The sequence below is a fragment of the Equus asinus genome, chromosome 28 (genome assembly GCF_041296235.1).
Source record: "Equus asinus isolate D_3611 breed Donkey chromosome 28, EquAss-T2T_v2, whole genome shotgun sequence".
NCBI classification, from domain to species: domain Eukaryota; kingdom Metazoa; phylum Chordata; class Mammalia; order Perissodactyla; family Equidae; genus Equus; species Equus asinus.
This window is the reverse complement of record NC_091817.1, coordinates 48,374,899-48,446,987: the sequence shown is the minus strand read 5'-3', so window position 1 is coordinate 48,446,987 and position 72,089 is coordinate 48,374,899.

The following is a 72,089-nucleotide window of genomic DNA, read 5'->3' as shown; positions in this document are numbered from 1 at the left end:
ATAAAATCAATAAACCCTCAAGCTGGTTCTTTGAAAAGATCAATACAATGGAGAAAACTGCAGTTAGGCTCGCCCAGAAGAAGAGCGAAAACACGAATGATGGGTCTCCAGAAGGAGAGAGGGGCCTTCCTCCTGACCGCGCGGACGTCATGAGGATGAAAAGGGGTTCAAGAGCAGCTCCACGCTCCCAAATCTGATACCCGAGATGAAGGGGACCGGTGCCCTGAAAAGACAGACACTACCATGAGAGGACGCAGAGCCCAGGTAGGGCTGGTTGGGGCAGTCCCGTTTCCATCATTCTGTTGGTCAAAGCAGTTGCGGGGCCGCCCAGGTTCAAGGAGAAGTGGACTCGGCCACGTGATCGGCAGCGTCAAGGTCCCGTGGGACAGGAGCTTGTGGGATGGGCGCTGCTGCTGTGCTCTGGGAAAAGCACTCTACCGCACTCACATGCCACCTCTTCCAGGAAGGCCTCCTGTTGCCCCCCTCCTTGGTGCACAAAAGGATTTAGTTAATTTTAACCCTGGCTGCACAGCAATATCATCTGGGATGATTTGTCAACTTTCTACACCTGGCCCCCGTGCCCAGAGAGTCTGACTTGATAGGTCTGTGGTGGGGCCGGGGGACTGTTTAGAAGCTTTCCGGGTGATTCCTTTTGCAGCCAGGGCCGAGAACCTCCGTGGTGAACAAATGAATTTACAAGTGATTCATTGGAATGAAATATTCTGGCTAAATAGTACAAGAACAGCAATTTAGAGGCTAAATATTTAGAAACTAAATATTGACGAAGCCGCATAGCAAAGAAAAAAAAACAAAACAGAGGAAAAGATGAGTGGTTAAAAGAAAATCAAACCACAGAAGAAGGAGGGGGGTGCAGCTCAGGGAAGGGCGGTTGCACCGGGAGGCTTTGCTGTCAGGGTGGGTCCCGGAGCGCCTGGCGCAGACCTCTGAACGGGTGGGAAGCAAAGAGGGGGAGCTTTCTCCCCAAAGGAGGGCCCACGGAGGCTCCCCTTTCATTCATAATGATGTCACGTGGGTTTCATCTATGCCCAACAAAATTTTTTTCTGTCCACTAATCCAGTGAACAATTTAAAAATGCTTTGAGATATTTTTCTTCCTGAATCGCCATCTAAAACTTGGGTTCCATTTCTGTCTGTGAAATGCACGCATGTGCACAGAGTCAGGAGGGCAAAGGTAATCAGGAGAGAAGTTTCTAGTATCTCGCCACGGGGCTCTGCACTTAGCCCTGTGCTGCTCACTATTTTTTATTGTGGTAAAAGAACACATAGCATAAAATTTACCGTCTTAACTGTTTTGAATGCACAGGACAGTGGTGTTAACTATATGCACATTGTTGCACAACAGACCTACTCAGTAGTTTGATAAATCCTTGGCTGAAGGCAAACCATTTCGTCAAACTGGGGGCTTCACGAAGCTCAGAGGCAATTCTCACGAGGTGGCCGAGAAAGTGATGATTCAAAAGACACTAGACGATTATGCCCGACGCATCTCTAAAAACCCACAACTTAGGGCCTGGCACTTAAGACATCCTTTCATAAATGTTTATCAAATAAATGAATTTTTACCAAGTTGGAAAGAATGGCCCAAAGGGATGACATTCAACAGAAATGTATGTAAAATCCTTCATTAGATCTAAAATCCAAAAAGTCTAGAATCTCAAGTCCAGCTCACTAAAAAAGAAATGTCTAGGGTTTTTTTGAGGAATATTAGCGCTGAGCTAACATCTGCTGCCAATCCTCCTCTTTTTGCTGAAGAAGACTGGCCCTGAGCTAACATCCGTGCCCATCTTTCTCTACTTTATATGTGGGATGCCTACCACAGCATGGCTTGACAAGCGGTGCCATGTCCACACCAGGGATCCGAACCGGCGAACCCCAGGCCGCCGAAGCAGAACGTGCGAACTCAACCACTGCACTGGCCAGCCCCATGAAATGTCTGTTTTTCAAAAAATTTGAAATACGTCAAGCATATGGATAAGTACAGAGGATTAACCAGTAGCCATAAATTTACCACCCAGATTTAACCAACATTAGTATTTTCCATTGTTTATTTAGATATTATTTTTGTGAATGAAAACATCACAGACACGTTGGAAATCTTCTCTAGGCCTCTCGCTGGTCCCATCGGCCCTTCTTCCTTCTCCAGCCTTGACCACCATCCTGACTTGGATGCTTATCATTCTCTTGCATGTTGTTATACTTTGGCCGCGTGCGGCTTCATCTATAAACAGTAGGAAGTGCCGTTTTGCATGCTTTCAAGCTCTATGTGAATGGTTTCCTGTAGCACATTTCATTCTGCTAATTGCTTTGCTGGCTTCACGCGATGCTTTGAGATCCATCCATGGCGACGACGTAGCTTATCACTCAAGTTCGCTGCTCTGGAGTGTCTGTTGAATGAATATTCCCTGATTTAGTTCTCCGCTTTCCTGTTGATGGACGTCTGTATTGTCCGAGTTTTTGCTGCCACAAATTCAGCAGCAATGGGCACTCCCGTGTGTGGACAGAAGTTGCTCTCAGGTGCCGTCCCGGGTGGAGGAGACGCACCTGCTAGACATCAGGGGAGACTGGCATCGTTCTCCGGAGAGGTGCTGCCAACTTCCGAATCTCACACGGAGTGTCAGCACCCCCATGGTTTCATTTCTCCAAACTGATACGTGAGGAATGGTGCCTGATTTTGGCTTTAATTGGCATTTCCCGATTACTGGTCAATAGGGTTTCCCCTTTTGTGAATTACTTGCTCATATCCTCTATTTCTTTTATCTTATTGTGTCATTTTTCTTTCCTTATGTTTGGTAAGCACTCTTTATATTTGGTTTGAATACTAATTCTTTGTCACACTGCATTGCAAATATATTTTCTAGCACACGGATTATCTCTTCACTTTATTTAGCACATAATAATGTTCAACAGCATCATATTTGACGATATAACCCTTATGGCTTGTGAATTTTTGATCTGATTTTTAAAAAATCCCTTGGCGCCCCCAATATCATAAAGACGGTCTTCTCTATTTTCTTCTAGAGGTTTTTAAACTTTGCTTTATACATTTATAGGTCTTTATCTGGAAAATATTTTCGCAAATGATCTAAAGTAAGAATCGAATTTATTTTTCCTGTGCAATAACCATTTTCCCAGGACTATTCATTACACACCCCAACCTTTTGCCCCTTGATTTATACACCTACCTCTTTCATATGCCAAATTTCTCACTCTCTCCAAACCCACCTCGGCCTGATTCTTGGTGGTTCCAATAATGGCGTAGAATTGTAGGAGATCTTTCAATCATCCTGGCCTCTCGGAGCCTAGACATCTTCTCCTCCAAAGCTCTTACCCATCCCTTCCGTGGTCAAAATTGGGGGTGTGGACCAATAATTGCACTCCCATCTTACTACCGAGCGTCTCATCACCACCCACCATCTCCAGTGTTTCTACCTCCTTCCCTTCCTCCAACAATTCATGTATTCTAGGGGCTTCCGATACATTCTCCCCACTGCTTCTTGGGTGTCCCTTAGACTGGAATCTACAAGAACCCACTCAGCATCCTGGTAGAGGCCTGACAGGCAGCTGGGACTACCCAAGCCAGATTTTGCATTTCCATCCTCCTGAACCTGTTCCTCCCAGCGTTTCCCGCCTCAGTGAAAGCCAGTTCCAATCCACAGGACAAGAACCCGGGTCAGCCTTGCCTCATCCCTTTCACCTCCCACATCCAACTACAGCAAACCCATCAACTCTACCTTTGTGATGTGTCCCAATCTGGCCACCTCTGCCTTCCACCATGAACACCGCGGCCAAGCCATCATCCCCTTGAGCCAGAGAGGACTGACTCTTCAACCGACACTAAGCCAGGAACTGCAGATAGAGACAGACGACAGAGAGCGAGAATAGACTCGGTGTCTTCCTTCATGGAGATGCCAGTCTAAAAAATCCTTCTGTGAACCACAATTTTAAAGGATCACATGATCTCTTGTGGTCCTCAAAAGACCTTCTACTGGAGAGAATCAGAGAAGTCCTCCCAGCGGTTTTCTGGAACCCACTTATTCCAGCTGGTGAGGACCGACAGTGGGCATCTCTTCCCAGCTCTGAGCTCAGTGATGTCACGTTGGTAATTTGAAACCAGCCATGGCGGGAGTCTTTGCACCATGGAGATTGTGCAAACTCAACCAACCAGGGCCATGCCCTCCCGCCTATGCTGGAGTCAGCGTAAACAGAACTGAAAATCAGCTGACCTCAACATACAGCCTTGGAGGGGAAATCTTCTCATAGCCCCAGAAGTGGAGCCTCTGTGTTCACTCCCAGCCTCCTGATGCCTGTGGATCCATGGCCTGGTGATGCCACTGTGGAGAGCAGCAGTGTGTGGGATAAGGAGCATCCACCTGGAGTCCTGGGCTGGGTTGGAACGCCAGCTCTGCCACTATTTGCTGTGTGACCTTGTGCGAATTACTGAACATCTCTGAGCCTCAGATTCCTCTACAGAGAATGATTATAATAATACTACCCACTTCATAGAGTTGTTCTAGTGATAATATGAGGGAAGGCATGTTAAGTTCCTAGCAGAATGCTTGGCACAAAGGAGACGCAATAAATTACAGCTGTAATTATTGCCGCATTCCCATAATTCTCCCCCGTCTGAAGCCAATGACCAAGTCCTAGTAGTCAATATACCCTCGTGTCTTAACACAGTTTCTGATGTGCAAGAAAGGATGACTGAGTGAATGAATGATTTTAATCCTGTCAGGACACTTCAGAGAAACAACCCAAATCTCCAGGAGTTAAACCAGCTCAGGGACAACACTTACCTCTTGTCCTTTAGCCAGTGACGGGTTCACCAGGTAAAGCTCCCTAGCGACGGGAGCTAGCCAGGTTCTCACGGTAACTCCTCCCACTGGAATCTCTTCCACCGAGGGGTGGAGGCCAGCACTGGTTTTACTTGACCTCTGTGGGTCAGTCTCTCCCTGGATAAACTTTGCATTGTGTCTTTTCAATTGGAAAATGATTTTTGTCGGATGACTGATTTGGCTGATTCATTTCTCAGAGACTTGAATAGGCAAGTTTGTCAACCTGAGCGACCCATTAGCCGGCTAGCTCTCGACCCTGGCTGCACGTGAGAAGGACCTGGGGAGGTCCAGAAAATACCAGAGATGCCAACCCAATGTCTCTGGGGTAAAGCCTGGATATGGGTCCCTCAAGGAATCTCCCCAGGTGCTTCTAGAATGAGAGGAGCCAGGATTGAAAACTGCTGCGCGGGACCCCGCAGTCCCGGCGACGAGCCCAAGCCCCCCTTAGCGGATGCCCTCGCCAAATGAGGTGACAGCTGCCGAGCCGTGTGCTGGGGGCGGGGCTTCGGCTCCACCGTTTGACAGCCATTTGTTCCTTTTAGTGAGGAAAGAGATCTGCTGATGGAGTTGTTTGGCATGTCCTAGGCAAAGCCACTGATTGATCGGGTCTCTTTGCATTGGGCCCAGATGCTCCCCGGGCGGGGGCAGCTCCCGCTGAGATGCTGACAAAAGAACAGGCACAGAGCCAGCTGGAAGGAGCCGCTGGGATGCTCACCACGATGCCGGACGACACAAGGAAACTTTACAGAGGCCGGAACATCCATGTGCCCTTTAAAATGTGCACTGCGCTCAACAGCTTGCACACGCTTTTCCAGACTACTTCAACTGGGTCTTTAACCCTGAGGAGAGGGGGCAGCAAGGGGAGAATTCTTATACGCATTTTGCAAATGTCAGAACCGAAGCTCGGGGGGGGGGGGGGGTGTTGTGATTCCAGCAATGTCACAGAGTAAGCAAACAGCAGATCAGGACAAGAACTGAGTTATCTGTTAACTTGGTTCCCACGCACTGGATGTTCGAATCCATCTTTCTAAACAATTTAGAAACCAAGGTGAATTCTGGACCATCCCCACCCGTAACATACTCTGGCACGGCCACACCATGTGCCGCCTTGCCACCACCTCTTGTGTGGTTCCAGTTTCTCTCCTGGAACAGCTCTACAGGGAGATAGCAAAAGAAACAATGCAAAGAAAATGAGACCTAAGCCCCTCTGATATACTCCCTTTGCAGTTTCCATCGAGAGCGTGCGTGAGAGAAACCCTGGTTGTGGCTGAAATGAAGCTTTAAACCAGAGCTTCCCATCCTTTTCACGTATGATGTCAAAAAATAGCACAGACCCCTCAGGATAGCTGTTAGACTTCTCATATCAGTGGATTGAGGGAATCCATCCTGAAAAAAATGCCTTCTGTGAATTTGTAACCCTCTTAATTTTAGAAAATCGGTCACTGCAATAGCATGCAATTTAAAAATAAAAATCTAATTCATACAGGCAAGACAGAGTGTTTTCTCTAAAGATGCTTTTGCTATTATTGTAAGAAAACATTCATATTTTTATAAGACGCACGTTGGAATATGTCAGCGAGAAATGGCGTGACTCTGGGGAGCAGAGCACCGGCTCACACGGTTGACTGTGGTTGGTGGGCATATGGGAGCTCAGTGGACTGTTTACCTGCCCACGTATATGTTTGAAAATTTTCATAATAAAAAATCTAAATAAAGATAATACTTGGTCAACTGTGAATTCACAGATCCCTTAAAATCCTTTTGTCCCTTCCCCGTTCTCACATCTGGACCCACAGATTGGAGGCAGTGGCTTTAGGTGATGGGTGAATGCCTGTCATCCAGCTTCTGGTTTTGTCTTGTATTTAATCTGTCAGGTCAAAGTGGCACAGAGCGATGATTGTACCTGTACTTGCTCATCCCCCCGGCTCCCTCATCCCGTTCTGCACCGATGCTGTCAACCGCCAATCAATAAATATCCATTGATCTCCTCCCCTGCCTCTGGGGTGGGTTTAGTGAACCCGAAGAGACACAGACCTTCCTCCCCAGGAAGCTCACGGTCACGTGGGAGATAGGCGCTGGACAAGTCATAATGGATGACTAACAAATCATTGCAGGAATGCAAGGCGTTGCAAGGAGAGTGGCAGTTGCTGTCATGACAGCGTGGAATAGGGAGCCCGGTCCAGGCGGGGGCAAAGAGGCTTCCCGGAAGAAGCGACATTTCAGTTGAGATCTGAATGGTCAGTGAGAGTTCATCAAGCCAAGAGACTGGCCGTAGGGTCTTTGCTGACATTCCTGGAGCCCCAGGCCTCCAGCTCCCTGGCTGTCCGTGGCCCCAGGCTCCGGGGCGAAGGAACGCCCTGCTTAGCATAAGCAGATCCTGGAGGAGCTGCAGGAGTTGCCTGCCACTTCCCACCCTCCCTTGTCAACAGCTGGCCCTTAACAAGTGACTAATCTTCAGCACGTTTGATATGAAGTGGGACAGCAAAAATAATCACCTGCCAAGGATTCCATCTTCATAAAAGCCGGGGGATGATCGGGTTTCGGAGTGCGTGGGCGGCGGGAGCCCTGGGGAGCTGGCCCTTCAAACAGGACATTGATCTTCACCCGACTGCCCGGGATGGCCCGCGTCAGCCACAGCTCATATTTCCTGGGCCTTTCACGTGGGAGAGAAATGCAACGAGGCCGACAATAATAAAAAGACAGCGGGGAGCAGGGCAAGCGGGATGGAGCCCTGCCCGCTGTAAGGTGTTCCAGAATCGGCCAAATGGTTCATACTTTTGCGTATTTTCTGGGTGCCAGGCACCGCACTCGGCACTCTGTCTGTGCTGTCAGACTGACTCCTTCAGATTCTTGGATTTGGAGATTTCTCATGTTCAGATTTGAACTCTTGATCCCCTAGCCACCTGCAAAGTGTCTGCTCTCCCTGCATTCTCGCCAAGTCGCTTGGGCCAATGTGGCGGCGGTCGCCTCCGTCGCTCGCTCCTCCCTCCCAGGCCACAGCCAGTCCATCGGCAAATCCCACTGGCTTCACTTAAACACACATCCACTCACGCCTGGGCTGTTGCCACGCTGGACCAAACCTGGACCCTCTCCTACCTGGGTTATTGCCTTTGTCTCCTAACTGGCTTCCACCCTCCCTACGCTCTGCTTCCAGCCCCGAAGCCACAATGAACAGAAAACCCGAAGCCAGATGGGGGGCCCCTTCTGTGCTCCCAGCCCTGCACGCTGCCCAGATCACAGACAGAGTCTTACAGCGGTCCACAGGCCCCCGCCTCTCACCTCCTCTCCCTCAATACTTCCTCGGCTCTGTCTACATCCTCTGCCTCCTTTCCTTCTAGATTTTTCTCCATAGTCATGCTGTTAGGTCGTTTAATCACTTATTTAGTATTTGTGTTCCTCTTCTGGCTCATATGTTTTTAATCTCTTTTGCTCTTTGCCGAGTCCCCGGTGCATAATACAGTGTGGGGCCCTTAGTTATGATCTGGGAATGATGACTGGATTGTGGCTCCAGGTCAGAGGACCTGGGTTTGAATCTCAGCTCTGCTACTTCCTGGCTGTGTAATCTCAGCCGAAAGTTTTGTGATCGTTTATGCCGAAGGCTGCCTAGTCCACCAGTATCCTGTAGCCGCGATCCCTCTCGCCCAGCAGACTGCTGGACCACAGCACCATCCCTGGAGCCTGAGAGGGGCCACTGGGATGTGGGCAGAAGTGTTGGGCACCCCTTCTTGCCAAGCCTGAGGCTGGGCTCACAGTGTCATCAGCACGATGCTGGAGACACCGTCCTGGAGCAGTTGAGGTCGACTCCTGAAATGCAGCCCTGGTCTGCAGCAGCCAGATTCAGAGGATGGAGATGCAAAGTCTAAATGCTGAGACTCAAAATGAAGCAAAACCAGCTCGCCCAGAGCCGGCAGCGCCACCACTTACACCTCGAATTCTGCACCAGGAAACTTAAATCTCTCCCCCTCGGAGCCAGGAATTCTGCTCCCAGGTGGTGAGCCCCAGGGAACAGTGGGAGACGCACACAAAGGTTTGTATGTAAGAATGCTCACTATTTATCACCACGTTTTGAAGAGGAGGAGACCCTTGGGAGTAAAGTCAATGTCTAAAATTAGGGGATTGATCGTAAGTGATGATACAGCCAAGTGAGGGAAAGCTAAGCGGGCCTCGAGCGGAAATTTCCTGTCTTTGTAAAGAACCTGAAGACACACGTTCCCTCTGTGAGCGGAGGAAGCAGAGTGTGGGTCTCTGTAGAGTAGGACGTGCTGTTCTGTGAATGCGTAGAAGGATTCCCAAATACTCCAAGCGGCCACCCCTTAGCAGTGACATTACAGGTGAGTCTTATTTTCTACATATTTGTTCTGTATTTTCCAAAAGATAAAGTGCATTACTTTGATAATTAGATACGGGATAGTAAATGTGAAAACCTTGCTCACGTCGTACTCCCTCCAACAAACGTGTCACCACGGTTAAAATGGCAGCAAGTTAAGTCAGTCCCCTTATCTGAGCCTTGAAAAATAGAGATTATGTCACCTTTTCAGATAATCCCATGGATCGACAAGAACCCACTGACAGGCTGAATGAGAGCACTTTAGCCAATGGCTCACTTCTGCGGTGCTGAGAGGAAAATGATAATAAACACATGAATGAACAAATAGATGGACGAATGAATGAATAAACAAACCAGTTATGACAAAGAGCTTTTGGGGGCAGAGGGTTCTCCTTCCACGATCTGCTGTGATCCCCATGTTTGGCTAGTGAGTGAGGGAAGCTGCAGCCTGCTGTCCTAACTGTGGAGATGACAAAGACCCTCGGAGAGGTGAAGCCACTCACCCTGAGTCGCCCAGCTGGTCAGTGGTATCTCCTGGGCTCTGAATCTTGGTCTGCATCTTCCTGTGACATCACACTCCGGGATGGGAGACAGGACACGTAGTTTTGATGTGGGGGGAGAGGGGTTGTTTCCAACAGGTGGGACAGCAGGAGGACGGGGTGTCTGGGTACCCAGAAAGCTGGGGTCTGCGACATTCAAGGCTGCAAGTCCTCCCACAATGGGGGTGCTGCATCCTGGCCATCAGCATAGCCGCTTGGGGCCCAAGCCAACAACAGCAACAGACAGCATCCCCCAAAGATCGCAAGAGGCTGACCAGACTCACCCTCAGTGATTCCGTTGGAGGAGCCAATCACCCTCAGGCTCTGGCCTGATGTGTCCCCTCGGAGCCCTCCTTGTGCCCACCCTGCCAGCACCGCGAGCCCCTCCTCTCGGCCTCCCACCCCTCGGCTTGGCAGCTCCCGTTGGTGTGGCTGTTACCTGCAAGTTGTTCTGCCCCCAGAACCTCTGAGCCTCCGAGAGGATGGCACCAAGCCATGCTTATCCCAACGTCTGCGTCGGGCAACGTCAGCTGATCGCTCTGGTCAGTGTCAGTATCTGTGCCCGGCTTCCACCCTCTGCACTCCAATTTTATCAACCAAAGTGCCAGTCCCCCCATTATGGACTGAACTGTGTCCCCTCCTCATTCGTACGTTGGAGCCCTAACCTACAACGTGACTGTCTTTTGAGATGGGGCTTCTAAGGAGGCAACGAAGGTTAAACGAGGTCCTAAGGGTAGGACCCTATTCTGATAGAATTAGTGTCCTTGTAGGAAGAGGAAGAGATGGCAGAGAGCGCTCACTCGCCCTCTTGCTCTCATTCTCACTCTCTCTCCACGCGTTGAGAAAAGGCATGTGAGGGCATGGCGAGAAGATGGCCATCTACAAGCCAGGGAGAGAGTCCTTGCCTGAGACCAACACTGCCAACACCTTGATCTGGGACTTGCAGTCTCCAGAATGTGAGAAAATGACCGTCTGCTGTCTAGCCCCCAGTCTGCGGCATTTGGGGGCATTTTGTTGTAGGAACCTGAGCGGACGAATATGTCTTCCAAGGCCAGTGAGGGGGCATGTCACGGCCAAGTGGGGCCACCCTGACAAGCTCGGCCCTCCAGGAATTTGAATCTGATGCTGATTGACTCAAAGGCTAGAAATGGTTGTCGTTCCCTCATTGTCACCGTGGCCTCTGAAGACAGGCTGCCCACGAGGGCCCTCGAGCCGTCCGGGTTCCTGACCGTTCTGTGACCTGGTTCTGGAATTCTCCTTTCAAGCCTATGAGCTATTCCAGAACAATCCATGAATTCCTTTTTTTTCTCAAGTAAGAAATGTTTTCACTGCAACCAACAATCCCCAAGTAATGGGACTTTCTTTTTATCCTTCCTGGTTGTGGATTAGTTAACAGCATCGTTTGAACGGCTCTTAATTTAGCAAAATGCTTTCACTCTCAGTGTGCCGGGATGAGCAGAAGCAGCAACACACGGGATTCCCTGAGCATTGCTTTTCGTCTCCTTTTATCTCCCCCCCTTCACTCAGGGAGGCACGAGGAGAGAGAAGGATGGGAATGAGTCATTCTCCAGCTCAGCCCTGGCTTCGACCTCCATGGCAAATATGTGGATTTTGTCCAAAACTAGATGAACACGACGGCCTCACATTTGAGATGAAGCCAGAAATGCCCTTGGAATGAAGCTGTTCTGCCACTGTCACAGGGCCACAGGGAAATTACCATTGTTTTTCTTTTGCCAAGGGATGATCACTAGTCATAAAGGGTTAGGAGGCCAAGGGAAGTTCATTCCTCGTAATGGGATGGCCCGACCCAAGAGCTTTCCACCCAGGAGTTAGTGAAAGGCTCAGGTGTGGCTGAGGGGCGCTCCAACTCATGCCGCTTGGGGCAGTAAGGAGCTCTGATTCCCGGAGGCCCTGTGCACACAGAATCATACTTGTTCTGATGTCAGACGAGCTCATTGTGCAGCAACAGAACAGAAGGAACCCGTTTCTTTCTCAGTTTGGATGCTTTCTTGGGCCATGCATGTGTGTTGCTTTTTAATAAAGGTTTTGTTAAATGCTAATTCCAAAACTTTTGGCCAAATCTAAGGAAAAGAGTTGAACTTGAAAAAAGAAAAAGTGGGTATGGTTTTGACATCCTCTCATTCCAGTTAGGATTATTGAAGCGTTGTTTCCAAGGATGGCGAGAGATGAATGAAGGGATCTGGTGTGCCAAGAGAGTCTCAGCAGTCGCCATCAGCATCACTGACGTCACTATTATCATCGCAGTCATCATGGTCATCAATGATGATGATGATGGTGATCCTCCTTGTCATCATCATCATCACCCTCATTTCCATTGTCACCATCACCAATTATCACCACCACCACCACCACCATCATCATCATCATCATCACCATCAGCATCACCATTATCACTATCAGCAGCAGTAGCATCACCAACACTGTCATCATCATCATCATCATTGCTAGCTTTATTTGACCCCTTATGTGCCAGGCACCATGCTAATCCCTCAACATGCATTTGCTCACTTAATATGCCATTAGCGCCTCCCTTTTATTTTTCTCCCTATATTCTACTAAATTTTTCCTCATGGCACTCACCTCTTCTGGGCATTGCGTTGATATTTATTTGTTTATTAGTTTATTGTTTCCTCCTTCTCTCTCTAGCCCAGAATGTAAATTATGCAAGAGATTTTATTTGTTTTACCGACAATGAGACTCCCACAACCCAGCCCAGTGCTTGTCACATGGTAGGTGACTGATTAAATAGTAGTTGAATGAAAGAATAATATTAACGACAACCCCATGAGTTAGACACTATCCCTACTCTCATAGTAGAGGTGAGGGAAACGAAGCTCAGAGAAGCTAAGGAACTTGCCTGAGGTTGTCAGTACCAGAGTCAGAACTCAGAGGTGGGCAGTCAACACAAACCTCAGGCTCTTTAACTCTAGACTAAGGTGTGAGTTCATCTTTGTCCTAGAACTAACAAGATATAGATGCTTCAAGATGTTCAAACTTCCATGTCTCTGGTTGTTTTTCTGAGGCAAATGGAATGCATCTCCACTCTCCAAAATAGGGAGAAAGAAAAGTTCTCAGAGTGGAAAATCACCCATGTCTGCTTCTCTGCTTGATATAAAAAACCCAAACTCGTGTTCTCCAAAACTCTTACTTAATGACTTGCCAAGGTAAGAGCCATTTGCTCAAACCAAAGCACGGATAAAAGTTGACTGACAAGGCTCTAATTAAACCCCAATTTATAATCTAACAGCCTGAGATCTTTCAGGCCATAAAGGACTTTGATCCTAGAAATTGTGCTGATACGAATTCCCCCACTCCCCCTCGCCCATCTCTATCTGGCCTCCCTAACTTCAGGATGGGCGCTGCAGCTGGGGCTGCAGCCTGTGTTGAAAAGAAATTAGTTCCCTGCAGTGGCTGAATGAGCTGTCTTTAAAAATAACAACAACCCAACACGGGGTCTTGAGATAGCACTCTGACCAGGGGCTCCCTCAGCGGGGGCTTCATTTGCATAGTGATGCATGCCAGATGGTTCTGAGACAAATTCCAGCATCTGTGATGATGGAGGAGCTGCCACTGCTTGGAGTGGGGGAGGGCTGGGGATGGGCCGATGTGGGGGGTGGGGTGCTGCTCCTGTGGGCCTCAAGAGAATTTACCCTCTCTAATGGTTTGTGAGGAGGAGGAATCCAAGTTAAAAACTAATAATAGACGATAATATGGGGGACATCATAATGGATCGTGACTGGAGGAATCGGTTCTGAGCGTGGTGTGGGTTTGGGGGAGCCAATAGATGATACCCAGGGGTATCCTTTCCCTAGTGAGCTAGAGAGGTCCGGATAACCAGTCCCAGATTTGGCATTTCAGAGACCAGGAGATTTTTTAAAATATCAGTGGATTGACGCAGGCTCACCAGTTTTATCGCGTCAATTAAGCATTTGAAAAATAACAAGCAAACAAACAGATGAACATAAACAGCAAATCCCGATTATCTACCCCTGTAACCAGCTTCTTTTAAAAGGAAGATTTTAACACCCAAAAATAGTGGGAAAAACATCATCGCCGATGAAGAATAGGCCTTCTCAAGAAAGAGCAGATGACAATCGTAAGCACCTTTGAACAGACGCACACTGTCCTTATTTTTCTCATTTATCCTTGGTGAATTTGCCATAGATCAGCTGAGCCCAAGGTCTGATATTTGTAGGGTGACTGAAAGTCCCACTTGGGCTGGGACAGTTAAGTTGAGGCGATTCTTAATTAACTAATGTCTAATAACTGGTTTCAGCATCTCCTTTCATTCTCAATGGACTCTCATTCGGACAATCAATTATGTGGTCATCCGGAGAACTCGGGGACTGCTAGTGCCGTCATGAGCAAGGCTTTATTTTACTCCATGACCCTGTGGACATATTTTCAGTGCTCTTTCAAAATGCTTTCATGCCTGTTTTCAGCAGAAGGAAGTGGGAACCTGATGCTCTGAGATTTGCTTTCTCTTTGCCGCCATCCTTCTGTCTTCTCTCTCTCTCTCTTTAAACAACTTCATTGAGATATCATTGACACATACAAATTTATATATTTAAGATATGTAATTTGATGTTTTGATATACATCTGCATTGTAAAGTTTCTTCCTTCTTCCCTTTCTTATGCTGCGTGATGGTCTGAAATGTCTTCGTGTAGATGAGCAAGAAGTGGAAGAGGGATAAAAACATCATGCATATAATTCTGTCAAAATGTATCCTATTGGCACAGAAAATGGAGAAATTGACCTCCTCCCCTCACCTGCTAGTGTGCGGGAAATTCGCTGGATACTCGACACCTCATTTCAGCAAAGGGGGGCATGCTACAGACGGGGAGCCTACCTGTCGGCTTCCTTGACTTATTTTTCCACTCACGTGTTGCATCTTGCTTACAGAATGACCCCACTAAATGGTCAAATACACACCTCACTCTATCACCACTTTCCGCGTTGTCGATGAAGCGTGTGCACATATCTATGTGCTAGTGCAGAGGGGGTGGGGAATTTGACGCAAAGGGGTGCTGTCAAGATGAAAACAAAACAGGCAACATAGAAGACAGTTTCTGTGCTCACTGAGTGAGAGACAGCGTGTCACATCTAGAACGACCACTAACCATCCTGAATGTTACCCCATCTGAACATCCCAAACACTAGATGACAATGGTGATGATGGTGATGATGATGAGATGATGATGGTGATGACCATAGTCATGATAGTGATGATGATGAGACAGCCACCCAGAGTCCACTGGACACCCCAGCACAGGCAGTGCTAACTTGTGTGCACATGTGCTTTACAACCTGTCTTGGAAAGTGGGGGCAGTAGACTTGGCTTGGTGCCCATTCCTCCAAGTAACCCACTTAACTCTAAGAACGTTAGAGTTAGTGGGAGCCTTCAAGATCTTCTGGCCTGAGCCACTCTTTTTACAGATGAGAAAATACTGCAAGTTTGGAGAAGGAAAGTTCCACGTATTTATTTTCTTGCCCAAGACTGTAGGTATTTAGTCCTTTCTTTTTTAACCTATAGGGAGGGTAGTCATTGGTTTTGGCCAAACGAACGAGTTCCCCAGTGATGTATTCTTTACCCTCCTCCGACCTGCTCTGCTCCGCACAGGGCAGGGGCTCAGGACACCTGTGTCGAGCCGGGCTAACCCTGTCCTTTCCCAGAGCATTACATGGGCCAGGCTTCTTGCCTCCCAGGTGGTCAAGGACCCACTTCCACTGGCACCATCATGGCGGCTGGGGGAGCTGCCGGGGTGGGGGGGGATGTGGAGTCGGCCCCTCCCCAGGGGCAACATCTGGGCTTCCAGACTTGAGTTCTCATTTCTGAGTGACCAGATTGTCGAACAAAAACAAATACCTGCTTTGTGTGTCTTTCTTTCCTTTTGAGGGGTTTGGGAGGACTCGATGTTGGAGGCGCAGTCAGAGATGCTGCCAAAACAGTCCGAAGCCCTCTGCAGGAAACGAGAGCCGATCGCCGGCGTCCAAAGCAGCAGCCAAGATTTACGAAGCTTAAATACCTAACCTGCCTTGATTTAGAGGCCTTTTCGGCTGACATTTAATATGCGCCTTGCCTGGTGGGCAGGTTGCTTGCAGTGTTTGGGGAAGGCTAAGTGGGATTGGAGCAGCGATGACCTCATCCAGCGCTTGGCGTTCTTCGGATCTGGTGCCATTATTGAACCCAGAGAGCTCGGTTTGTATGACTCCAAGGCCAGCCCCACACTCTCTGTGGGACTTGGAAAGCCCAGTGTTTATGCCGGGCTGGAAGGAGGTGTTTTAACTGGGGGAATTCAGGCCCACCCAGGGAGATCCATGCAGACCACGTAGCAACCATCAGTCTTATTGTGAAAGAAAGAGACCAGGGTAGAGTTAAGCCAACTAGAGGGCAGATCTAGGCCTATGGGGTGGGTGTTCCGGGGAATTATGTTCCGTTATGTCGATACAGCTTGAGATGATGACAGCTGTCCAAAATGGGATGCCCTGATTAAAGAATTGGTCTGTCCCCAAGGGAATTGTTCCGAGAGCTTAGATGACCACTCGGCTGGGCACGTTGTTGAAGGGCTTCAAACACTGGGGAGAGATGGGGCGTTCTAAATTAAATCTAAGGTCCAAGAGTCAATCAGTCCCCAAGAAAGAGGACACAGTCACCAGCTTCTGCTCAAGGGTCTCTGGGATATAGTAACACCTCACTTAGCTGGGGTTTCAAATTTCGGGCACTCTTAACTAGCTGAAAATAAAACAAGAATTAGCAAGAAAATACAAAATGATGTTGAGAATTCTGAAATGATGCTACAGAGTTCAGGCATTTTATAACTGGGAGAGTGCCTACGGTTCTCATTCACGACCTAATGACTCCTACTTTAGACACAATTCTAACAGACTTGGTTGTCTGATTCCTCAGCTGCAACCAGTAGAGAAAAGTTCATTTAGGAAATTGGGGAAGAATATTATAATATTTAATACCAAAATAACAAGTAGAGAAAAGTACTCAGAAGTATGGCACTTTGAGGCCATTTAATGAAAGGGTAAACACTTGCACAGGCTTCGGAGTGCCTGAAGAAGGGCCAGGTGACAGGTCATCAATAAGAGGTTAAATTATGTTCAGTGGCCACTGTTAATTAGACAGAATGATACACAACATATTTTACAGAGATTTGTAATAAAAGCCTGAAAGGTAGTCAATAACCTGGAAATTTGCAATCCATACGGCAGACAAATGATGGAGACTCATTTTATAACATAAAGTCTACAGATCAGCATGAAAAATATAAGCAGCTGAAAGAGGGAAACAGGCAAAGGACTGGATGTAAACAGACATTTCACAAAAACACTGTACAAATGGCCAATTTACATGTAAAATGTGCCCGACATTATTAGTAATCAAAGACAGACACACATTTAAAAATGAGACCTTGTTTTGGTCTGCCAGATTGCCAAGGATTTAAAAGAACCAAAATATTCCAAGTTGTTTGGAATGTTGGAAAGTAGGTCTTCTCAAACACGGTTGGTATGCATTTTGAAAAATCCAGCTTGGCACTTTCTATCAAATTGTAACTTATCCATTTATCAAATTTATCTAGAAATTCCACTCCTGGAAACTGACCCCCCCCCAAAAAAGAGTTCAAAGGTCTATATTCAAGGATAGTCACTGAACATAGAATTGTCAAAAATTAGAAACAGCCCAAAGTCCACTGACATTATGAAATATTCTCATAGTGAAATACTATGAAAACATTTAAGAATGAGACATTTTTTGTAAATTGACGTGATAATAGACTGTGAATAATATACTGTGAGTGAAATATAGTTAAGGAAAAACGGAAGTTGTAAAATTGTATGTGAAAGGATCATACTTTTTGATATAAAAATGATATTATTGTTATTTGAGCCGTGTTTATACCAAACTGTCTGAAGCTACCCTCAGTTCTTGGAAGACAATGTTCTCTCCAGAAATGAGGCCAGGGAAGGGGGTCTTTTAACTTTTTGTAAAAAAAAAAAGTTTCATTTAACACCGCAGTTGAGCGAACAACGCTCGGCAGTGTCTCCCCTCTGTGTCTGGCTGGCCTCCTCCTCGCTGCTGTTTCCAGCTTATGCAATTCGTTGTTTTCTCTGTACCAGGCTCTCTGCCGGGTCTCCACAAAGATTCTCTACTTTAATCTTCACTACCACCCTCTGAGGTTGTGCTTCCTTCTCCGAGGCTCAGAGCTATTAACCAACCTGCCCTGGGTCACCAGTTAGTGAGTGACTTAACCAGGTTTCAAACCCGGCTCGGTCTGTCCTCAGGATCTGACTCTCAGCAATCCATTCCTTCACTCATCCAATATTTATCGAGGGTTCTTTTGAGTCAAAGTATGCTATACCTTTTTGTTTGAAGACGTGACTAAGGATAGAGAGTGTGTCTGTGGAATCATGTCTAGAATGCACAGGAGTTGGTCCCTATGTGAATAATGCACAGGAATGAAGGACGAAAGCTCTGTTTCTCAAACGTCAGACACAGAACCTCCAAGCCGGAGCTGTTACATCTTTGTGGGCTCCATTCCATCGTGCAGGAGAAGTCCGAGGATTGAAAACAATTAGGATATGGAAACCCAAGCTGGAGGGGCCTGCGAGGACTCTGGGATCAAGAAGAGGGAAGCAAGATGAGCGGAAAAGCGGTAAGGAGACTGATTTCGGCCGTTCTCACTCAAGCCTCGATGCCCCGGTGGGGGTGGGGGAGGTCAGCACTGCAGGCCAGAACAAAGCCGAGGGAGGCGGAGGAAAGAGGCACTGGCAGTGATGCAGACGAGGGCTGGGGGTGGGGAGCTGGAGAGGCGTAGAGAGAGCAGAGACTGGTTTAGGGGGTCAGAGTGGACAGGACTAGGGGGCAGGCGGGGGACGGGGGTGGCAGGGGTGACTCAGGTCTCTACTTGTGGAGCTGGAGAACAAGAGAATTCCATGCTCTCCACCAGGGAGGAGCCTGCTGATTAATGGCACCCAGAGACCGTGGGGACGGAGTCACAGGGGCAGCCCCATGCTGGAGCTCGCTGAGCCACCCATTGGCTCTTCACCCCAGGCCCGGAGAGCTGTTGTGGCCACCAGGCTCACCCAGAGCTTTGAGAAGGTCTAGTATCCAAGTGTCACCTCCAAGCAATTTTGACTGGATCCATCTGCGGAGGGGGCAGGCTTCTCTTTCCTTTTTTTAAAAAAAGGTCTCCAGGTAATTCTAAGGGGCATCTCCCCATTTCCAAGTCTTAGGAGCACAGATTCCTTTGTCTGGTCTTCTTAAGTGGGGCACTTGTGGGGAACCCCCATGTGATGGTGAGGGTCGTGCCTGGGCTTTAGGAGACGAGATGCTCATCCAAACACAGCCACTTGCTTGCCGTGTGATCTTGGCCGAGTTGCTGCACTCGCCGGCCTCCAGTTCCTTCTCAGGGGGACTTGGTCTCAATCCATCACCCCTGACCCCCACCTTGCTGTCTGCACCAACAGCAGGAGAGGTTTGCAGAATGACTGAATAAATGAATGAATGAATGAATGAATGAATGCGAGTCTTATTTCAAATAACCCAACTTAATCCTGTACTGGCAACATCCCCACTCGCTTTAATCCTTTACGGCAGTAAGAGTTGGAAACCCAGACTTCTTAGAAACTCTGTAACCCAGTTCCTCACATCTCACGGGGGGACGGAGGTTGAGGATGAGAAGGTGCCGCTGCCATGTTTTTGAAACTTTATTTCATTTTCAGAAACCTCAAAATTTACAACCCTGAAAGCCACCGTGTGCATCATTGACTTGGAACATCACCGACCTGCCTTTTTAAACTCATCCTTGACCCGCTGTTTCAACTAGTGTGAAAACAGCGGGCTTCTCAAAGGTCGCCTGCTTTTGGCAATTTTGCAAGAAGGGACCTGGGGCTTGACCAAGTCACAAACTGTCTGATTTGAACTTTTTCCCACTAATTAAATTCAAGCCATTAATCAGATGAGAGTCTGTTTTCTTCTTGCCTTTGACCTCAAGTCACTCTGCCCTTCGCATCTGTCACGTGGGAAATTTTACCCTTCTGGGAGAAGGCTGCTTGAGCTTTTGAAGTTGGCAGAGAACAGATAAGGCAAATGAGGCCGGTGAGATTTGCTTTATGCAAAGTAACCACGGAGGCCCCCTGGAAAGCCGTCCTGCGTGGGTATCTCATCCCCACAGCCAGAGATGGGGTGTTATTGTTCTAGCTTCATCTGTTGGCTTACCCAACACAGTTTTCGTGTATGTGCCCCAGGATGACTGTAATTCAGCTTTAAAAGCCTGTTACTCTGCAGTTGGCATCTCTATCTTTTTTACCCTGATTGGTTTAGGGGCAGTTACCGCCTGCCCCCGCAAAAAAAATCCCAGACAGACTTCAGGAGCTATTTGTTACTCACTTAAAGATCAAGTGCTGCAAGGTAAACTGGAGACGATAACTGAAAAATAGACCCAACCACTCGCAGTGTGTCCTCTCTTTGGCTGAAAGGTGACCCTGGCCTGAGGGTTCGAGGCGAGGTGGAGGTTAAACGGTGTCCCACCAAAAAGAAAAAAAAAATCTAGAAAAAAGTCAGCCTCTGGGATTTGAACCCAGAGACTGAGGAGGAGTTCAGGGCGCAGGCTGCTGCCTGGCGTTGCTGTGCCATGATCGACGGTGTCTGGTTTCCAGAACGTCACGGCTGTCAAGCTCGGGGCTTATGTGGATTAACAACCGAGTGCTGAAGCCAGTCCTGTTCCTTCGGTTGGCTGTTCGCTCATGTGAATTGTGTCACACGCACTTACACGTCAGGAAGCTGCTGGAGCTGTCCCCAGTGGGAAACGCCTCCATCCCGGAGCCCAGGGACCGCTCTGTTGAGCTCTGCCTCCTTGTCGACAGCATCAGACTCGGTCGTCATTCTGCATCTTTTAAATTCATGTGGGTTTCAGGTTACGAGCTTCTCTAGAGGGAGATTCCATTCGCTTATTAAACCAGGCAACCGCTCGTTTTCTCCTAACGAGAGCTTCGTGCTGACAAACCCAGCCCTTTCAAAAGTGGAGGCATCCGCCACAAACATTCCTCGCACAACACGCTGTTGGAGGTGCTGAAATGTGGTCCCTGACCTCAAAGGGTCATCGCTAATTTACTCTTTTTTTTTTTTTTTTGTCCCAAGTATCCAATGAGCAGAAACAAGGTTGAGACATTTTGAGAGAGGGATGCTCGTTGGATAAGAAGGTTTCATGGAAGTGCTTAGGCTGCAAGGACCACCGATCTCAGCGGGAGCTTTCTAACTACACAGAGATTCTGACGCACCATTCGAGCATCATCTCTGGATCCGCTTCACCAGGTGAATCTGAGGCTCGTGTTTGAGATCGAAGCCATCAACCTCATAAAGTTACAAAGACCACAGTGTCTGGAACACGAGGGGCATCCGATGAATACTTGTGAGTGAGTGAATAAAGCTCCTATGGAGAAGGGACCAAGGACTGGGCCTCCAGAGTCTGCACTGGACGGTCCAGCTAACAGTCGAGGTGGAGCCCCATCCACACAGTCAAAACGTCCTTCTCACAAGTGGTAAAGAAAACCTCCCCCCCATGGCTTTATCCTCCCCTCGCATTTAGAGACGGGCAGGAAGGGCCTCCTGGCACAAGGCGCAGACTAGGCAAAGGTGCAGGGGTTGGACACTCTCTGGCCCAGCGAGAAGGTAATGGATAGACCACAGATCTATATTTTACCCAGCACCAAAGGCCACCCTTTTATGGGAGAAGAGAGGATTTAGTCAATGCATAGGGAGATGTCCTGTCATTCCCTGTAATGAGAGCCTGGAGCTCAGCTGCGTCTGCCCTTTTGGGCAAAGTGTGGGTTCTCAGTTTGCCACAGTCCCCACTGCTCCTTCTTGCCTGCCCCTCATCCACTTCACTAGGCCACATTACGCGCCTGGTCTCTGTAAGTAGTTGGGTTTGCAATGCTTCAGGCAGTTGGGGAAAGTGTGTCCTCTGCAACATATTCATAAATAATGCTGAGTAAAGTCACCGATAGTTGAAATTCCTGGCGGAGAGACTGGATCAGGTCACCGATGAGGGAAGCCGATAGCCAGTCACAGGTTAACGAGCCTTTGGCTCTAGAGAGGATATATAAATAGACCCCAGAGGGCATCTGAACTTTCCCCCACCTATCTGATCTGTCTCTAATTGTTACCAATTGGTATTCCCTTACGCCCATGTTTTCTTTGTAATGGAGACGTGTTTCTCACGTTCCCATTTAGGGTGACCCTAGTATTCCAGCTGCCCGTGCCCAGGGGTCACTGACTTCCTGGGACAAGAATTTTTGGGTTTTTTTGGTGTTTAAAACATCCTATTTTCTTTCTTCCCCCAACCAGCTCCATTTATCTTAAATCGCCAGGCGCACTGACACCCCTGAAAGCTACTCTTATAGCATTTATATCACTAAGCAAGGTCATAAGATTTTACCAAAGTCACGAGTCACTTCTTCTTTTATTTGTTTGTGGATTTCTAAGAAATGACACGTTCGCAGGAGGAGGCTTGTGGCGACTGGATTCTGTCCTCGCTGGCCTTTTAACCTGCATCGTAGATAATTGTCCACAGAATTGCGAGCTGGTGATTGGTTTAAACCCCACACCGTGCCCTCTGACCTCTGACATGGGGAGCACATTGCGGGTGAGGGTGAGTTCACCCCCCGGGCGGCCCTGGAGTCTGAGCTGGATTAAGCGTCTGAAGCATGACGTCTTCCAGAGAACGCAGTCCCGCTCCGAGCAGGTGCTGGACCGCGGCCTCCTCAGTGTCTCCCTGGTCCTGATCTGCTCGGGGAAGTTCGGTCACTTAAACAGCGAGCAGCCATGGAGAAGGTAAAGAAGGGTGACCTCCCATCCCCTCAGAGCTCCTCCTCCCCACACCTCCCAGCCACGAGCACGGGTGTGCTGTGGACGCAGGGAGAAGCCCATGAGTGGCTGCGAGAGTCTGTGGGGGAGAGTAAAGGGGGACTGATGCCAGTGCGGGATCTCCTTCAGGGTGACGGAAATGCTCTAGAGGTAGATCGAGGTGATGGTTGCACTTCCCTGTGAATGTACTTAATGCCACTGAATTGTACGCCTTTAAACGGTCAAAAGGCAAATCTTATGCTACGTGTATTTTACCACAATAACAAAAGAGGCAATGGGAAGGAAACAGAGACTCTTCAGTGAGAGGATTTTTAAAATGAAAAGCTGACTGTTAACGACCTCAGAGAGAAGAGAAAATATTGTGTTCACAACACGAGAACAGACCTCTTCCGCTTTCCTCACGGGGCATCATTATGCGTGCCCATCATGTACGCATGTGTGGGTACTCACACCCACACTCGCGCCAGTGCCCTGTGAGCCCATGTCTGGTAACCGCGCCCAGCTTGTCCTTGCAGCACAGACATCCCGCTGAGACCTGGAGCCCGTCGGTTTCCTCACCCGCGAGTGGAGGCCAACGTCTCCCCTGAGGATTCAGTGAAAACATTCATCCGGGCCCAGTGATGCCAACGTCAGGCTCCCAAACTTTGCGCTACATGAAAGGAAAGTGAGCCGTTGTGTTGGAGGGCATCCCAGCTTCCCAAGGCCCCTTCAGGAAGCCGGACAAGATCACTCCCGAGGGACTCTCTGAGCCTCCTCGACAGCCTTCCTATCACTAGTTACCCGGGTATGTCGATTTCCCCCAAACGCTGAGCTTTCAGACTGCAGCTCCGGCCAGGGCTGGGTCCGACGCAGCTGCCCACAGAGCAGACCCGCGTACAGGTGCCTTGGATGTCCACGTCACGACTGCCTCGGGGTCTGGGATTCAGGTGGAGGGAACACAGGACGTGCCTGCACGCCAGCCATTTCAAGGACATCCAACCAAGCCCCGTGTATTAGGTGTGAGGGCTGTCACAACAAAGCCCCCAAACCGGGTGTCTTAACACAAGAGAAACTTCCTGTGTCGCTGTCCTGCAGGCCTGAACGCGAGGGGTTGGCAGGGCCGTGCTGTCCCTGAAACCTGCAGGACAGTCCTCCACGCCTCTTTGTGTCCCCATCTTCCCAGGCCATCTTCTGCTGAGGACACTGGCCACGTTCTCCAGCATGACCTCATCCTAACCAATTGCATCTGGTAAGGACTCGATTTCCAAGTAGGGTCACATTCTGAGGCACCAGGCAGTGGGACATCCACAGACCTTTTACTGGGGAACACAGTTCATCCCATGGCACCCCTGAGTCCCTCCACACCCCAGCACGTCTGAGAACCTCTTGATTCTTTCTGGAAATCCTCAACAAACTGCTCGCTTCTGAGCATCCGTGACTCTCCGGAGGGACCCTCCAAAGCCCTGGCTTTCACGGTTTAAAGGAAGCCTAACGTTACAGCGTGGTTTTAATTAAGGGTTGATGGGCCATGTCATGACATCATCAATAAAACGAGCATAATAAAAAGAAATAACTTAATATGAGGCATGGGAGGGCAGCCCAGGGTTGGTCATGAAATTGCATTATGTAGCAATAAAACGCCGTTTTAGAGGACACCGGCACAGAGCAGGCTGCCCAGGGTTGTCCTTTGTTTGCTGTGAGGTTCCCCTCATGGTCCTCGGCTCTGCGCGGCGCCTTCAGCCCAGACGCTGCCCGCGAGGGTGGATTCGATTTGCTCCCCGGCTGGGTGAGCTGAGCAGGTTAATTCCAAACCGCGGGGTCTGAGTCAAGTTCTTTTCTGGAAATCGCGCCCTGAAATTACCGGCATCCTCCTGCAGTGGGGGCCATGGGGTGACCATGTCTTCTTGGAGCCATGTGTCACTGTGCAGCCTGGGCAACCAGCCTGAGACTCTGGAACAGAAGCCAGAAGGGGATTCCAGGGTTTAGAATTAAGCTCAGCCTTAAATATGGGGTTGGGGACGTCCTTGGCTGGATTCGTCCATGGCTGTCATTTCCTTAAAGATCAGGGAGGAATAGAAACCTGGTAATCTTTGCATGTTCCCATACACAAGGTTTAGAAAGTTTTCTTTTTCGGGAACTAGAAAGATTTGGACTATTATGTTACCTTCTGGGGGCTGGCATCTGGGGACACGTTGGTTAATGGGAACGTGTGCGGAGATCACAGAGAAGGCAGGCGAGCCTGGGGCTGCTGTTCAGGGCTGTGCCCAGTTGTGTATATCACCAAGGACCCGGGCCAAGGGGCTGAAGCCAGCTTGGGACCTGCTAGTCATGCCATGAACCATTAGGACTGCTTCCAGCAGAGGGGGTGACGTTTTGAACTTGCCCATCCAGAGGGAACGTCTTTACCTAATTCTCATAAAGATGCCTGATAGGCAGGCATAGCTCTGGTTGAGAGATTTTGAAGATGCAGGACAAGAGGAGGGTGGACACACTACTTTCAAATCAAACTCATTCATTAGTGCAACAGATATTTTGTTGAGCACCTGTTATGCGCTGGGTGCTCTGCTATCTTCGGGGAGCAGGACGGTTGGAACGAGAAGGGCCTCAGAGGACATGATTTGAACCAGTGGGTAGAAGGTACGTGGAGGCTGATTGTGGCTCATTAGATAGAAAATATTGTACTGACCACAGCACCTCTTGGAGAAATAGTTTGGAATTATCCAGAAAGTTGAAGCTGTGTGCATCCTACGGCCCGGGAATTCCATTCCTAGGAATATCTCCTGGAGAGACCCATGTCCAGGTGCCCCAGGACGTCTGCACGTGACAGCTCACGGCAGGATTATCTATAAGTGCCTCACGCCGGAACTCACACAAATGTCTGTCAACAATAACACGCGTCGACAAGGGTGGTGCCGTCCTACAGGAATGCCGGTGAACAGGCTGTCGGTGAACACCCAAACACAGTGGAGAGTGGGAGAAGCAGGTCTCAAAACCTGTGTGTGCCACGATTACACGTGTAGGGTTCAGAAGCAGACAGGCCTCCTTACACCGCCCGAGGCTGAGTGCACCAGGACCGAGCACAGGGAGGAGAGAGCACGCACGGCGCTTGTGGAGGCCCCACTCGGCTCTGGAGGAGGGCGCAGCGTGGGAAGAGGCTGAGGGCTGGGGGCTGGGCGCCGGCGTGTTCAATTTCCAGGCCACACTGCAACGACGTGGGTTCACTTTGTAGTTATTTGTTATGTGTGCGTATAGGCTTTATGCCCCTTTTCTGTATTTACATTATTTTCACAACAAAAAATGTATAAAACCTTATAAGAATTATTCCAAAGCTTGCCTCTGGGGTCAGCCTAGACCAATCCTAAAAGCACTGGTACACATGCTTCTTGAGGAACCGGCTGCAAGTTCTGCTCCGTGCTCTTCGGTCAAGCAGGTCTCTTGACTTTTCCAAGAGTGTTTTTCATCTGTAAATGGGAATAACAGACCCACCAGGCAAGGTTGCTAAAAGACCCCACGTGCAGCCTGGTGTGTGATCCTGGCGCAGGCCGGTGCCCAGAGAGCACACTTCAACCCACACTGAATGCCTGCCATGTGACAGGAGTTAGTGTGCCTTCAAAAGAGTGCTTAGGCTGAGAGAGAGAGTCAGAGAGAGACAGCGGCAGACAGACAGACAGACAGGAGGAGAGTCCCGCCCGTGGGGAGCACAGCCTTGGCCGGTGGAGTTCAGCTCCTGATCTCCTCCCCACCCCCCGTCCACCTGTTCCCTGAACCTCAGCCCTGCTTAGCCAGCCCCCACTGCCGTGTGAGCCAGTGCCCGCCCTCTCGCAGTGAATCCCCTTACAATGCACACGTTTATATCGATCCCCTTGCTTATTAATGAGATCATCTGGGACCAATCACTTGGCCTTTCAGAATGGAATCATCGCTTCAGGGAGAATTAGATGAGAAGAAATATATAAAGGCCCTTGGCCATGCCCTAAAAAAGTTCTCGGTAAACGTTAGTCTTCTCGTCATCATTATGGTCCCTTACAGCAATGCTGAAGGATGCTGTCATTCTTATGAGGAAGAGAGACGGAGCTTCAGACAGAGGAACTGTGCTGATGCCCCCTGCCCCACTGCAGCCTACACACACACACACACACACACACACAGAAAAGGAATGGAAGGATGCTGGGAAACCACAGGGAGAGGCAGGAGAGTGGGAAGCCAGGCATTATTTTTGACGAATCTAGTGTTAACCTGACGGTGAGAGAACAAGCTTCAGATGTCAAGTCGCTGGCAGGGAACACGCTGGTGTACTCACCTTCCTTCGAGGACAGATTTGGCATGACAGGACTCCCTCCCACACGCTCCTCTTGCAAAGTGACCCGGCCACTTCTCCACCAAGAGCCGGGCCCCAATTTCCCTCCTCCTGGGCCTGGAGACCTGCCTGACCTATAGAAGGCTGCAGGGGTGAGCTGGGGCTCATAGGGACAGGTCCCGAGAGACCTGGCAGCTTCCTCCTGGGTCTCTCGGGATGCTTACCCTTGGCAGGTTCCCTCGTGTGAACCCAAATGTGATGCAGTGAGATGCCAGGCACGTGGAGGGGCCGTGTGCAGGCTCCAGTACACAGCCCTGCCGAGGTTCCAGGTGACACCTAGCACCAGCCGCCAGCATACACCACATGTGTGTGCCATCTTGGATGCTCATTTGACACCTGACAGCAGCCGGAGGAGAGTCCCTAGCAAGAACCACCCAATTGAGCCCTATCTGAATTTCTGGCCCCACAGCATACGCTGTCCCCAGAGGTGGAAGTGATGCTGGCCAGAGCCCAGAGAGGGTGGTCCGGGCAACATTGAAGAGTGCGGGCTCAGGGTCGACATCCTGGCCCCGCTGCTCCTTGTTTGAGGACCCTACCCAAGCTTTTACTGCATCTGCTTCCAGTTTCCTTGTCTGTAAAATGGGGTCATAACAGTGGCCATGTCTCGCGGGACTGCCCTGAGGATGAGCAAGGAAGTGCAGACTGAGCCTTCACCAGCTGGGAGCCTCTGGCAAGCGGTGGATCCAGGACAGACACAGGGCTGGTGATGTGGCAGGACCGACTGAAGCTGCCTTCTCAGCTTTTCACACGAGGGAGAGCCTCTGGCCAGCGTGGGCAGGGCGGGCAGAGCTGTGGCTCCGAGCTTCCTTCTCCTCCGCGGCCTGGAAGGGGAAAGTGTGATGCCACTGTAATCCGGGGGAGTCTGCGGCTTCCAGGCGTGGGCTTTGTCACTCCTGTCTCCAGGGGGAGGGACGGGGGGCAGGGTACCAAGGCAGGAAGGAGGAGCCGATTGGGGGTTAGGGGATCGGAGAGGAGGCAGAGCTGCTGCAGGCCCCCTCCCCCTCCGGGTCTGCAAGAGGGAACTCAGACAGTCTACGATACTTCCTTGGGTCCAGACGTCCCATGCAGACCACTCCCTGGACCAACTTGCAGCTCCTGCTGTGGAATAAATGCCCTCCTCCCTGGAAGCCGGTCCTCGTCTGTCCGTGAGCACGTGGACTGGCCCCCAGAGCCCGAGCTGATGCTCCTAAGAGATGGCGAGCGGCAGGCGCCCGGACCCAGCCCCCGACTCGCGGGGCTCCTGTTCTCACCGGGTGGTAAGGAGTGAACAGCACTGAGCTCCTGGAGCCCCAGCCAGCCACATCCCAGGGCTCACAGTTCTTAGCTGTCGGTGTCATGGTTTAAACCCCCAAATGTCTTCTCCCACTGACCCTCCGTCGCACCTGAAATCCACTCTTATTTTGAGTGTTGGGGTCTTGAAGCCTCCAATTAGAAATGAAGGGTCCCACGGTGGAGCCATAGCCACTATCTTTCCAACACCATTCAACTAACAGCTGGCATTTATATAGTGGCCACAGTGTGCTGGGCACCCTCCTGTGTGCTTTGTGTACACCGGCTCTTCTTATCTTCGAAAAACCTCTATGGGATGGGTCCTGCCGTATCCCCAATTTCACAGATGAGGAAACTGAGGTACAGGGCAATCAGGGAATCTGCTCACGAGCACAGCTGGGATTGGAGCCGAGGTCTTTTGGCTCCAGAGTCTGGGCCTTGAACCTTGATGCTGTCCTCCTGGGCTGGCAGAACAGATCCAATATGGTAGCCATGGTAGATGCCAGCTACCATGTGGCCATTTAAATTTGAATAAATTAAAATAAAACCAATTAATATTCAGTTCCTCAGTTGTACTAGCTTCTTTCAAACATTCCACAGCCACCTGTGACCAGGAGCACAGATACGGAACTTTCCATCATCACAGAAGTTTCTACCGCTATTCATGCCAGACAGGGGGCGAGGTGGCAGGACGGTGGGCTCTGTGCCCAGGAAAGGTGGCTGTGAGTCTGTGGATAGGCAGCGTGCCTGCAAACGGGCAGATGTATGTGGGCCAACCTCAGCGTCTTCCAGGGGCGTCCCCAGAGGGAGTTGTGCCCTCCTGTTGGGAATTAAAGTTAAGCTGCACAGCGGGCCTCTTCTGGGCTTATTTCTAAGGAACAACTCATCAAAGGACAATGTGTAACTGCCAAGAAAGAGCTCTGCTCGAATGCATGTGCAGCGAATCTTGGGGAAAACTGGAAAAACAGACACTGTGGAATTTTATGTTAATCACTGACAATTCAGTGAACACGTACTGAGGACCTACTGTGTGCCTTTCTGCACCCCGGAAGACAGTGAGAACAAGACAGACAGAAACTCTCGGGCTCACAGACCTGTATCCTACTGGCCAGGGAGAGAGAAAATATAAACATGTAACGAAATAAAAATAAAGACGAATAAGTAGGACAATAAATTTCAGACTGTGTTAAGTGACATGAAGACTGGAGCAAGATGATGGGGCATCTCTGGGGAGAGGCCAGTTTAGGCCTGGGGGCCGGGGTGGCTTCTGACATTGGAGCGACGGGTAAAGGGTGAAAATGAGCCACTTCGGTGAGTCACCACGGAAAGAGCGAGTGGGTGACCTGGCCGGCATATTCGGAAAGCCCCAGCTGGAAAGGAGCTAGCGGTGGAGGAAAAGAAAAAAAGGCCTCAAGGCCATGGTGGGGGCAGTTTAGGATCTGGCTGTGTGGGTGGGCAGGACCAGCCCCTTGAGGGTGTGCGGGCCATGGTAGGGAAATTCGCATCCATTCCAGGTGCAAAGCTGTGTTGCATTAACACCGCTAGCAAGAGATATACGAGAGATGCCCGCAGTGTTCATTCTCCCTGCAGGTTCCCAGTCCAAACGGCTCGCTGATAAGTGCTTTAGACAGACACACCAAAAATGCTGCTGAAAGGACGCTCGCCACCTTCTCGGCGGAATTCCTTCTCTTCCCTTCCTAGACATGGTCGGAACTTACTGCACTCAGGAGGAGGCTGTGCCCCTCCTCACACTCAGCCAGTTGGGCCCTCTCCTGAATTTGTCCTTAGCTACCAGCTGCTTCTCTTGTGGGATGCAGGGAGGTCCCGTGGGTCCTGAGTCCTCCATTGGTCTTGGTCCTGGGGCTGCACACCAGGTTCCAAAGCTGAGAGGGTGAAAAGGACCATGGTAGAGACGTCTGTTTCAACACAAGCAGGAGCAGAGCCGGGGAGCATGGGGACGCGGAGATGGTTGGCCACGCGCCAGGTGTCTGGCCGACGCGCATTTGGGTACATGCTCCACATGAGCCCCAGCGCACCTGCTTTTCTGCAGGTGGACTCGCTCTGGAAGGACCAGTGAAAAGGCATGCCTGTGTCTGTCTCCTCAAAGGCAGACTGGGTAGCTGGGGGCAGTGCTGGCAGGGGGGATTATTTTTCTGTAAACCCTTGTGTACCGTGTAAATTTTGTTCTGGGTGCATGTGTTAACTGTCTGAAACATGTATAAACAGAAAACAAATAGTTTTAAGTAGAGGTCGATGAGCATCTCTCATGAGGTCCTCCTCTATGAGAACACGGCACTACATGAGGCTACATTGTATCGTGGTGAGATGATATAATCTTACAGTTATAGAATCTCGGATCTAAAAGAGAATGTTAAAGATCTGGCCCAACCCCCACATCATAGACAGATAAACCAAGACCCCGAGAAGAGGGGAGATGCGCCCACAGTCACACAGCTTGTTTGGGACACAAATGGGACCAACATCCAGGTCTTTTGTCACCAGCCTCCTGCTCCCGGGAGATGCTCTGTTGGACTAGATGGTCTCCCTGGAACTTTCCATTTCTAAGTTTCTATAATCCTGTAATGAAAAAGGAAAAATAGCCCATGGGATGGCGTCATTTTCAAAAAGAAACATAGAGATCTATAATCTGACCCGGGTCTCCGTGCAAGAAGCCTGAGGACCACGTGCTCTGCCCGGCAAGGCACTGGGGTTGGGGCCACATGGATGGTTTATGGTGAACTGGGGGCTTGGGAGAGTTCAGCGAACCCCAAACATGGCCAAAGATGTGGATTTCACGGAAAATGACTGCCTGGGATTGGATGAGCAATAATTAATAGAACGAATGCACAGCATTTTCGTAATTTATTCTTGTTGAACCTTGCTTACAGAGCAGTTACCTTGTGTCAAGAACTATTCTAAGCACTTCACAAGAATCAATTTTTTTAATATGAGCACTATATCACGGTAACTTCACGGTGAATTTTGGAGTCGTACAGACGTCGATTTAAATACTGGTTCTGCCATTCTTGTTAATTGTGTGATCGAGGCCACGTTACTTGAGCTCTCTGAGCCTCAGCTTATTCATCTGCAAAATGAGGATATTACCGACTATCTCAGACTTCTAAGAAATGAGGTAATGTCTTAGTTTGAACCACAGGAAGTTACTGACTTTCAACATGTTTTGATTTACAAAACTGGCAGTTTCTTATGGTTCATGTATATAAAGAGCTGAGCCCAATGCCAGCGCTCGGAAAGCACTCAATAAATAATTGCTATTTTTTCTCAACTTCTTGAGCCTCAGAGGAGCCCTTCCTGCCTAGAAGACGGCACTTTCTATTCATTGTCCTTAAGTGCTTCAACTGGTCCCCTCGCCCGAAATGATTCTTCAATAGGACTCGCTGAATTAACTGGAAGACTTTCTCTGAGATCCAGCCTTTGAAAAGCAAGAAAATGTTGATGATGCTTCTTTAAGCTTCCATAAGCCCTCGTTTCCAGTGGCTTCAGCACCAGCGGATTACGGCTGCGTACGGTCGGTTGAAGTAACACATCTGGGAGCAGAGAGCTCCCAAGGCGGAGCTCCTGGTGATGCAAATTCCTCAGCCATATGTCGCCCTTGCGAGGTGGGGGGTCCCATCGCAGCTCTTTGACAAATGCACTGCTCCTGAGCCAGAAAACCACAGGAGGTGAGATTCACATGGGCTAATTAGATCAGAAGATACCCTCACCCGGAAAGAGACCCTTTCTAGTCCCTTTCCTGCCCAAACACTGCAGCAACCAACATGGAAATGCCATTCTGCCTCGGGGGTCCGGCCCCTCACATCGCAGTGCCTTTCTCCGGGCGGCAGAACAGATGTGTGAGCGAGCCACTGACTCCTACCCCAGAGAGGTGGCCTTCACGCCCGAGTCCCACTGCTCACTTCAGGGGAAAAAAGTCAAAAAGCATTAACATCTGGGGACTCTGGAGGAAACCAAAAGGATGGCCACAGGAGCCTAGTAACCACTGCCCAGGAATGAAATCAGAAACCTTCCATCCCGCAGAAGACAGCTGCGGTCCCGCCACACCCTGAACCCGCAGCTCCGTTGTCGACACCGGGCATGTTTTCACGTGTGTTTAGAGTAACAGCACAGATCTAAATCATCATCACCATACTATATAAGTGTCCCCTCGATGTGTCAGCCGTATTGAGATGGTATGAAGAAAGCTTAATGGGTAGAATTTCTAGGTCTTATGTTTGAGAATCCAGTCTGCCTGCACAGTCGCGCTGGGCGATCGCATTACTTTCTGATGTGGTAATGGTCAAACGCTGGGGTGGTGACCTGGTCAACACACAACAGTCACAGAGAAGGCTGAAATGCCTGCACACTCAGCCCCGCCACTCCCCCAGTGCCACCACCCCCTTGCTGGCTACAGGATTGCAGATCCTCAACCACAGGGTGCCCCGGCCATGTAGCAATCTGTAGATGCTTTATAAACAAGCGCTATTATTGTGAAAGAATGTTACCGGGAATCCAGATCCTTGGTTACGTTGTAAAGATGCAGCATAAAACGGATGCTCAACAGGTTATGTAACAAAACAGTTCACGTCTACCTTCTACCTTCTGGAAATCAGTGTCTTATGCAGCATCCCCGCTTATGAGTAATCAGTACAACCTTAAGACGGTTGAAGAGGAACCTAGTTCAAGGCTCCTTCAAGATTTTATTCAAAAGCTCGACTTGGAAAATACAAGATGAGCCTGCAATGTCTTGTGGGGCCAGAAAGTACTAAAAAAAAAAAAAATTAACAGGCTGTGTCAGAAGGACTCAGGACTCAATCCAAAAGATCTTCCAATGGTCAAACTGGGGCAGTGTGAACAACAAAATCGATAACGAAAGCTTTGGATTATTACCCAAAGGATAAAATAAATATCTGTGAGCCCAAACTGATATAAATAATGTTTGAATAAATAAATAAATGGAGGAGAAGGGACACATCTTCCTTGCAGAAGAATTCCAAGTAATAAAAGCACCAGGAATGAGGAAAATAAGAAATTACCGTTAGTACAAGTGGCTGTGACAAAATCCACCTATGAGTGCCAGAATTCGTGGGCAGAACTTTAAGGAGAAGCCGAATGGTCGCATAGCCTCAAAAGATTTATCAATTACTGTTAGGGTTGTAGCTTATGTCCACACATTCTTTGACACTCCGCCCTCCAGGACACACAGCTTAAATATGGACTGGAGTTGATGACTCTTCCAACCAAACAGAGTATGGGACAGAAGCAACGGGACCTTCCCAGGGGAGGAAGCTGGCAGACGTCCCCCTAGCTAAGTGATCCAGTCACCATCCCTGGTGATACGCCATGCTGATAGCATGCGCCCTGTTAGGATGGGGCAAGAAGGACACATTGCAGGCCAGCCCCATGGTGCAGTGGTTGGGCTTGAATGCTCCGCTTCGGTGGCCTGGCATTTGCAGGTTCGGATCCCGGGCACGGACCTATGCACCACTTATCAAGCCATGCTGTGGCAGGCGTCCCACATATAAAGTAGAGGAAGATGGGCACAGATGTCAGCTCAAGGCCAGTCTTCCTCAGCAAAAATAAGAGGAGGATTGGCAGCAGATGTTAGCTCAGGGTTAATCTTCCTTAAAAAAAAAAAAGAAAAGGACACATCACTTCTGTGATAGTCTTCCCCCAGTCCATACCATAACATCAGTCTAATCGTGAGCCATTAGACAAATCCAATTTGAGGGACATTCTACAAAACACCTGACCAGGACTTTTCAGACTGTCACGGTGGTGAAGGAGAAGGAAGGTCTGAGACCCTGTCACAGATGGGGAGCCCGAGGAGGCGAGACAACTGGAAGTGATGTGGTCCCCTGGATGGCGGGCGTCCTGGAGCAGAAAGAGGACCCTCGTGGAAAAGCTGGGGAAATCCACATGCAGTCTTTGTCCTAGTTGGTAGTGTTGTGGCAGTGTCGATTTCCCAGTCTTGATAAACGCCCGTGCGTCGTGGATGATGTCACCCTTGGTGGGTGAAGTGTATTCAGAAACTCTCTGTGCTAATGATGCAACTCTTTGAAACTCTAAAATTATTTCAAATGGGAGGTTTTAAAAATGCACCTGGTTCCTAGGTTTCCTTTCCCCTCTGTTGACCATCACTGTGCGGAGATGAGATCAGACGCTTTAACAGAAAGGGAGGAAGAGCAACTAGGACCCTCACGCGCGGCTGGCGGGGCGTCAGCTGGAACAACTGCTTTGAAACATGGTTTGGTAAGATGCACTAATCCTGAATATGCAGGCAGCCACCTTATGATACGCTAATGCCCCTCTAGGTGTGTCCCCAACACAAGTGTGTGTATGCGTGTGTGTGTACCAAAAGACAAACTCAAAATTGTCCGGAGCAAATTCACTCATCATAACCCCAAACTGGAAACTACCCAAATGTCCAACAGCATGAGAAGAGGAGCAAGTTGTGAACACTCACACGCTGGAATAGCCACCAGCAGCGGCTCTCGGCGGGCGTCCGGGGACCCCGGGAGCTGGCGAGACTTCCAGGGGATCTGAGAGATCAAAGCAATTTTCATAATATCACCAAGACGATATTTGCTTTCTTACTCTCATCACGTGAGTATCTGGAGGAGAATTCCAGAAGCTACGCGACGTGATATCGCAGCCAAGAGAAGGAAGCAGCAGACATGGGCATCCAGCTCTCTTCTGCTGAGACTCAAGGAGATGTGTAAAAAGGGAAACGAACGCCACTTTGCTCACTACACGGTTTGCAAATACAGTTTTTTAAAATTAAAAACATGCTATTCATAATAACATGGAATGAGTTTATTATTATTCCAAATGAACAAAGAAGTAAACGTTTCTAAGTTTCTCAGTTTTGTTTTATAGTTCAGTAAATATTCATAGACTTAATGAAACAAAATATCCAAACAGAAGCTCTTGAGTCCCCAGTGATACTTAAGAAAGGGAAGCTGTGCTCAGAGCAAAAACTTTGAGACTCGCTGCTGTTTAACAATAAAAAAGCCAAGCTGCTGCTCGCAGGGCTGGACGAGCCTCAGACGCAACATCGAGCAAGAGATGCTGGGCGCGGCGAGGGTGCGCCATCCGAGCGTTTCCACACGGTTCGCAAACAGCGAGAGCCGTCGCTCTGAGAGTCAGCACGGCGGCCTCCTTTGTGGGGGCAGGGCCCGGGGCCAGGGGCACGCGACGGCTCTGGGGTCCGCTCAGGGTCTAGCTTTCGAGCTTCATGATGGTTCCACAGGCGTGTTCACGTCCCCAAATTCATCCAGCTTAAGATTTGTGCACTTTCCCCTCCGTCTAAGTTTCCCCAAAGTGGATACAGGGCGCTCCTGTCTTAATCCTTAAAATAACTGCACCGCTGGACAGTTCGCCCCGCCGTCAGGCTTCGGAACCAGCTGACCCGAGTCCCAAGTCCAGCCTTTTCACAGACCAACCTCTGAACCTTAGCCCCCTCGCTTGTGAAATGGAAATGCTAGCCCTGCCTGGTGGGGTCTTGGAAGAGTTAAATGCAATGAGATCCGCGACCCACTCAACACTGGCCTGAGCACATAGTTAGCGCTCCCCAAATGCTACGATTATTACTGATACCTTCTGTGGATTTTAAAATTCAGTTTTCTCCTGTGGTTCCCACAAAGTGGGTGGCTTTGCCACCTCGTCCCATGTAAAAGCAGCATGCCCTCACATTTCCCGTATGTGCCCTGGCTTGTCCTGGGCATGCACACGCCAGCGTGTGCTCAATCTTCCAGTGAGGTGAGGAGCCAGGACTTATCGTGCCATCTCAGTTCCGTGAGGAGGAGGCTGAGACACAGACCGCGAAGTCACTGCTGGAGTCCCTCGGCTGGAGAGTGGGCCCACGGGAGCTGACCACAAGAATGAAGCCATGGCCTCCCACCAGCCATACCCTCTCTCCTTCCTCTCCATCAGGAGGAGGGTATCTCAAAGATGGGGTCCCTTAACCCAGTGCAGGGACCAGGCAGACTGCCCACCTCCCCTCCCCCTAGTCAGGCCAGCCCCCAGTGCCAGTGTGTCGGGATCATTCAGTCACTGCCTGGAGCAAATTATACGTGATTCCAAGACCTGCCACTAATTTGCGAGTGATGAACTGGCTTGGTCTCCTGGAGGAACCGTGGCCCTCACTTAACGTTCTTGCCCATTGAGTTCAGAAAATGCGCTACTGGATCTTTTCTCTTCCTTTCAAAAAGACGCCCCAAACACTTTGTGGGCCCGCCGGACCCCCTCTCAGGATGCAGCTCCAAGTCACGCGGGTCAGAGACACCTCTTCCTTCCAGGAGAGTCAAGTCAGCTCATTAGCACATGGCGGTCTCTCCCCCCTCCGCTGGGTTCGGGGGCGCTCGTCACAAGCCAGGGGCCATATTTCAAATAGTAATTAATTGGCGACAAATAGTAATTAATGGCCCACATTCCTACTTCGGTGAAGTGCATAATTCCGTGCTCCTCGAGCTGGGGATGGGCCACGCTCTTGTTTTCTTTTAATCTGGTTTGAAAGATGAGCGCTGTCCCAGGCGGCAAGGACCAGGCCCGGTCCCCGCGAGTGAGTTCATCAGTGTGGCATGTGTGGCTTCATTGCGCTCAGAGGTATGAAACGCCAACCATCCGGGCTCCGCGGGGCCTCGGGGGCGTGCGTGAGGAGCCTAATTAGCCGTGGTCCCAATTTATTAAAAATCATAAATATTCTTCTTGGAGGCAGGGTGGGAGTCGGAGAATGAAGGAGGCAGCTTCTGGCTGACGTGCGTGTGTGCGTGTGTGTGTGTGTGTGTGTGTGTGTGTGTGTGTGTATTCAGCAAGTACCATGCGGCAGGTAGCCCTCACTTGAATGCAGAGGTACCCGTGTGGTCCATGTTTAAGAGCATGTCCCAGTGCCTTGAGAAAGAGAGACGGTCACCTTGCTGCCCTGGGGACAAAAGTGTCATAAACATCACTGTCCATCCTCATTATTCACTTGTCCCAAGATTTGCTAGATTTCTACTGGATCTTCGACCTTGGACTCAACTCTGGAAATAAAGATAGACCAGACACAGCCCTTGCCATCAAGGAGGTCACAGTCTACTCGGGGAGACCAACAGGGAAACAGACATGTGGAGGCATAATAATCTCACAACAACAATAACAATAATAACCAGCACATTGGGCCACAGCAGGGCATTGCAACAACATAAACATCTGTGACACAGTAATGTGTGCACTGCTTTCCTAGTGCATTCAATAAGGAGACGTCGGAGCCACTGTAATTTCCGATGAGACGAGACAAAGTTTCAAGATATTACAACTGAAACGCGATGTGAATGTATCTGAATTCTGCAGGCAAGAAGGCCCATTGGTACTGCTAATGCCACTGCGACTGTCACCTGCATTCACGACGGACGCAAAGCTCTATTTCAGTTAGAGACTAGTGGAAATAGCGGTAGGCTGCTTTTCCCACCCCAGTTCATGAACCCCCCGAGTTCCATGCAGCGCGGGCTGGGGATTCTGCTGTGGGAGGCGAAAGCCGCAGAGCCGGGGAAGCCTGGGTCCCTGACTCAGGCTGCGGAGGGGAGAGGCGCCTGCCCGCCTAGGAAAGGGCCTTCCCACGGGACTCCTGCCTCTGCTCTGCGTCCCAGGCTGCAAGTGGATGGTGGAAAACTCATTCTTAAAGTCTTCGCTGAACAGAACGAGTTCCCGATGTACAGCTCTGCTCCGTCGCTTGTCCCAGTGCCTCACTGCATTCCAAATGGGTTAGTGTGTCACATATTCCGTCTCAAGGGAGAAATAAAAGCATTGTATTAATATTTCCCAAGGCATGCAATTACTTGAAAAAGCCCCAAACAGTCCAGACTAATAAGCATGTTTCTCCAGGAACAGTCTGGAAATCTAATTTTTGACGGTGTCATTGAAATTGCTTTGAATACAATAGGGAAGGAAGGAAGGGAAAACTATTAATTTTTATGGAGGGCTGTATGTGTTAAATGCCGTACAAGATGCTTTCCGTACACTATCGCATTTAGCTAGAAGGCTAAAGACGCCAGGCCCTGGCACTGCCTGACCTCGGCAAGTATTTCAGTGGATCAGTTAGGGTGCAAGTAGCAGATAGCCAAACTGGTTTAAACGATCAAGGAAATTTATTGGCCCATGTCACTGGAAAGTCCAGGATAAGGTGGGCTTCAGATTCAGCTTGTTCCAGCAGTTAACAATGTCACCAGGGCTGTGTTTCTCCTTCTCTGTGGCAGCTTCGCCTTCAGAGTGACTTTCCCTGTGGTAGTCAGGGAGCCACCAACGTCCCCGGGGTCCCATGCTCCCTCGTTTACCTACAGGAGAAGAAAGAGGACGTCATCCCCCCTTCATCCAGCCAACGTCCTGAGATTTGCTCTGATTGGACTGATTTCCATCCACTTATTCTTGAATCCATAAGAGCATCAAAGAAGATGGAGTATGTGATTGCCCCAAACCACCCCAGAGTCTGCTCAAACCACGTGACTAAGAGGTTCAGGCTCCTCTGGGAAGGAAGGAGGGGAGTTAACAGATGCTGAGAAGCAGTGAACTACAGCCACTGCGCAAAGATGAGCAATAACAGCCTTAACAGCAACGCAAGCTTTCCCGAGCGAATCGCCATGGGCCCAGCACCGTGCTGCATTATCGTCTCATTCCATGAGCTTCCTGCAGGCGTTGCCTGATTTTGGTCTCGAAACCCATGAAATGGAGACACTCACTCTGCCTATTTTGTAGATAAGCAAACTGAGACCCAGGAGGTTCAGGACGTTGTCTAGGCCTCTGAGTCTCCTGAGTACCGGCTCTGACTGCAGGGCGCTCCGCTCTTCACCACCCTGTATGCTTCTTTGGGAGGCCCTGCCCTCTCCAGCCTCAGTTTCCCCATCTGTAAAATGAGTCGGGGTGACTTTATCACCTCTAAGGGACTTTACCATTCTGAGGTTCTAGGCTGTTTGGATTTCCCCCTTCCTGGGGGTCCGGAATCCTCATTTCTGGGCCCAGCTCACCCTTGGTGTCACCTTCCTTTAGCCTTCACGCTCCTCTGGGTCCCCGGCTCCCTGCCGATGACACGAGGAGGTCGGGAGGCAGAGGGAATGGCCCCATCTGTGGCTGCGGCTAGTGGGCGCACATGCACGTATCTCAGGCACGCCTGAGTGGTGGTACCCACACTCTTTCCCAGGTCTCCCTTGTACACTGCACAGCTCCGCATCTCAGGAGAGAAGGCTCCCAGGCTGATGCCCAGACGCGGGGAAGGAAGGCCGAGGGCAAGGGCTGCATTTTGATGGCGCTTTTTCAGATTTGAGATCAAGTGACTCGGTCCCCAGATGGCCAGTGGGAGGTCCAGGCTGTTCCTTCCTGAGAGCATCTGGGGCTTCCAGCTTCGCTGAGAACCTTTGCTGCAACCAAGACATCGTGTGTCACCATAGCTGGATCAATCCAACCACACCAACGGATGAACGGAAAAGCACGCGCAAAGCCAGGGGACTCCGCTTTCACAGCGGTTACACCTGTCGAGGACCGGGGCAGACATCGGCTGAGGGGACTTCTTCATGGCTCAGTCACTGGAAGAACTAGAAAACTGATTGTGTCCACTGAATTGTCACCAAAACAGCTTTTTAAAATAGATGTTGTTGTTAAATGTTCACTCACTGACAACCTGGAGGTTCGTCCAGACATGTCTGCAAAGCAGTCGTTGATCCGGAGAGCTTGGTGTGCTGGGAAGTATCAACGACCAGCTCTCTGGGGAAGCTGGTGGTGCTTGCTCATTACCGTGGCGTGGATGCTCTTGCTACAGCTGCTTTCAAGCTGCCTATGTCAGCCCCCTGAGCGTGGAGTTGGGGACACATGCACAGTGTGCTCTGGAGAGCCGGTGGGGGTTGACTCCAGCCTGCAGCGGGAGGGAGGATTTATAATTTTCATGCAGACTGGGACATCTTGGAGAGTAACAGGGGGACGAGGTTGATGACTACGCACTGGGCAACAGGCATAAACTGGGACCTTCCGGGGCAAACCGGGGCCCTGGTGACCCTTGTTAGTGATCATAAAGGCCTCACAGACCATCTGTCCAGCTCTCTCATTTTTCAGATGAGGAAACCGAGACTCTGAAAGGGGAGATAACTTGTGCACGGTGTTGAATCACATTACATAATGTCACTATTGTAATACCTTGATCAAGGGCACCTCAAATGGCAAAGATGAAAAAGAAAATAACACCTGCTGGCTGCATTAGGGAGAAGAGGCGCAGAGTCTGCAGGAGGCCACAGGAGACCGAGGTAATCCACTCTGCGGCTGGGAGTCTGGCAATGGCTTAATTATCTTGGGGGAAAAATGTGAGCTGGCTACACCCAGTGATCCATGAAATTGCTGTTACCCAGGAGAGCCGTTCATCATCTGGTCCCCCGAGGGTGGGAGGGACAGCATCTAAGGCTGCACATTTGGACACACACACAGCCTCCCACAGTGACACAGCGGGAGGGACACTGACCTGGGGACACTGGGTTCTCACTTCATCTCTGCCTTAACTAACTGGGGGTCCTCAGGCCCGTGGCTTCCCCTCTCTGCATTTCAGGTCCTTTAGTCAAAGTAAGAGTGTTGTTATGGAAGATGTGTTTTCGTTTTGCCCACAAAGTGATTTTTTAAAAAAATTTTTTAGAAATACACTCAGGACATGTGCTCACCAATTTTAAAACTTCCCCACTCCCCACCACTCCCTATTGTCTAATGGCTTGCTTCACTCAATTTGAATTCCAGGACTGGTACATTTCCTAAAGTGGGGTTGCCAGATTGAGCAAATTCAGTATAAGTATGTTCCATGTAATATTTGGGACATACATCCCATGTAGTATTTGGGACATACTTAGACTAAAAAAAGTATTTACTTTTAATCTGAAATTCAAATTTCACTGGGCGTCTTGTATTTTATCTAGAAATTCTACCGAAGGGTTTGAGCTTCAGACCCCTCAACTAGAGGGTCTCCAAGGCATAGTCCAGGTCTAAAAGTGCGTCAATACTTATATCCATTAACTCATTCTGTAAACATTTGCTGTTTGCTGACTGCATATACATGTTTGCCCTCTGGAAAATACGGCTGGAGCCCTTGTAAGCCCAGAAACTACGTGGCTCAGTTTCAAAAAACTGTGGCAATCAAAGACACACAGTATAGCAATAAAAAATAATTTCAGAATAGCACCAACCCTTGACTGACATCTCTCCAGAGCACAAAGGGATGCCCCGTCCCTAATGGTGCACTCAGAAAGACCCGGACACGGTGTCTGAGCCTTTCGTGCCATAATTCCCTCCCAAACCCTCGCAGCTCCAAGCCCCTCGTTCCGTTATTATGCTCTAGACCTGGCTGCTCGCTCACTGGAGACTTGCCTTTGGGCACAGGAAGGAGGGAGAAACGGGGTTGGCAATTTCAGAATATCATGCAGTGGTCCTGAGGGACAGAGGAAACACGTGAGCACGTCTGTGTTTGTGCAATTTGTGTCCTGTTATCTGAGCATTTGGAAAACCATGTTCCTGCCTGCAAGGGAACCGAGCATATACACAGGGCACAAGATACACCCAGTAAAACAGGCAGGAAATACAATCACAGCGCAGCAGCCTGCCACCATTTAAACACTGGGGCTGTAGATACCGAGGGAATAGAAACAGAGGGAGAAGTCAAGGCAGGCTGGAGGGAGGCGGGGTGATTTTCTTGAATGGCTGGTAGCAGGTACATCAGGGCACTGCCCTCCCCGTCGCCTCTTCCAACTCCTGGCATCTGCGTCTCACTGGGGTCGGGTGGTTCAATGGCCCGGAGTCTTTCCTGTCTGCTCACTAGGCCAGAAGTGCCAGGGAATTAACAGCCCCTGGAGGAGCCCCCAGTCAAGGTTAATGTGAGTTTGGATATAAATACCCCAGCTCCCTCTCCTCGGGCGGGTGGTTCTCAGGTCTGTGTCCACACTGCTTCCCAGATTAACTTGCTTGCTAATGACACCCCAGCCCCTCCCCGGCTGCCTCCTTCCTTTCTCCTGGTCACATCCCGGCTCGCACACTCTCCTACGGGTGTCGCCAAATAAACCAGTCGTGAGAGAAGCCTCATCTCAGGACTGCTTCTGGGGACCCCAAACAAGACAGAATGAACACTGGGAAGGACTGGCCAAACCCACCCCTGAGGTCAGAAGCGGGCACCAGCCCAGGCAGGGAGAGGTCCTGGAGGTCCGCTTGAAGAACGCATTTCCTGCCGGCAGAGCCCCAGGTTAACCCCCGCCCTGTCGAGTGCTCAGCAGCTGGGTTGGATCGGGGCACGAGCCAATGGGCTCAGGAAGGCACACGACATTTTCCCGCCAGTTTCTCTTCCTGCTTCTGCCTCGTCCCACTTCAGGCTCTTTCTATTCTACAAGGAGAAGCTGGGATCCCAGCAACGCAGCCCTCTGACATTGCTTGGGAATGGGTCCTATCTGGAGCATGACAATTACAGCAATAATAACAACACTTCCTTAACGAGTGCTCACTCTGTTCCCCGGCGCTGGGGGAAGCACTTTACATGCACCCATCCCATTTCATCTGCACAGCCACGTGATGCTTTACAGCAAAGAATGTAAACTTCTGAGACACAGAGAGGTCAACTGACTTTCCCAAGGACACACAGCAGAGAACGGAGGAGCCAGAACTCACACCCAGGCAGCCTGGATCCAGAGCCCATACCCTCGAGACACCAGCCCCAGATGGACCACCATGACTATGTAAGGGATAGCTGATCCAGAGTAAAACAGAGACAACCAGAACGAGTCCACTGGAACTAGCCTTTCCCGGACATCCCCCTCGGACGCAGCTAGCCAAAGAGCAGACATCAGCCTGCAAACTCTTCATGTGATGGAGGAATTAACCTCAAGTTACCCAGAGGTTCCAAACAGGGGAACAACACAGGCTTCAAACCTCCTTGGTCTGGAAACACATCCTGAGAGATTTTTTGCAAGTTTCCCATTATTTCCTAGTTTATCCTGGATGAAAGAAAAACCCGTGAAGGAGGAAGGTGGTAAGCTTCCAGCGCCGCCCTCCGCCCCCCGCCGCCCCACCCGGTGCCTGCTAGAATCCACAGGGCAGGAACGGCAGCGAGAGCCAGCCGTCACTAACCCTGCTGGAATCTCGAATGGAACGGATTCAAGCTGCTTCTCATTTTATTCAAATCTTTCCACCCACTGCTGGTAGAGAACACGACGTGTTACATTCTTAAACCATTCGACCCTATAATCTACTGATGATACATATGTGCTCCGAGCCCGCCCCACACCCCGGCCAGGCCTCATCATTTTTCCCAATCGCCAAATATATCTCCCGGCCGGCTACTGGCTCTGAGGGAGACTTCTGGGGCCAGCTCAAGGCGAGACGCGAATTCGGGAATCGGGGAAGCATTCTGCTCCCACAGCGTGGCCTTCTTGTTAACCTGCGGCTCGCTTCTGTTCAACTGACCCCAGAATTGCCTGCGTCACCAGGACGCGCCTGAGGGCTGTCATTACAGGCCTGAGAGGGGGCTTCTCGCTACCACACACATGGACACAGAATCCTGAACGGGCTACTGAGAGGCATGGGAAAAACTGAAGGAGGACGGAGTCGTGCGGCCACCCTGGCTTCACCATTCGGCTGGAGGAGTCAGAATCACCGCGTGGACGTCAGAAGAATCAAGACCTGGTTTGCCTCTGTTTCCCTGAGATCACGGCCACAGGTCCTTCTGAAGGACCCTCCTGACTTGGCATGGTTTGTGCTGGCCTCGTTTGGAGTTCCAGTTTTGATGGCAACTTAAACATCTGGAGAGTCATCACGCCTCTTGCGGGGAGAACCCTGAAATGTTCTCCTCTTGTTGGAGGCAGAAGAAACACCTTCAGGAGGAGGGTGCACAGGGAGCCCAGATGCAGGAAGTGACGGGGCGCTCAGCCTCTCTCGTCTCAGCCCCCAAAAAGGAGGCGATAATAGAGAATAAGGGAGTGTGGAGCCTGGGGCCAGCCCTAAAGTGGGAGTCACAACAACACGATGGTCCCCTTATCACTGTGTGACCCCAGGCCAATTGTTTTCCCTCTCTGGGCCTGGGTTTGCTTGTCAATAATAATAATAACAGTAATAACAGCAGCAATAGGAATTGCTGCATTTTGAATCTCTGATTGCACGTGTCTCCCCACTCGGCTGTACCCTTATCTGAACATCCCAACGATAACTCTTTGCAGTAGGCATTAGCGTCAATCCCTTTATCCAGACGGGGAAACTCAGATTTTCTTGTGTGTAAAAATAATCCGCAGCGTTTGTTTTTGAAAATGCAGGTTCCCTTCTTATTCTGACGTAATAGGCCTTTATGACCCCTACGGAACCAGGCCAGGAGACTCCCTGAGACACGCCACCTAACAGAATCACGAGGCCGGTCCATCCCGCCCGCCGGGACTCTCCCCACGTGCCCCGGGAAGCATCCCCTCCTCCTCAGGGCCAGAGATGCTTCAGACTTGGGCTAAGACAATGTGGTCGCCATATGCACTGCACCCAACATGCTGGATGCTGGGTAAATGTTATTACAACGATTCCACTTAGGATAACAATGATGAAAATCTGTATTAAACGACGTTAAACTGCTGATGCCGCCCCTTTCCCCACTCCGAGAGAAGAAAGGGATGAGAATTTGTCACTTGAACCAGCAGCTGTGGTTCATCTGGACTTCATCTTTTCTGCTATCGTCTTTATCAGCAGGATTTTTTTTTTTAATGAGTAAGTTTCGAACTACCAGGTGTTTTGAATTTTTGTCTTGTTCACTTGCTTACATGAGGAAATTCAAATAGAGAACAATGCATTAATAAAAACCCAGTGGGAGGAAAGGGCAGCCCCCCAGGGGCCCTGTGCCCGCCCTCGCTGCTCCCCCAGTTCTGGCTGCAGTTCCCGGCTCAGCCACTAGGAGTCAATCTTGGGGGCATATCTATTCCCCAGGCAGATGCCAGCTCCTTTCTGAGCCCGGAGTCCTCTGAGCTCAAGCAGCCTGGGAGGCTTCTCCCATCCCTGTTAATTCCCACTGAGGGACACTCAGTGTTAGTGACCCCAAGCCGATCCCTAATGCATTAAGGGCGCAGACGCACAGGCCCTTCCTGGTGACTCCTGCAGAAGCTGCTCTCCGTGTCAGTCTGAGAAAGAAAGAAGAGATGCCGTTTGTAGGTGGGACACCTGAAAAGGCCCTGAGGCGAACTCTCCACCCTCAAGGGCCTCCTTCTGGTGCCTTGTAATCTCAGCGAAGCACGGTGTTCAACGCAGGATGCCAAGCGAGGCTGTGAGCCCCAAATCCGCCCCTTGAAGCGGTTCCTGGTCTTCTCGCACCCCCCCCCCCACCCCAAGGCTCAGAGAGCTGACAGCTTACCCCGGGGAATTGCAAGGACCCTAATACACGTTAGAGCGATCCCCTTTTTCTATGCCAGGGCCACCTCTGGCAGGCGCCCGCCAACATTTATGCCACTACCTAGTGCGCGTGTCAAAGGTACAGCAAGCACTATGGGACAGTCTGGTCTCTCTGCAGCCTGGAAGAAAGAGTGAGGAACTGGACCTTTTCTGGGGAAAACCCTGTCCGCTTCCCCAGGGCTCTGGGCTCTGCAGGGGGGCCTCTCAAGGGTCATGCTTATCTCTGCAAAAATCTGGGCAAGGACGAGAGGATGAAGCTAAATCCAGCTTTTGTCGTCTCTTATTGGCAGCTCTGGGGAAGAGGGTTTGTGCAGGAGGTTGAAATTACCTAAAATGAGGCGGGGGGATTACGGAGGATTCCCCTGCTTCGGGTAATCCTGAGAAATGAGGGGCGACTTCGGCGCAGGGGTGCATGCCACGCCTCCTCTCTGGGGCAGAATTAGTCCTAAGAAGCTACTTCCTGATAAGAGCTAATCCACAGCTAAATGGGAGAGTACCAGAAGTAATTAACATTCCTTGACTCAGTTTCCCTTTGGCTGCACAGCACTTACTCAGTGAGCAGAAATCCCCATTTGCTGGAATGAGCCCGTCAGCCCGTCTTCCAGTTGGGCGTTGTCTCCGCGGGGCTCGCTGGCTCGTGGGGGCTGGGCGCACGGCTCCCCATCTCCTTGCCCTAAAACACTTAATCCTGAGCCACAAAGAAACATAGCAGACCAGCAGAATGCACGGTTACAGGATTTTCTGTGGCAGTCTCCAAAACAAGAACGGAATAAGGAGCCATCGATGCAGATTAAGATTCTGTGGATGTTGAAAGGAAGACAGGGGTTTTTTCCCCCCATCTTTTGTTTTTTCTTTTTTTAATGACACTCATCACCCCTCATGACTCCCGAAAGAAACCCCACATTTCTTATCTTATCAGGAAAATTCTAAAATGAGAAGGCAAAAGAAAATCCCAGGTGCAAACCCTCCAGAACACCCCAAATAATGACGAATGAAAAATAAAACCAAAGCAGAGGAGGAAGTGGTCTGCGTGCGGGGCCGAAAGTGAGGCGGGACCTTGGCTCACCTACGGCTCTGCATCTTCCCTAGGCACCTGTTTGTCTGGGCAAAGAGAACTGGGGATGGGGAGGGGACTATTCTGGAAAGGGGATTCTGAGTTGATGTGAAAAATAAAGAGGGTGGGGTGCCTTTTATTATTGTCGATTATTATCCGTTTATTCTGGATGAAGCCCCTCCTGTGAGCCGATGGGTTCTGTTACAGCGCCTGATTGCAGGTGACCTTCCACAACCGAGTTATCCCGAGGTTTAGCGGGATAGACGGCCCAGCTCAGTTGCAGTGGGGCCGCCACAGTCGTCACAAACACACCTGAGTGGGGGTGACCAGCCTCTTCCGCGAGCCGGCTTCCCTCTCCCTTCTCTAACCGGACAGGAACACAGCGTCTGCCGCTGTCCCGCACTCCCCCCCGGGAATTTACAAATTGCAGTATTTTTCCCAGCCTGGTGTCGTCTGACTCACCCCGCGGACCTGCCACCCTCTCCTCTAGTAGCTGGTACCAGTGCAAAACTTCTTGATCTCCAGCTCGATTTTTCCTTTGCACCATTCCCTCCGTTCGTCTTAATTCTACTGCCTGGCACCTCGGAATACGTTCCCACTTTCCTTGGAAGAAGAAGCTCTCCCCTGTTGGTCCACACAGGGCACTGATTACATCTTAATTCCAGAGCAGAAGTGTCCGTAAACAGAGGGCATTTCAGTTTAGCAGCGGCTGCTGTGAGTCAGAGTTAGGGAGACACGTGGAAGAGACTGACATCCGTTAACGCGGGATGGTAAGGAGGGCAGTCATGATAGCCAACATCAGACCCCAGTTCAGGGGCTCGGGAGCTCATACGCGCATGCTCTTCTTTGTCTTACCACCACCTCATGAGGTCTGTATGACTAGTATCCACATATCTCAGATGTGGAAACTGTGGCTCAGAGAGGTTAAGTAACGGGTCCAGGATAGCACAGCTCAAGTGAGGAGCTAGCTGCCTGACAGCAGACCCTACCCACTGCTTTTTGTAAATGACCGGGAAAGGACTGGCCGGCTGCTTCCCTGGGTCAACACGGACTGAAGACGAGTGTCTGTGTGCAGGGCCAGCATGAGACCGCAGGCGCAGCGCCAACGGGCTCGGGAAGGTGTCCAAGCACACCTTGGGGGACGGCAGGTTCCTTCCACGCCCTGCACAGGGTCCCGGGACCTGCTTTAAACCCGTCGCCAGGCCCTCACCCTGGACGCGCCTGCAAGTTTCCTTTGAAACCTGGAACGCTTTTTAACAAAGTCAAGCCTGTTTCCTCCCCAGTTCTCATTTTTCTTCCACGCTTGTAACATAAAAAACCCTTTCAGAACACACCGTCGGACACAAACCCACCAGCCGCTCCAAGAGGATTTGAGATAAGGGTGAAAAACCCCATTCACAGAGGCGAGGGCGTTTTGCCATTTTCCACACCCCCAGCCCAGGCTCTGAAAACCTGTTCCCAAGTGGGATGTGGGCATCGTGCTGATGGGGGGCACGGGGCACCACAGTCTCAGCAGAGAGAGGAGGGAGGAGGAAGAGCTCCGGGACGTGACAGCAGACAGCTGCGTCTAACATGGGTGTGAAGGATGGTTCAGGATCCTGAGGGGCCTGCCACACGCCAGTCCCAGCACTAAGGGCTTCACGGACGTGACCTCGACTCTCGTGATCTCAACCACATACTAGTCCGTTAATGCTGCGACGATGCCACATGACAAACAGCCCCAAGATCTCAGAGACTTTCAATAACAGGTATGTGGCTTTTTCTCTCACAGGTCCGTAAGTCAGGTGGCTCTGCTTTGGGCCAGATTTAGAGCCACTCCACACGTTTCCCATCCCAAGACCTGCAGCTACCCGGATGCTTCTGTGTGGATGGCAGAAGTGCTAGGAGGTGAGTAGGAGTCCTGGTGCTTCTCTGCATCTTGGTTTAGAACTCACGCTCTGTCACCTCTGTGCACGTTCCACTGCCCAAAGCGAGTCACAAGGCCCAACTCCTCACCAACGAGGTGGAGAAGTGCACCCCACCCACAGGGTACCCCAGCGAGGCACGGCGGAAGGATGCTGTGAGCAGACAGCAGAACCAGCATTATACCCATTGCACAGAGAAGGATCTGGAGGCCGACAGTGGTGGGGTCCCCCCTGAGCAGTGGAGGGCCAGCCAGATGGCTCCAGAGCCCGGTGCCACAGGGGACACTCTGAAGTGGAGGGAGAATTATTCCAACATTCCAGGCAGAGGCCCTTCAGCGCCTGGTGGTCTCTCCTAGAGCAGACAGGTCTCTTTGTCCCTGGAGACAGCCGGGTACAGATCGCTAGCTGGAGCCAGAGGGGCTTGGGTCCAAATCCTGGTTTTGCGTGACTTCGCCTCTCTGAGCCTCAGTTTCCTTATCTGTAAAATGGGAGCGGAAACTGTACCCGTGTTACGGTGTGATAACAGAGTTTCCACGGAGATTCGAGGAGGCAGTATTTATGAAGAGCTCAGGAGCACCACAGGAAGTGCTCCGAGAATGTCTGTGAAATCTCCTCAAATCAAGTAAAACTGAGTAGCCGAAGGCTGGACGGTGGAAAATGCATATAACACGCGGCAGCGCTGGCTACGAGCGTTAGACAGAGACTGGATGACTCCGCACGTTTCAAGGTAACATCCTTGTGGGGACCTTTAAAGAGGATGAGACCCAATTCTGTGCACCGCCTCCACCTGGTCAGAGGAGGAGTCCAGCAGAGTGGTTGAGAGCACTGGTTTTGGAGTCGGGAGGAGCCAGTCCCAGCCCGGACCCTGGTCCTCAGAGCCGTGTGGCTTTGGGCAAAGGGCTCCCACCCTCCCAGCCTCAGTTTCCTCTTCTGTAAACTGACGGTCGTAAGTTCTGTGTCAGGATGGCTGGGGGCCCTGAGCAGCAGACTGGGTGCGGAAATAGCTGCAGGATCCAGCTGTGTCCTATTAAGCCAGACATTAAAGAGACACAGAAATGTAAAACCCCATTCTGCTCGCTGAATTTTGTTCTGAGAGTTCTTTTTCATAAAAATGTTTTCACAGTAATGCAAAATGGCTTATTAGTATTATATTTAAATGAATATTTAAAAAATGACTTAGTTTTTTTTTCCCAATATGATAAACAGGATCAGCAAAGCTCTTGAAGGTTCCGCATCGTTTCTGAGGGTGTCACGTGCCCCTGGGATGGCAGGTTGAGGACAGCTCGTTCCAGGCAGTGATTCTGCAACCTGGCTGTGCGCTAGGGTTGCCTGGGCGTTTCTCATTTAATTGCTCCTTTGTTGGGCTCGGGCACTGGGCGTTTAAAAGCCTCAGGAGATTCTACGATGCAGCCAGAGCTGAGGGGCCAGAGCCAGGGGCCTTGTGATGCCAGGTTGGAAATGCTGAGTCCCGGGCCCCCACCAGCATCTGCATTTTAACAAGACGCCGGCAAACTGTCTGCAGAGCGAAGGGCCAGGAGCCCTGATTTCGGTGATTCTGGGTCCCTCACATGTAAGAAACACCGCCCTCCCATCGCACGCGTTCCGCCCCAAGTGCTCCGCTCTCCGCGTCCGCGGCTGCTGTGCTCCGCTTTGCTTTCGGCAGCCTCCACGTGTTGCTCTGAGAGAACACCGGGTCAGACCCTTCAAAATAAACAAATAGAAACGGTTCTGTAGTTACAGATTGCATACATTGCCCACAACTAGTAACCTTCTCTCCCTGTACATTCTCTTAACTTAAACACAGCCAAAACATATTAATTTTCAAGCTGAAGGAGGGGGAGAAAGGGCCCACGGCTTGTTTTCAGGGGCCTCTCCTGCAGAGAGTGAATTCCTGCCCCTTCAGTCCTCAGGAAAAATGCTTCTTTCAACTAGTGGTGGGTACCTTTGTTTTAAAGACGTATCTTCTAACAGTAAGATTTTCCCAAGAACTTTTCATCCATCAGGGGAGACAGCTGTGGGTCACTGAAAAGAGCTGTCCTGCGTGAAAAAACACGAGGTTCACATTCCAGCTCATCCCCTGCAGATCTGTGTGACCCTGGGCAGGTCGCATCACCTCTCTGAGCCTGTGTCGTCGACTACAAAATAGTACTAATCCCAAGGATCTCAAAAGGGTGTGGTGGAAATGAGATGAGATAACAAATGTAAAACTTTCAGAAGCAGAGTGGAAGATGCGTTATTCTGACCATAAAATAGGATTGCAAAGGTCATGCACGTTGCGTATACAGAATTTGGAAAAATTTGTAAAAACCAGAGAAGTGCAAAGGATGGAACAAAAACTGCCAGAAATCTCATTCCAGTGTTAAAATAGTTTGTCAGATCCATGGGAGGGAGAGAGGTGTTTGCCACATTACTGCGTAAGGCGGTCCTGGCTTCGCACGGCTCCATCTCACTGACAGGCATGCCTGTGGGCTTCCACACGAGTTGTTACCACAGCACCGTGCAAAGGAAGACGGGCTCTGCTCTCCTGAATCTTTGAATTAGTTCATTGTTATAAACAAAATTTTGAAAATTAATTTTATAGTGTGTTAATTTTTTAAAACAGAGTAGGCATCCTCAGTTCTTATTCTCTTGGACATCTCTGAGCGCGTTCACGGAAGTGCTCTGTTTGTCCAGCAACTCTTTCATAGGACTTAAAGCTTCAAAGATGAGCTGCTGGTGGCATCCAAGGGAGAGCCTCTTCGTCTGCCCATTGTCCCTCCAGGGCGTGAGTCTAAGAGTTCCCTCCCGACCACCGCGTGGCGGGAGTAGCACGCGTGGGGTGCCCCCTGTTGTCCGGGTGCCCCTTTCCTTCCTAGGGGGGCTGATAGCAGCCATCCATTGGCTGGTCCTCAGGGCCACCAGGCTCCGCCGTCCTCGAGTTCGTGAGGGATGGACGATGGAGAGTTTGCAGCTTGTCCGGTTGCAGAACCAGCGCACGTTGACGGTTCAGGGGTCAAGCGGGCAGACTGGGCTGTGGCCGGGTGTTCAGACTCCAAAGGGCTGGACTGTCCAGGGACACCGGCTCCCTGGAACAGATTCCCTTCGGGATTTGGGGTTTCTAACCGGGGGCCTTCAGACTGACAGAGTCCAGCTCAGCCACCCCCGCCCTCCATCGCCTGGACCGTGACCCCTCGAGGGAAGGCCCGCTTCTCCCTCTCTCTCCGGCGCCTGCACGGCAATGCGCACACGAGTGCGCCCAGCAGCTCCCGCGTCCCTCCTGGAGGAAGCTGCCCCTAGTGAGTAAGATTCCTGTAGGCTGGCATCGCGGTGCATGTTCCTTCCCTCTGTCTTTAGACATTGCGCCAGCCTCATGCTTCCTACTGGTCCAGAGGAAAGATTTAGGAATAAAACACGGAGACTTCGACAGCCCTGGACTCACCATTTTTAAGGAAAAATGGTACAAGCAATTATTTTTCAAACTGGAAAGTGTTATCCAAACAGAGAGAGGCGAACGCAGAACTGGCAGCTGTTCCTCCTGCCGCTCACTCCCCACAGCCCAGAGCGCACGGGCCGGGGCCAGGCTTTACCCACTGGCCCTTGCACCTCTCGACTAGCTGGAAACTCGGCCCTAAAGGACCGTGAACGGCTCTGAGAGCTGACCCCACGGGAGTCCCTGCGATGAACTTCTTGGTTTAGCGTCGGTGGGACAGATACCAGGGGACGACTCTGAATCCAGCAGAGTCACCAGACCCACCCTGTGAATCTGCAGGCCTGGAGGGGCCGGGATGACATTATCAGTCGGGAGGGGCCAGGCCACGCTGAAGTAACAGACAAGTCACAAAGCCCGAGGGTCCCTTTTTTTAAAAAATAATAATAATAAAGGCTTCTGTCTTGTTTACGTGGCATGGCCATTGTAGGCTGGCAGAGGCCTCTCTCAGTGACTCAGGCTCATGAAGTGGCCGCCATCTGGATCATTCCAGCCGCCCTGGGAGGGAAAGGAGTCTCCGAGGGTCTCACTGGAGCAATTGAGTGCCCCAGCCCAGGAGTGACCCGTTTCTCAATGGCTCATGATTCACTGGCCTGAACTCGTCACCCACGGAGGCAGGCGGTGTGGTCCTACTGACAGCCTGGGCGGGAAACTACCGGAAAAAGCCAGCAAACACCGGCATGTGGATGTGACTCCCACAGGCAGTGACTCGGTTCCTGACTGATTGCTCCTGGCCCAGGGGGAGCTGGGTTAAGAAGCATTCTGCAGTCTGCAGGGGAACACGTGGAGACCCATAAACATAAACATGCCTGGGTGGGTGCCGGCCTGGGGTGGTGCATGCCGAGGACCTGCCACCCTGGTCAAGACCGACATCCTCATTTTGCTGATGAGAAAACGGGGGCCCCAGAGGGAAGATGGCAGCACGGGTAACAAAGCCAGTCCGTGGCAGAGCGAGACTAGAGTCCAGGCTTCTGTCTCCCCAGGCAGTCTCCTTTCATCTTGTACCCTTCCTTCACTTCCTGGACTCAGCCAAGAAGTCAGAAAAGTCAGGGTTTTAACTTTCCTCCCTCTGTTACACAGTGAGGCTCTTTGTACCTGCTTAAAAAATAAAAAAAAAAAGTGCCCACTTGTGACCCACTGCCCTCTCCGCTCGAATCTGGAGCCGTCGACACACGGAGGTCACTTCGAATGCCTGGTGTAGAGATGTGGAAATGAATGAAAAGAAAAAAAACAGAGGAAGAAAGTCTGGCGGCATCACTGTTGTTTGCTCACACGGACTGAGGCAGGCCTGCCCGTATTCTTCAGCGGAGGGTCATGTGGGCCGGCCGCATGTTGGCGTTTGGGTTTGTAATTCCCACCAAATGAGTCAGCAGAGAGACGAACACAGAGTTTTTTAGCAGACGTCTTTGAGCTGGTGCCCACCACCAATAAAAAAAAAAAAAGCCTCCTGTTTATAGCATGGCCGTGTAGTAAAGGCAGAGCTCTCTCCCCAGGGCCGTCAGCGTCCCCGGGGCCCCGTTCCGTAGGGAGGGACCCGGCCAGCTGTTCCAGCACGGGAACACTCGCTTACTTCTTTTCTGGAGGGCAAAGCAGACAGGATTTCGCAGTGCTGAAATACCCACGAAGACATTTGGAAAATGTGACTTAAATTCTACCCTGGAGGCCTGAGGGAGCATACGTGTACACACACACACACACATGTGTGTGTGTATGCATGTGTGCACAACTACATTTGATGAGTGGGTGGCTAGAAAAATCTTTGCAGCCACCTCCAGCAGGAGCAGCTTCAGCTATAGACAGAGTCAGCCACAACCCATCTGCTGGTTCAAGCACTGAAACAACTGGGGCTTAAAAGCCACTTCCAGCCCAGAAAAGGAATCCATCCATAGCTTTTTTATACTAACATGTAAATGACTGACATTGGTCTTTTGGAACAATTTTTGGTAGGATAGCAATGCTCGAAGTGCACAAGATCACAGACGCGGGGGGCGTTAAAAGGGGAAATGGGGGTGCGTTAAAACGAGGGAGAGGAAGAAGCATAAACAGGAGAAGACGGAGGACTGAAGATGGACTCCTCCTGCCGGGCGTCAGCTGAGAACCGACTTGGAGCTCATCAGGACTGTGGTCTGAACTGGAACCTGTCGATGTCTCCTCTCCTAACTGTGCCCACTCGGCTGGAAATCTTCCAGTCTGGGGTCCCTTGGGTCCACGGCTTCTCGGTTTGCTCCTGGGTTTCTCGCTCCCTCAGACAATCCCCAAAGGGCAACTTCAGCAGCTCCATTTAGACCTTCCTTTGCAACAGAAAACCTGCGCTACTGAAACCAAACGTCGTTCTCCGCCGTGTTGCGTTGAGATGAAAGCAGCCTGCAGGGCGATGTTGGTGGACGAGAGTGGACAGCGCAGGGTGAATGAGGAACCCCAGGACGGGGAGCTGGGGTCGGCCTCCCTTCTCCTCTCACAGTCCTGGAAAGCTGGAGAGGAATCCACGGGAGGGGCTTGGCCGCAATCACGGTCAGGGTGGCTTAAGTCTTTGTGCCTTTTCCCCGAGGTACAGCATTTCACAAGACCAAAAATGTCCTCTGATTTTCAGGCATGGAAAAATAAATTGGGGGTTGGGTTTGGCTAATGTAACTCAGATGCGGCCCCTCTGGTGACACGCCGCGAGTCCGCATCGCTCTATCTGATCTGGAAGAAAGTAGACATCTAGAGGGGCTCTGATATGCATCGCTGCTCATGCGTGTGTGTGTGTGTGAGCACACTGGCCCCGAGCTGATGCCAAGCACATGTTTTTGAGGGCAGTTGGCAGAGCTCTGTGGGGACAGCCCCAGGAGGTGACCAACCTGTGAGACTGGACCCAGGTGGGGTGCAGGTGAGCTGAGCCTCATTCTGGCCTTCTGCTGGCCCGAGGGATGCCCCTGAAGCCCGGCTCTTGTAGCTGCATGCCCTGGAGAAAGCTCTCGACGGATCCTGTCCACCACGGGATACAGCCCAAGCAGGCATTCGCCCAGGGCCTCCGGGTCCAGGATGCCCCACATCTCATGGTGGAACCTACTGAGGCCTGCAGGCTCCTCAGCAGCTCTCACAGTCCCTTCCCTGCACTGAGGCCTCAGTTTCACACAGGACATACACACCTCCTCTGTGCCTCAGTTTCCTCATCTGCAATAAGCAGGAAACTGCATGCTCCCCTTGCAGTAGTTGCAGGGGGCACACAAGAGGATGCAGCGAGCAGTGAGCCCAGGCTGAGGCTCAGGTCCTGGTGCCTGCTCTGAGCTCTCCCCTGGTTTGCAGAACCCCTGCCCAGATGCCTGGCCCAACCCTGGATAAGAGAGGGATAAGACAGGCCATGCTGTTTTCTTAACAATGTGTGAGCGTTCTGATCGCTCGTATCTTTGTCAGCACTTGGAATTGTCAGTCTTTCTAACTTTAGCCATCCTCCTTCTGGTGGTATTTCATTATTTTGTTGTGGGTGTGATTTGCATTAAATGAGTGAATATTTATGGTTAAATAGAAGAAGATGCAAAGTCTAACCTTTAAACAGAGGGTAAACAGAGAGAGAAAAAGAAACAGAAATCTAAAACACTCAGCATGAAGCTTCACAGCGAGAGAAGGGCTATACGAATGTTGAGTTGTGACGACGTTTCCTCCGTGATGAGGTGGGAACCAGGAGAAACCACAGCTGAGGGGTAAGGAAAACCAGCGGTAAGCACGACACCCCTCATCCAAGTCCTCTGTGAATCCTTTCTCCCGCTCAGTTCCCCGACATCCTGGTCCCGTGTTTACAGGCTTACTCATCAATTCGAGACACATCCTGGTCACAGAAAGGGTCCCTCATCTTCCAAAGAACCCGCTACCACTGACGGTCAGAGAAAGGAGCCAGTTGGCCTCAAAGCGCATTCTGAGGAATCTTCTACCCATCGGTGGTCTCGGCTCTCCTCCTTCCTTCTGTCATTTGCCCGGATTCCGAGAGGTATTGGCGGGGACCACCTCCCACACAAACGACTGACGTGTGAATCCTTGTGCCAACAGGACCCATTGACTGGAAGAGAACAGAATATTTGAAATTGAGCCATTCTGAAAAAAACTCCAGAACACAGGATCATACTCAGAGAAGGTACCTGATAAATGCAAATGGGCCAAGGAAAGTCTTGGCGTCTCATCGACACCAGCTACGCAGCCTCCTATGGGGAGGCCACCAACTCTCAATGACGGTGACACCTTTTATGGCCAAGTGTCCTGGTGTCGTTTGGCCTAGGCAAACCCTCTGACCCTCCGGAAGGAAGTGGTGGCCTCCTCCACTACGTGTTACTTGAAAGGAACTCAAACTCCCGTCTGAATGGAGAGCCCACCCAGTCTGTCCTGGTCACCCACAGTCTCCGCATCGCGTCTGAGGGCTGACGACCGTCACTGCCATGCTCACTCTCTAAAAATAGGAGCCCCCGCCCCTCGGAGTGGGGAAACCACAGGAAGCAGTTCAAAACCACTTCCAGCGGCCCTTCTGCTGCCTCCAGTGCGCTATGAATAGAAACCGGGCTGCTGGTGGATTAATGGACTGTTTGCCCGAGTCATAAATCAAAACGGACTGGCCCTGCATTTGAACAGTCCTGCTATTTACGCCATCTGTCTCCTGAACGTGAGCTGCAGGAGGAGAGTGCGTCCTGGGGGCTCGGGGTGGCCACGACCCGATTCGGGGAACCCTGGCTCTGCCAGCAGCAGAGCATCATTGACCGGCTCTCCCAGTCCGCGGAACCCCGAGCCAGAGCAACAGTCAGAAGTTCCACGAGTCACAGGAAGTGAGTTCTGCCTCTTTAGGCCCTGGGACAGTGGGTGTTCCGCCTGCAGCCCCGCAGCCCCGCTGCAGCTCCGAAGAGATTTCTTCCAGTCCTGGTTTGACCTAAGGCCTCCCGCCCCCTTCGTTTATTGTATTCTTCAGCCGATTCTCCAAGAGGAGAACCTGGACGCAAACTGCACGCAGTGTGTTGTTTTCTGTTGTGTGTCTGTGTTGCCACAAAGCTGACGACCTGTATCTCGTCTCACACTCTGTAGAGTTCACGGCAGCCTTATAAGAAAACACTGAATTTGTCAGTTCGCCCTGTTTTTTATTACAGGCACCGCGGTAATGTCAACCAGCTGGGACAGCCTCCAGCAGCCGGCCCCCTTCGGGGGGCTGGGTGGGCCGTGCCTGCCTGAGACCTGAGCTGGAGCCCCAGGATCGCGTGCAAAGGCCCTAGGGACAGAGACAGCAAGCTGGTCACCACCTGCTGCTGCTTTCCCTGGGACACGATGCCGAGGGAGGGAATGTCCAACAGTCAAGTTAAAGCCCAACGCCTTGCCACGGCCGGCACCCCACAATCTTGAGGGCCTCCATCTCGCCCCAGATCAGCCTGTGGCCTCCCTACTCTGTGCCGGCGACCGGACACAGTCCATCCTCAGCACCCTTGGCTCGCGGTCACTGCCACCCTGGGTGCTGTCCCCACGACCTCCCAACTCACCCCTCACCTGTGTCCACATTGGCTCCAGTGCCCTCTTTGAGGTCGGGCACCCCTGGACCACCGCTTCTAAAACTTCAGACCACCCCCTCCCACACGCCTCCCTGCTTTATCCCTCACACATCGTCACTGTCGGGTTGTGTGGTGCCCTGTCTCTTTCCCCAGTTAGGGGCCGAGCTGCACAATACCAGGGGTCTGCCTGCTTCCCCAACAAGAAATTAGGGTAGTATTTGGTGTTTGTTGTGGCTGAGCTGTGCCCCCCTCCCCAAAAGCCTATGGTGAAGCCCTAAACCCCAGGACCTTGGAATGTGCCTGAATTTGGAGATGGGGCCTTTAAAGAGGTGATTAAGTTAACTGAGGGCACTAAAGTGGGCCCTGATCCACTAGAACTGATGTCCTCATAAGGAGAGGTGATCAGGACACAGACAGGGACTGAGGGACGACCATGTGGGGACACAGAGAAGACAGCCGTCGACACACCAAGGGGAGAGGCCTCAGGAGAAACCCACCTGCCGACACCTCGATCTGGAACTTCCAGCCTCCAGAAGTGGGAGGAGATAAATCTCTGACGTTTAAGCCACCCCGTCTGTGGTACTTTGCTACGGTGGCCCGAGCAGACCAGTACCACAGTCAAGAAATGCTTGCTGGGTGAGTGAACGAGTGCTGGAACTTACTAGACACGTCACACGTGCGGGACAGTTCCTGTCTACGTCTTCCTGGACCAGGGAGCCCTTCAGAATTGGAGAAGTTCTCTAAATCCATCTTGCGACTTCTTTTCCTCGCCTGAAATGTCTTAGCCATTCTACCCATTTTTTGAGGACGAATGATCCCAGAGATGCTGTATCCATAAGCCAGCAAGTGGTTTTTGTTCACCTGTTCTGAGCGGGGGTGACAGTGCAGAGTGTAGACTCGTGTTCCTCCTCATCGTGCCTTTTAACTGATCCATCTTCCTCTGGTGGTCACTGCCACCTCCTCAAGAGAAAGGCCGGCATGACGTTCTCCGTTTAGCTCAGTTTATATCCTTGCTTTTCTTCACTTTGCCCGAGCGGCAAGCGCAACCGGACCAGAGAGCCGCTCTGGGGCGCTCACTTCTTAATTCATCTCTGTGGTCCTTCCCATCACGGGTCATTAAATAACGAAGCCAGCACGTAACTGGCTGCTGACCCTAGTCCAGGCCTGAGACGCTTCCACGAAAATGACAGCACAGGTCCCTTCTCTCCAGGAGCTAACATTCTGGGGTGCAGCTGGGAGGTGAGAGGGAAGCAAATGAAACCACTACTATAAATAAGCATAAAAAGCAATAGGGCAATTAAATCGATCGAGACAAATGAAGCAAAGATGACTCAGGGCCTTTCCCTGTCCTGGGGAGGGGCTGCGTCTAAAGTCTGTGAGAACGGAAGTTTGGGAACGTGTGTCCCGGAGGATGTCCTGGACCCCAGGAGGTTAGGGACCCTTCGGCCTGGACAGAGAAAGGGGAAGATGAAACGAGGTGGAAGTGTTTACTGCAAGTTGCAGGCCGGGGCAGCATCCCCACGTCGCTTCTCCTGCCTGCTGCAGCCCTTCACGCTCCAGGGCCTCCTTCCACCCCAGGCCTTTCCAGTTCGGACATCGGGGGCCCTTCCACTCTTTCGTCAAGGAGCCACTCCTCTGTTGGAGGACCCTCCTCTTTAGTGCATTAGGACCTGAGTTTATAGAAATCGGGGGAGATCCCCCGGTTCCAATGCACAAGAGCTTGGCCGTGAGGCCACGTTGACTCACGACGCTGAGAGGAAAGGGAGGCTAGAGAGCAGACCCTCGCAGGCCCATTCCAGGAGACTGGCCCCGCAGAAGGCGCTCGAATGACAGGGCCCCGTGGGGCTCTTCCCGCTCCACCCTCGGCCTGTGCCGGGGCACAGCTGGGCCTCTGTTGACTGGCATGAATGCTTGTCTGTATCTGGACCGAGAGTTAAGTCATATGTGGAGTCTTAGCCTGAGTTTTCCACAGGGCAGTGGGCACGAGGGGACAAATTTAGCCTCCAGTAAAAGAGCAAAGTCTTCTGAGGCCAGACGTTCAGCCAGCATTTACCCACAGACCGTATGGAGCTGGAAGTGAACACCGCATGGTCTCAAAGTGCAGCCTTCCATCCTGGCCGCGAGGCTTCCCAGTCTGAACTACCCCTAATGATATCCTTCCAGATGTCAGACTAAGCCCGTTTTATTCGTACCATATGTCACAGATGCTGGTATGCAGCACGGTTTGGGAAGGCTCAGTCTGCCCGTTGATTCAGGGTACTTTTAGGGGCTCTTATCAAACCGGGATGGCTAACCGTTCCCCACCCACCTTGTCTGGGCGTCCGCAGCGAGGCTACAGGGAGAGTGACAGGGTTGGGAGTGGCTGTTTCTCACCCAGATGTTTCCAGCCTCGAAGAGACTGGAGCCAGAATCCAGAGTGGCGTTCTGAGGTCAGCAGAAGTAAGAAAAGCTTTCTTGCTATTTCTCTAAGATGCTCGAGGCTCGATTTCACAGGCTGCTGGGTGGAGGCTGGCTGACTGGGCTCTGGCTCCTTACAGGGCAGACAGTCCAGCGACTAGAGCCCAGCTTCCTCCCCACATCTCGGTGTGAAGGGGCCTGGGACGATCTTAATGCATCATGCAGTAGGACAATGATGGCGGGGCCACTGCTGGGTACGGTCGGCGGCCCACAGACTGTACGGGACACTGCAGCGTTGGCTGGGGCCACATAATGGAAGGCAACCCTGGAACGGGCATCAGGCTGGGGCAGCAGCGGGGGAGGGAGCTGGCGGTCCCTCGGGATGGCAGGACCCAAGTGCTGGGTCTTAATTAGTCTCCCCAGGAGGGTCAAGGTCACAACAAAGGTGTAGGGCTGAGAAGAAGCGGGGAGATGTCTGGGCTGACATCAGGTTGGGATCCCCTTTGTAATACAACCTTTGTTGTGTGTCTGATGACTCAACCTAACACACACATTTCCGTTTACCTGATCTGAGAGCTCAGAGACTCTCTTCTCGCCGTGTTTATGGCTCCTCCTCCTTCCACTTTTAGCAGATTTCCCTTCTTATAAAAAACGTAAGGCGTGTTATTTGGGGTGTGAATATTTACGACAACTACCATCAGGGCTTCTTGGCGGGACATTCTCTTCCGGCGCCCCTCCGACTGTAGAATGTGAGCCCTCTAGAGACTTTGGCTCTCATTTCCATTTCGTCTAAATGTGACATTGTCATTCGTCTGTAGGGCCCTAGGGGACTTCATCAAGTAGGAGAGCAGGGCCCAGCACGCAGCAGCACTCGGACACCTGGTTGAATAAATGAATAAACTATGAAGTAATAAAGGGAATCATTTTGAGCTCTGTGCCTCAGGGTTAGGCCAGATCCCCAATTATTTAAATGTAATTCTGTTTCCTGAGTCAGTGTTTTCTGCCTGTTTATAGACTTATTTCCCACAATTAATTAATTTAGATTCATCTTTAGGGAGCTGCAATACATAGTCTGCTGTGTTCTTTTCTCCAAGAAAGGCACATGACTGGGATATGTGTAAGTATTGGCTTGATTGCTTTTTATAAACATCATTCATGCTTGCTTATTAAAAAAAAGTTAGTGTGGGGCTGGCCTGGTGGCATAGTGGTTAAGTTTGCACACTCCACTTCGGCAGCCTGGGATTTGCATGTTTGGATCCCAGACACACACCTGTGCACTGCTCATTAAGCCATGCTGTGGTGGCATCCCACATAAAATAGAGGAAGATTGCCACAGATGTTAGCTCAGTGACAACCTTCCCCAAGTAAAAACAGGAAGATTGGCAACAGATGTTAGCTCAGGGCCAATCTTCCTCGCCAAAGGAAAAAAAACAAAAGCACAGAAATTTCTAAGAAAGCAACCAATTGCCCAAAACATATTAACTCCTCCAAAATAGTATTAACATGGTTGTCTCTTCAAATGTCTTCCAGTGTACATATACAAAGAGCCAAAGAGAGAGAGAGAATTTAATGCACACGAGTAACACCATCTATGCCATTTTAGAATTAAAATATATTAATATTACTTTAATTGGAAAAAATGCAAAGTAACAGCGAGGGAATTGCTGAAATAATTCTCTACCACAAAAGAGGATAATTTCTAAAAGTCACTCTCAAGCAAAGAAAACTGACCAGGAAGGCTGTGGGAGGGAGCGGGTGCCCTCAGGGGGCGCTGTGTGCCCTCCCCCATGGGGGAGGGAGGCGCAGGACCTGCCTTCCTGGTGGCCCACTGATGGCCCCCAGCCTGTGCACTGTGACAGGGTCACCCGAGGTCAAATGTATTCTGAACCCATAGCCCCTGGGGTGCCCAGTTCCATGTTTACCGTCCATACTATGAAAATTCTATTCTGCAGCAACTGCCCCGAATGTGCAAAATTCCACACTCGGGGGGGGGAGGGGTCCCATGCTTCTCTCCCATCATGACCAGTCTCTCCATTTGGGACCCTTCTGCAAGCCGTTCTCCAAGCCCCCAGCGGGACTGCTGGGGTCAGTCTGGGCTTTCTTGTTTGGTTTTTGAAAACACCGCCTTGTTGTCTTCAGACTGGAAGGACGCCTTCCCTGGGCTCCAGCGTCTTCGTTCGGTTTCCTTCCCTCAGGACACTGGGGAGGTGCTCGTCGCCTCCCACCATGGAACCTGGAGGAAGTTCAGATCAGCCCGACTTCTCCCCTTACGGCTGTTTGTGGGCTCTCCTCCCTGGCTGCCCCGTGGTCACTGTGTAATTCTAAACGTCCAGGAGCCCCGTAGGACCGGTTGTGTAATCCATCATTTTGGGACGTGTGGAGCGCCCGGCCATTGGCACCTGCAGCTTGTCATTCGGGGGCGTCCCCGCGTCTCTCTGGATGTTCCTCATCCCTTCATCGGCGTCCCTGTGTTGGCCTGTCTGCCTGTCCTCTGGACCTGCCGCCTTCCCTCTGCTCACCCGAAGCTCTTCTCTTTGTCTTTTTCCTTTCCACTCACTGCAGTCGTCTCAAGGCTTCCCCCATCTGGTTTGTCGTCCACGGCTGCTCCGTGCCTCCTGCCTTGAAGCAGCACTGGGAGCTCTGAAATACTGCTTTCCTCATTTTTCAGCCGAAGTAACTTCCAAGGCTGCGAGGCCAGAGCTGAGCTTCCACCCTGGTTTGTCTGGTTGCAGCGCCGGCTTCTTAGGATCCACTGCCCACCGCTCAGCTTTTTAAACTTGGACTCTGAAAGAATGTGTAAATTTTTACCTTGCAACTTTAATAATAGATATAAATGTTCCTCAACGCTATAGATTTGTCTAATGTTGGGGAATCAATATTTCATCCCAAAACATCAGTCTAGCCCCGAGCTTTTACATTTTCTGCGCGCCCCCCCCCCCAGCCCTTCATGGTTCATTTCTTGTTCTCACCTCCATAACCAGAGACGAGCTGACCCCATCTGCCCTCTCCAGGACTGGTCCAGCTGGACGGGATGTGACCAACGACTGCTGCTCTCGGATTCTGAAGATCCGAAGCGAGGGAAGTCTGCTGCGGAACCATCTCACAGATACAGGAGAGTTTTCTCATCACAGAAAAATGCCCTTACAGAGTAAATGTCTAGCTAGTACGCACAGTCCTTTGGCCCCATGAAGAGCCTGTATTATTAGAAAAGACAGTGCAATCTCTACCCAGCATGGTGGATTTCTCTGGGGTCTTCCACCTGAGTCTCTGCTCCATGAACTGACCTTCCTCTTACCTACTGGGTTAGAACGCAAATGGACAACTTGGCTCTCTGGACGTGCCGCGCTGCCCTGAGGATTTCTCATGGGAACACAGAGCCATTGTCAAAAAAGCCTGAAGCCATGAGGGGTAAACTCAGTCCCAGTCACATTGCCTCTTTGCTGAGCCTCCAACATGCTGATCCCTATCCTGCCCCAGGGCCTTTGCTCTTGCTGCTGCTCCCACTTTAATCAGTCTTCCCCTCAATCAGCGAGGCTCACCCCCTCACTTCTTTCAGATTACTTCCAAAACATTATCTTATCAGAGACGGCTTCTCTGACCACTCCATTTAATATAGCACACACACACGCCTGCACACTGACACTCACATGTGCACACAACCACACGTGTGTGCACACTCACAGCACATTCACATGTGTGCAAGCACACACTCACACACATGCACACACTCCTCTCCCACCTTTACCCTCCTTCATTTTCATCGTGACAATCGTCGCTACCTGCAAATAGAACAGAAACTCCAGCAGCCCCAGGGCTGCGTGTGGCAGCACCATGCCCACCTTCAGTTTTGCGTGCCCTTTAGCACTTGGCAAAATGCACTAACCCCTCATGGGAAGGATAAGTGCGTGCGTGACCCCATAGGGAGGCGACCTCGGTGGGGCCTGGGATCCAAGCATGTGTGGGCTCCGAGTCAGGCACAGGGAGTGGGTTCAAATCCCGCTCCCTCACTTGCTGGCTGCATGACTTGGGGGCATTGTGCTCCTTCTCAGAGCCCCCTCAGTGCAAACGGGGACCCTCCGCGAACCTGCCGCGTTGGTGTGAGAACAGGAGCGAGACGGTGCCATGTGGGGCCCAGCACAGAGCGGGGCGCCCTCACCGCACTGACCGCGTTCTCTCTGCCCCATCCATCTTCTCTGCAAAGGGAAGAGCACGAAGCTTTGGTGCCACCGAGTTCTCGTGCCTCATAGCGTCGCAGGGAGTCTTACTTCCTGTCAGGAGTGATAGAAGAAGAGTTAACATCGACCTTTTTTCCTGCTTCGCAGCCTCAAGAAAGTGCTTCCTGTCCCTGCCCCCATCCAGGAAGGGGACTGCATCCTTCAACCCCCAGCACTCCTCGTCCCTGCACCGTGGGGCCAGCACCAACAGGGAGGTTGACCCTTCCAACGCCCCAGGGTGGAGAGGGCTGTGCTCTCTCCCGGACTGCGGGAGCCTCACTCCAGACGGCAAGACGCAGGCGCCGTGGACTCAGGAGCAGGGTGGCCAGACCAAACGGGAGTAATTTTTAGTATAGGTGTTTCCCATGTAGTATTTGAATATCAGATAAACAACAACGAATTTTTTAGTATATAATTATGTCTCGTGCGATGTTTGAATTTCAGGTAAAAATGAGTAATTTTTAGTAGAATTGTGTCTCTTGCAATATTTGAATTTCAGATAAAAAATTGAATAATTTTAGTATAAAATCCGTCCCTTGCAACTAAAAGAATTTTTCATTGTTGTTGTGGGTTGGGTAGCATCCTCCAAAAAATTTACATCCACCTGGAACCTCAGAATGTGACTTTAATCGGAAACAGGGTCTTTGCAGATGCAATTAGCTAAGGTGAGGTCATATTGGATGAAGGTGGGCCCTAAATCCAAACACTGGTGCCCTTATGAGAACAAAATGTGAGGACACAGAACGCACAGGGGACGCAGCGTGAAGATGGACGCAGAGTCTGAAGCGACGCGTGTACAAGTCAAGGACCGAGGGAGCCGCCAGGAGCTGGAGGAGCAGGAAGCACCCTCCCCTGGAGCATTCAGTGGGAGCACGGCCCTGCCACACCTGGATTTTGGACTTGTGGCCTCCGGAACCTGGAGAGGACAAATGTCACTTGTCTTTGGCCCCCAGTTTGTGATGATTTGTTACGGCAGCACAGGAGTCTGTGCAGTTGTTTATCTGAAATTCCCAGTTAATGGGGCATCCTGTATTTTTATTTGCTAAACGTGGCAAGTCTACTCAGGAATCACTCCAGAGGGTGAGTTAGAACGGCCTGGTTAGTACCCTAGATCCGCTGGTGTGCCCTCACCTGCTGGTGACTTGGGCAGAACATCCGCAAAGTGCCCAGAAGGGTGGCCGGCACCTGGCAGGTCTCCTGTCTCCATCCGCTCCTCCACCTGCACCACCACTAACTCCTCAATTAGACTATGGTGGAATTGTCTGTCCTGCACTAGACCAACCACTGGGCTTGTGCGGTTGGCCAACTGCAACCGTGGTAGAAGGCGCAACAGAACCCGCCCTCAAATCCTGCGGATTGCAGAAGACCGCCTAAGACGCTTAACTGACTTTAGAGGATGGACCGCCCCTGTATACCTCACCCTACACCCCTAGAAAGGGAAAACCACCCAAATTAAATTTCTCACAAACTCTAACATGTGCTGGGAGGAGGGGGAGGGGACAATTGCAATTGGATTTATCTGATTGAGGAAAAACAGACAACTCAAGAGAATTTCTCGGACACCCGGTGTCTCAGAACGAATCCACACCCACTCCAGCTCTTAGAGTTCACGCAGGGCGAATTCTGCCTTCCAGCGAAGCAGCTTCCGCACTCCCCCTCGAAGAGCAAAATGCAGCTTTCCTCTCGCCGGGTCGTCGGACTAGGGGCTGCTGCTGCTCCTGTCCAGAGTCATTCTCCGCCATTTCCAAGGTCCTGCCGTGGAGACCGGGATGTCGCCTCCCCAGGTTCCCGGAGCTGTCAGGAGGCATAAGAAGCGCGGGACACTGAGCTCACCCAGCACCTGGATAAATGCGTGTATCTGTTGTTTGTCGCCGAGTGCTTCCTCCCATCTAATTGCCTGATGATTGTGGGACCACCCACCGTCCTAAATTACCCTCCACTTGCTAAGCCTCGGAGCCCTCCTGTGATAGGATCGGCATTCAAACGGAGGAATGTGTTGTCGGGAACTGAATTCCTGGGTCCCTCATCTGTCCTAGACATGCGTGAGGGCCCCGGCAGGCTGGTGAGCTATTCTGCCACATCAACTCCTGTTGCACAGCTCAGAGCAGACCAGCAGAGCCACTGCCACACCGTGACACAGTCAGCGCCAGGCGCTCTGCCCCAGGAGTCTCACTCATGTTTCCTATGGCAAAGCAGCCATTGGGGCCCCAGAATAAAGTTGCCAAGGGGTCCACTGCAGCATTGCTATGACAGCCCCAGACGGGCAGAAGCCTAATCAATGTCCCGCGCTTGGAAATGGTTAACAGCTGCCCTACATCCCAACAGCACACTCTCCCAGCCTCAGGGAGAGCTTGACATGCTCCTAAGGAAAGATGCTGATGGTGGTTTTGGAAACAAGCTGCAGACTGATACGGAGCTGTGATGGTTAGTCATATGTGTCAATGTGATGGGTCTCGGGATGCCCAAGAGTGGGTGTGTCTGGGAGGGGTCTCCTGGTGAGATCAGCATTTGAATCGGTGAACTGACTGAAGCGGACGGCCGTCCCCACGTGGTGGGCAGCATCTGACCCGTTGAGGGCCCAGACAGAACAGGAAGATGGAAGGAAGGTGAGTTCATTCTCTGCTGAGCTGGGACATCCATCTTCTTCTGCCTTCGGACATCGGCGTTCCTGGTTGTTGGATTTTCAAATTCAAATCGGGACTCCCACCATTGGTCCCTCTGATCTGCTGATCACGGGCACAGCTCCAAGGCCGGAGACGTGCCTTTTGTATCCTAGTCTTTGCTTGTTGGATGTATCACCTTATTTCTAATGTGGGGTCAATGGCCTTTAATGAGACGTCAGAGACATGAACATAAACAGCTCCCAGGGACCGAACCCTCACAGGTGCTCTCATACTAGCCCCTTTGCAAAGGGGCCTCCACGCATGGCCGAGGTCCCGTCCAGAGTTAATGAGCAGAGGGATTCCATCCCCACCTGCCTGGCTCAGGGCCTCGTCTGAGTTCTCTCCTGCCTCACGTGCACGCCCCACATTATGGTCTGCAGGCCCTCGCACGGTTGTCAACAATGAAAAGGAAGGTGTTCTAAAGACGGATAGATCCCGAGAGGCCGGAGTCTGCACAGCATCACCCAGCTCCCAAACAGCAGAAGAGCCAGGTTTGAACCCAGATCCTGAAATCTCCTCCAGCAGAAACAGTGAGTCCTGTACTGAACACGTGTTGGGGGCCACGTGCCCTTCCGGTGCTGTGCTGGTGCTAAGAGCCGTCAGAGAGGTGGCCTGAACTTGCATCTGGACTCACCTTGGGAAGAAGCTCAGATTCATTAATTTTGTCTTTTTTAAATTAATCATTCTCCCCATTTACTGATCTAATCTCCGGAGAAAGTGGGAGAGGGCTTCTCCGGAGGCGCCCCGTCCGGTCTGGACCAAGCCGAGCGAGCCAGGCTTTCTGCAGGCAGCTCCGCGTGACAGCTCCGCTCACGCCCAGCCCTTCCAGGCTTCATCATTCAACTGCAGTGAACGCCACTTCCAGGAGCTTTCGGGTCTAATGCTCCCCAAAACACCTCTTCCCATGTTATTTATTATTTTTAAAGGGAAACATCTGCAGAAAATAAAAAGCTGCTTGGAAGTAGCAATGCCTTGGAGAAAGAAGCGGCCTTCAGCGCCGGAGGCAGCCTCTGGGCGTTCCTTGCAGGGGTCTGCCTTTCCGTCTTGAGAGCTGTCCGAACGCCTCACCCTCGCCCTCCGACAGAACGCAGGCTCCCGGATGCCAGGGCTCGCCAGCCTGCAGTGGGACGTTCACCTGGTTCGTTATGCGATGGAGTCGACGCCGTGCGGATGGCTCCTCCCTAAGATGCCTGTGGCTTTTGCAGACTTTTGTTTTCTCTTCCAATCCTTTGTCAAGTTCATCAACTGGATTTCTTCAACCTTCCAAGCAGACTCTTTCACAGGAGCCCAGCAGGTGCTGTGCACGCCCCAGAGACGGGCCACACTCCTCGGCCCCGCTCCGGCCCTGTCCCCTGGGCAGCCGGTCTTATTTTTCACCAGAGCTAACTGAGACCTGCAGGCTCGCAGAGGCGGGGGCCTGGAGAAACAAGAGGCTTTTGAAGCACAAGGTGAACGAGCCTGGCTGTGGTTTACATTCTTTACCTTAATTTTAACAAGTATTTCAACCCCCTTGAAAATTGCTTCTCTAGAAGAATAAACAGAGCCCACATTGAGTCATGAGCTGGCCCGCGACGCCGGGCGGGCATGGGGGCGCTCCAGCTCTGCTTTGGGAGACGTCACAGTAGCTGGGCTGAAGCATTTGGAGGGGGAGGGGGGCCCAGCAGCTCAAGTGGCCCTCATTTTGGGAGATGCGGTGGCATTGGGGTGGCCGTGGAAGGTTTTGGGTTACACATAAGCAAGTGAAATCGTATATAAATAATAGAGGCAGAGAGTTCCAGAGGAAAAGGGAGCCAGCATTGGCGTGGCCGGTCTGTTACTCATCATGCCAGCGCTGGTACCTTTTCAGGCTCGTTCCAAGCTCCAAAGTTAGTAGAGGGCCTGCCGGCAAGAGAAGCATGCAAGATCTTGGTCCTTAGAAATACGTGAGCCACCATGGAGAAACCATTCATTCCCTGACTATTAAGCACCGGCCATATTTCAAGCTCTGTTCCAGACAGTGGGGATCAGTGCAGAACAGAAATTCTAAGGAATTGTGCCCAGGAGAGCCCTGCCTTCCAAAGCGGGGGCAGGACCAGCAGCATCGCCATCCCCTGGGGGTGTGCTGGAAATGCAGAGTCTCAGGCCCACCCCGGATGGGCTGAGTCAGACCCTGAATCTGAGGCACATCACTCTAGAAAAATGAAAGGAAGATGCAGGAAGGAAAACCCAAGTGGCCTTGACTCTCATCTTGAGACATCCAGACCTGTTTTTAGGGTTGGCTTATTCACTTATTTATTTCTTAACCGTGAGAAACTGGGCAGGAGGAGGGGGTGACTCTGCCACCCTAAATGTTTGTCTGCTAAAGCTCATGGATTGATCTCTCTTTTCTACTAGACTCAGACTTCCATGATGGCAGGAACTCTATCAGGAGTGCTCACCCCTGTAGCTTCAGCACTCAGCACAGCACCTAAAACTTAGTGGGTCTAATGGATACTTGTCGGCCGAAGGTGGTGACCCAGGTCCCCAGTCAGAACAGAAAAATAGTTTCTCAGAGCACAGGTAACCCCAGGAGTCTCCCGCAATCAATGTGCCTGATCTGAACCTGTGACCTAGCGGAATATTCCACGACCACATCCGCCCCCTCCCCTGCCGGTAAAAGCCAATTTGTAAAATTACCCAACAGCCAGGCAGACAGGCTCGGGGACTGCTGGCGGTTCCTGTACGCAGACCCAGCGTGAAATACCTGTTTCTCAAGGATCCGGGAAGGGCCGTCTCCCCTGTCAGCTGTGCCTTCCTTCTCTCCCCAGAGCTTTCTAAACAAGCCGTTGGCCTGGGGCCAGTAAAGCAAGGCGTTCCTGCCCAGATATGAGCTGTCCTCGGGGAACGAGGCTCGCTGATGCCCAGTGTGCATCCTGACCCTTGGGAAAAGGATCTTTGGCAGAGGCACTACACTCAGCAAGAGAAGCATGTTGAAGAGTCTGCAATTTCTAGTCTTTGTATGTGACAAGCAGCGTCTCGTTCACCCTCACAAGTAGACTTGGCCTCCCCATTATAAATAGGAAGGGATACCGGTACCCACATTATGGGGCTACACGGAGGACTGAGGGAGAACCTGGACACAAGACAGTGACCACAGCGCCTGTTTATTACGTGCACACCTTCATCATCTCTGCTACCACTTCATTCACACACACACCCCTGTCAAGTGGGAACCATTGCAAGCCCCATGTCCAGAAGAGGCTCGGAGAAGGAAAGAAACTTGCCCAGGGTCACACAGCTTTTAAACTGATGGAACCAAACCCTAACCTCCCAGGCAGTCTGACACTCTATGACCAGACCCTTAATCTCTGGCACATAATTTAACAGTAGTACAAGCTTCGTGAGGATCTGATGAAAGAACAGATGGTGAGTGTCACCTGGCTTTTTCAGACGTTAGCATTTGTAGTATCGATCGGAGAACAGAGGCCTCAAAGCTTTGACTCTCAGGACCTCTTTACACTCTTAAAACTTTCCGAAGAGTTTTAGGATCCCAAAGAGTTTTGCGTATGTGGCTTATATCTATCGATATTTACAGAATTTGATAATAAAATTGATAAAATTTAAAAAATATTTTTATCCATTAAGTCATATAAACGAGAACAAGAGTAAACCCATGACGTGTTGGCACAAATAACGTATTTTAGAAAAAATAATCATATTTTGCAAAATGAAAAAAGTAGTGAGAAGATTCACATTGTTTCACAGTTTTACAAATCTGTTTACTGTCTGGCTTAATAGGAAACAGCTGGATTCTCTTATCTGTTTCTGCATTCAGCCTCGTGCCGTGCGTCATGTTGGTGAAGCACATGAAGAAAACCTGGCCACAAATAGATATGTCGTTGGAAAGAAAGGGGGAGGTTAATAGTCTTTTTGGATAATCATGGGTATTATTCTTTGATAATACACCAAAACTCAACAAGACACCTCTTTGTTCCTGAAAGATGTGTTGCCATGTGGAATCTGAAACAAAAGCAATGACATTTTTGTACTCTGCTGTGTTAAAATCCATTAGTCTATCTTATACTTTGAATGGGTCATCTGCCCAGGCACGATTTTGTAGCATCCCATGTGGTCATTTGGAAAACATGGGTTCATTGGTTATGCATTCTCCCAAATATTGACCCATTCCATTACATGGTCTGAAAAATTACTACTGATCTCATCAGAAAAATCTTTAGGAATCAGGAAGTGGTCTAGTTCACTGTGACAGATACAAGTTTTCCAAAATTCTAATTTTGCCTTAAAAGTTTTCATTTTTCCTGGCAATGACAGCCTCACTTTGTCCATGCTCAAAAAAATGTCTAAGTATGCCAGTATGAATGCCCATAGTTTGTCTGTCAATCATGCTTGCAATAAGTGTTCCTTGAAAAAAGTGGACGGTTCAGCTCATACCTGGATCACTCGAGCGCTTTTCCTGGAGATATTGAGAGACTGGATGTGGTTGTCCAGATACCGTATTTTCTGTTTCATCACGTGGAATATTAAAAAGCTAGGTACTCACGCGTTGAGATTCAGCCTTAACAATTTCATGGCTTCATCAAGGACGTTCTTAAATGAAACCCTCTTCCAACTGCCACTGTGGGACGGTGAGAAACACGAGCCCTGGGAAGCGCATCGGGTACCACTGCCTTGATGCACACTCCGGCTCCTGCGGTTTCACCCTCATTGATGCTGCACAGTCGGGGTAAACACCAACACTGTGAAAAAGACAAATAACGTCTGAGGATTATGAAAAGAGTGTGACCTCACGGGTCCCCTGAAGGGGTCCTGGAAACCCTGAGGATCCAAGGACCAGAGTTTAAAACTGCTGAACTGGGTTATCAGATCCAGAATGCGGTTTATATCTGTTCTTGTCGGCTCTGTGCTTAATAAAGAATGTGGGGAAGGAAGGAAGGTGGGGGGAGGAAGGGAGGGAGGGAGGGAGGCAGGGAGGGAGGGAGGGGCCTAGTTAGTGAGACAATAGACTGCACTCAAATTTAAGTCCCAGACCAGCCCCAAGACCTCAGAAACCATCCGTCTGGGGCAGTGTGGGAGGGGAAGTCACTGTGGCCTCTGAATAAGCTCTGGCCTCTGCAGACTTTTCCACGCCTGCAGAAACAGCCCAGGCCTCTGGGTCTCTTTTCCCTTAAACTTCAATCCTTTGATGTGGGATCTCAAAACTGTACAGAATATGTAATATCCTCACCTTGAATTTAGATGTCAACATGCCTGTGGTTTGACAGTCGACTCCTGCATCAGTCATGGTCTCGCTAGGGAAGAGC